General features: G+C 38.9%; 2 protein-coding genes and 1 long non-coding RNA gene across 4 annotated transcripts; all 3 read left to right on the forward strand.

The window, feature by feature from the left end:
- The first annotated feature begins 14,655 nt into the window (after positions 1 to 14,655).
- LOC122083403 (cold-responsive protein kinase 1-like) lies at positions 14,656 to 42,849 on the forward strand. Of its 2 annotated transcripts, XM_042651200.1 has the most exons (8): positions 14,656 to 15,101; positions 23,982 to 24,385; positions 28,505 to 28,627; positions 31,248 to 31,375; positions 31,663 to 31,876; positions 36,984 to 37,215; positions 38,364 to 38,514; positions 42,351 to 42,849. In XM_042651200.1, exons 1-8 carry the CDS (start codon positions 14,722 to 14,724, stop codon positions 42,663 to 42,665), a joined length of 1,947 nt encoding a protein of 648 aa, XP_042507134.1. In that variant the 5' UTR covers positions 14,656 to 14,721; the 3' UTR covers positions 42,666 to 42,849. The 2 variants fall into 2 exon arrangements, with proteins under 2 accessions (XP_042507134.1, XP_042507135.1); XM_042651201.1 differs by lacking the exon at positions 28,505 to 28,627 and having other exon boundaries at positions 14,661 to 15,101.
- Positions 42,850 to 65,563: 22,714 nt separating this feature from the next.
- Positions 65,564 to 66,339, forward strand: LOC122083273. Its single transcript, XR_006141608.1, has 3 exons — positions 65,564 to 65,693; positions 65,771 to 65,870; positions 66,006 to 66,339. It is a non-coding gene; the product is annotated as an uncharacterized LOC122083273 (long non-coding RNA).
- A 2,909-nt stretch (positions 66,340 to 69,248) lies between these two features.
- On the forward strand, positions 69,249 to 71,267 carry LOC122084239. Its single transcript, XM_042652326.1, has 2 exons — positions 69,249 to 69,863; positions 71,205 to 71,267. The coding sequence occupies exons 1-2, from the start codon at positions 69,249 to 69,251 to the stop codon at positions 71,265 to 71,267; spliced, it is 678 nt and encodes a 225-aa protein (XP_042508260.1).
- Positions 71,268 to 72,089: the final 822 nt, after the last annotated feature.

The raw sequence follows: 72,089 nt of genomic DNA on the forward strand, positions 1-72,089 counted from the left end.
AAAGTTTAAGGAACCTAACCTTTGTTCACCTCTAAACGTAGATCTCATGTTGGAGATCACTCTTTCGACGTCGAAATGGGAAGATCAAACCTTGGCGCATCTGAAATTCATTTCTTCTTCCTCTTCCTTCCCCTTTCTTCTTCGTTCTCTTTTCTCTCTCCACTTAAATCTTCCCACCAACCATTCAGTGTAATAAATGAGATATTGAAAAAAAACACAAATCCCGCTATTTATACTTTCTTAAAATCATTAGTGACACATGGGTGGGTCACTCAGGTGGGCGGATGCGCCCGCCTGTGACCACCCACCTGAGGGCCAAAAATTGGCCAATAAGTGTGATTTTGATGGAATTCGACTCTCGACACGAATCTCACTCTCGGTATAAGATATAATATACGTATACGCTTTAAGATACGGCTACATACCTGCTTTATCCGTACATGGCCTTATGATATGTGCATGTACACGGCTTGGGTACATCCGTCTCCTCTGGCATCGACTCGGACTTGTTTGGCCAGCCGGTGTTTAAGGTCACCCTTGCCATCATGGTCCAAAAGGAACCCGCCTGAACCCTCTCCGGTTCGGGTCCTGCATGGTTAAATCGGGCCAACCGTGTAATCGGACCGGGTTTAAGAAGTAGGGTATTACATTTACCCCCCCCCCTTTCTGAAAATTTAGTCCTCAAAATTGGCGTACCTGGTTGTTCAAAAAGATGAGGGTACTTGGCTTGGATTTCATCCTCATTCTCCCAAGATGCTTCTTCAAGTGAATGATTAGCCCATCGCACCTTTACGTAGAAAATGGAGCGGTTACGAAGGGTTTTCACCTTTCGGTCCAAAAATTCAGCTGGCTGCTCTGTATAGGTCATATCAGCTTCTAGATATTCTGGTTCCACGGGTAATACATGAGATGGATCATGAATGTATCGCTTCAGCATGGATACATAAAATACGTTATGAACATCCCCGAGTGAAGGTGGCAGAGCAAGCATGTAGGCTACTAAGCCAACCCGGGCTAAGATCTCAAGTGGGCCAATGTATCTTGGGCTCAACTTTCCCTTTCTGTGAAATCTTTGCAACCCTTTAGTAGGAGAGATCTTGAGAAACACCTTCTCCCTTGGTTGAAATTCAATGTCTTTTCTACGGTTGTCTACATAGCTCTTTTGACGAGACTGAGCTACTTTAATCCGTTCTCGAATAACATCTACCTTGTCACAAGTCATTTGTATCATTTCAGGTCCTAACATTCGGCGTTCGCCTACCTCGTCCCAATACAAAAGAGTTCTGCACCTCCTACCATATAATGCCTCATACGGAGCCATCCCAATTGTAGCTTGGTAACTGTGGTTATAGGCAAACTCCATAAGGGGTATATATTCTTCCCAACTACCACTCATTTCCATTGCACATGCCCTGAGCATGTCTTCTAATATCTGTATAGTTCGCTCCGACTGACCATCAGTCTGTGGGTGGAAAGCAGTACTCAAATTCAATTGTGATCCCAAGGCATGTTGGAAGCTTTTCCAAAATCTGGAAGCGAACCTTGGGTCCCTATCAGATACAATGCTCACTGACACTCCATGCAAGCGCACTATGTTATCTATATAAAGTTGTGATAATTTGGCTATAGAGAACTTGGTCTTGATGGGGATGAAATGAGCAGTCTTAGTAAGCCGATCAACGATCACCCCTATTGCGTCCATCCCCTTAGGTGTACATGGTAGTCCGGTGACGAAGTCCATTGTAATCCTATCCTACTTCCAGTCTGGTACTGGGAGTGGCTGAAGAGTACCATAAGGTCGATGCCTCTCAGCTTTTAATTTCTGGCATGTAAGACAAGTCACTACATATAGAGCTATTGTGACTTTCATGCTTGGCCACCAGTAATTTTGTTTGAGTCTTTATACATCTTTGTACTTCCTGGGTGGAGTGAGTACTCGAAGCTATGTGCTTCCCGCACTTTCTTATCTTGTATATCCAAATCATCGAGTACACATAATCTGCCTCGAAACATCAATGCCCCATCATTGGCTATAACAAAATCTGGGTCGTTCATTGTTTGATCTTGAACCTTAACTCTGATCCGCTACAATTCAGGATCCAAAGGTTGTTTCATTATTACCTCTTGCCTAATAGTCGGATGCACCTGTAGAGCCGCCAAGGATACAGTCAACCATTTAAGGTTTTCTGGTTAACGTTCAAACTCTAAGGTTGCTCCTTCATATAAGAGAGCTTCATCCATTAGCGTCGCCTCTTGTACAAGTGGTGGGCTGACTGCTAAGTATGAGAGTGACACAGTCTGTGCCTTCCGACTCAACGCATCTGCCACTACATTAGCCTTGTCAGGATGATACTGAATGTCACAATCATAATCCTTCATAAGTCCAAGCCATCTCCTCTGCCTCATGTTCAAATCCTTCTAGGTGAAAAAGTACTTAAGGCTTTTGTGATCACTGTATATCTCGCACTTCTCCCCATACAAGTAATGTCACCAAATCTTAAGGGCAAAAATGACTGTGGTTAGTTCTAAGTCATGAGTGGGGTAGTTCTTCTCATACTCCTTTAGTTGTCGGGAAGCATACGCTATCACCTTTTCGGGTTGCATGAGAACACAACCCAACCCAACTTTAGAAACTTCAGTGTAGACTGTCATTCCGCCTGTGCCTTTAGGGATGGTCAACACAAGGGCCGACACCAACCTCTTCTTCAACTCCTGAAAACTTGTCTCACATTCCTCTACCCAGCCAAACTTTATACCCTTTTTTGTCAACTTAGTCATTGGTGCTGAGATCAGAGCAAAATTCTCAATGAAGCGCCGGTATTATCCAGCCAAACCCAAGAAGCTTCTAATTTCAGTGACATTTTTAGGGCTTTCCCACTGTATTACTGCTTTCACCTTATCAGGATCCACCTCGATTCCGACCTTAGACACTACGTGCCCCAGGAATCCAACTTACTCAAGCCAAAATTCACATTTGCTATATTTGGCAAACAATTGTTGTTCTCTCAACCTCTGTAACACCATTCTCAAATGTTGAGTGTGTTCCTCTTCTGTCTTAGAGTAGATCAAGATGTCATCAATAAAAATAATTACCCATTTATCGAGGACATTGTGAAATACTCGATTCATTAAATCCATGAAAGCTGCCGGTGCATTGGTTAACCTAAAAGATAACACTAGGAACTCATAGTGACCATACCGAGTCCTGAATGCTGTCTTGGGTATGTCGCCGCTCTTTATCTTGAGCTGATAGTAGCTTGATTGAAGGTCTATCTTTGAAAACACCTTAGCACCCTACAGTTGGTCAAATAAATCATCAATGTGTGGCAATGGATACCGGTTCTTAATGGTTAGCTTATTCAATTCCCGATAATCGATGCATATACGCAAGCTGCCATCCTTCTTCTTGACAAACAATACTGGGGCACCCCAAGGTGAAACACTTGGGCAAATAAACCCCTTTTCCAATAATTCCTGCAACTGCATCTGTAACTCCTTCAATTCGGCCAGTGCCATCCTGTATGGAGCTTTAGACACTGGAGCTGCTTCAGGAATCAAGTCTATGGCAAACTCCAACTCTCTATCAGGCGGTAAATGCATCAAACCATCTGGAAAGACGTCGGGGAAATCTTTAACCACCTTTACCTCTTCTAGAGGGGTAGCCTTTGCATCGACATCAAGTACTGATGTTAAGTAACCCTGACATCCACTTTCCAACAACTTTACCGCTTGAAGAGCGGTGACGAGGACCTTTCTAGCCCGTTTTACTTTATCTACTCGATATACCCATTCTTTCCCTTCATCATTTGTCACACTAATTAATTTTTTGGCACACATCACATTAGCTCGCTGGGCCGACAACCAATCCATGCCCAGTATAACATCAAAATTCTGCATATTGAACTTAATGAGTTGTGCATCCAATTTCTTCCCACTAATTTCCACTGGGCACGGCCCATACACCTCCTTCCACTGTGTAACTTTACTAGTAGGCATACTAACAATCATCCCATGATCTAGTGTCCTGGGTGACATACCCAGTTTCTCAGCAAATCTCTTAGATATGAATGAATGTGTAGCTCCTGAGTCAAATAAGACATAGGCTGGTATGCCTGATATAGGTAGGAGACCTAGTGTAACAATGCATATAAGTACAGCAGGTCATCAATATTTAACATAAGGAAATTCTTAAATTTAAAATGTATCTGCTACCACTTCCGTGCTGGCCTCAGCTTCCTCAGCTGATAGGGCATACATCCTTCCCTGCGATTGATTCCCCCCAGTTAAGGGAGGTCGGTACGCGGAGGGCTGACTAGAGGGCAAGGTTGGTCTGACCCGACAGTCTTTAGCATAGTGCTCATAGGAATGGTAGTTAAAGCAACGGATCTGAGACGCCGAAACTGGGGTAGGGCCCCTCTGCATTTGACCCGTTGAAGATGGAGGTCAGGGCGGCCTTGGAACTATAGGTACCGTACTAGTGTTTGAGTGGAAAGATGTAGAGCCCGAACCACCAGCTAGTCGAGGAGGGTAACCAGATGGCCTATAGGGATGTCTATATGTAGGCCCAGAACCGTACGACCCATGATATGCCTTGGAGGAGTTGCCCATATCCGGAAATGGATTTGTTCTCTTCCACAGTCCAGGTGTGAGGGATTGTTCTCCCTTCTGCCTATCTTCTATGGTCTTGGCCTTCTGCACAATCTGGCCATAGTCTGTCAAGTCTAAGACCTCAAGTACAGACCCAATGGATGCCTTTAGGCCCTTCAGAAATCTTGCAGCATTTTCTTCAGTTGTCCTCATATGCCTAGGGGCAAAGTGGAACAAGCTCTCAAACTGCTGCTGATACTAAAGGATAGTCTTACCTCCTTGAGTTAAGGCCATAAATTCCATCTCCTTGCGGTCTCTGAAGCTACGTGGGTAATGATTGTCCAAGAACAATTCCTTGAACTGTTTCCAAGTGGGTTCCGGATGTGCGGCCAATAATATGGGCTTAGAGGCTTGCCACCAAGAGTTGGCCTCCTTCTTGAGTTGCAACCCCGCATAAATGAGTTTCTATGCATCAGTGCACTCAATCACCTCAAATATTTTCTCCAGTTCTTGGATCCATTGGTCCGGTTCCAGAGAATCACTCCCTACCTTAGAGAATATAGGTGGCAAGTTTCTCTTGAATGACTCCACTACCTTTGACGTATTATTCGTCGGCGGGTAATTGGGAGCATAAGCTGAATAGTAAGGATATGGAGGGGGCACCACATACGGAGGAACGTCGAATGGTGGAATTGGACGTGTACCTCCCACTTGTGGTCCCGTACCAGACCCTACAGGTGGGTCCTGTGGAGTAAGTATCCAGACAGGTTGACCTGTTTGAGAAAGGTCCAATTGTTGCTGTATAGCAGCCATAAATGCTTACTGTTGCTGAAGTATTTGTTGTTAGAAAGCCTGTTGTGACTGCTGGATTATGGTAGCAACATCCCCCGGAGTAATAACCGGTGGAGGGTCCGGAAGTGCAGTCACAGGTGGGTCCCCTTGTGCCCCACCCTGACCAAAGGTCTCTAGAGGTTGTGGAAGTGAGGTTTGCCCCATAGAGCGGGACCTTCTGGGATTCGGTGCTCGACCGACCGGACGAGAACCACGCGAGGTACCTCGTGCATTGCTACCAGATCTAGTACGTACCATCGTATCCCTGTATCTAAAACATATCATACACCACATTGGTTAAACACCTTAGAATTGATATCGGCACATAATTATATGCCAACACACAGGGTATTATAGTGTATGACCGTTTGTAACTAACCATAACTTAATTCCGAAAATACAGGGCTAGTGCTTCAACAAGTAGGACAATGGTCCCACTCGACCATATGGTGCTATCCACACACCCTTTTTTTTCAGGTATATTATTATAAGAATAATAATATTATTATTATTATTATAATAATTATAATAATACCCCCAATTTTTTTTCAAGTTTTCTCTCAACCGGTGGGCTACCACCAGCTGGCAGGTTGGGTCGCCGATCGGCCCGTCGGTCCAAATCTTCAATCGGTGGGCTGACACCGATGGGCAGGTTGGCCCACCAGTCGGCCCACCGGTCCGACCCGAGCGAAAATTACGAACAGGGCTTTTAAGCCCCTGTTCCTCATTTGTTTCTCCCATTTCTTCCTCACTCTCTCTCTCTCTCTCTCCCAGGCGATTTTTGAGAGCTCCTTGACGCTTCCACTCGCGATCTCACTCAACGATCCGGCGGTTTTGGGAAGATTCAACTCCTCTACTTACAAGTAAGTTTTTTCCTCATTTTCTTCTCAAAACATATACTTTGGGGGTAGAACTCATGTGTAGTCTTCAATCCCGATTCTTTTCCATGTTTCTTTCCATAGAACAGTGATTTCATGTAAATGTGATGTTTCCTTCGTGATTTATTTCCAGTTTTAGGATTTAATTCTCAATTTTTTGAGAGAAACCCCACTCGTGCCCTAGTTTTCTCAAATTTTGGGATTTCTTCAATCTCTGCTCTTTTCTTCCCAACTTACAACTCAAATGGAATGCCTTATGTTTGATTTGTACTTGACATGTTGTAGAGATCATGGAAGGTTAGGTATGCTTGAAATCCCTTCCCTTCCCTTGAAAATCCATCTCTTTGTGTTGGGTTTTTTTTTTTTTTTTTTTTTTTATTCTCTTTCACCTCAATGTCATAATAGTAGATGTTTTTGCATATTCTAAATTGTAGAATGATGGCATTTCATCCATGAACATGTAAGCCTCATGCTTCACTCTATTGTGAGTCTTTCCATTTTTTCCTTAGATTGAACTTGTACAATAAGAATTGGGGTTTATCTTTTCTATCATTCTCTACTTGCCATGCTTTACTTGCCCCTTTCTGTCACATTGGTGTTTTTCCATAATCTCTGTCTTGTCACTAGCCATGCATTTCATCCATAGACTCTCTATCATTCCTCACTTGTCACATTTTGTCACATTCTATTTTTTCATGATTTCTGTTTTATGACTTACCATGCATTTCATCCATAGACTCTCTATCATTCCTCGCTTGTCACATTTTCTGTTTTGTGAGAATTGGGTTTTGGGGCTTCCCCCTATTGCTCACCCATCTATTTATTCTCTTTGTTATTCCTTTTCCCTTACTCACCATTCTTTCTCCTCTTTTCTTGCCAGGATGTCTTCTCGCAACGGCAAAGAACCCGCATCCTCTTCCACTCGGCGTAAGACCACCGCTTCCAAACGGAAGAGTGCAGGGACTAGTTCTCCAGCCCCTCACACAAGGCGACCCGTACCTGCCCCTACTGATCCTTCCGACTACGATAAGGATCTCTTCCGCTGTTCAGAGGCAGCAACCAACTGGCAGGCCTTCCTGAAGAGGTCTGTGATGATGGAGAAGACTGTGGTAGTTGGCGACTTCCACAAGGGTCAGCTTCAGGAGAGATTCGCCGCACTAGGTTGGCAATCTATCCTCCACATAGACCGTCCATGCTACGAGCAGTTGGTTCATAGATTCTACTGCAACTTGGAGGTTTCCTACCAGTACGGAGAGTATGCGATAACCAGCATGGTGAAGGGGGTGGACATTCAATTGACTGTGGACACCCTGGCTAGCATTTTGGGTATTTCTTTAGTTGGGCACCGTTTCTACAGTCCTCCCAGTTGTAAGCCCGTGGGCCCATTCTTGTGTTCGGAGACACCGGACCACATCTATGAGACCATCTGTGGCAGCAGTGAGCGTCCGGATTCTGAGACATCATTTTACCCAGAGGTTCGTGTGTTTGCCCATTTGGTCCAGTTCAACTTGCTCCCCAGAGGAGGTCACCGGAACCAGGTGGGCTTCATGGCAACCTTCTTAGCCTTCTGCATTTATAGGGCCTTAGAGGGAGGTGCCGAGCACTTGTGCTTGCCTTACGTCATCCTCAAGACGATGGAGCACCATACCTCACACCCCGAGGACGGAGGGTTTCCATATGGTAGGATCCTCACTAGGATCTTTGAGTTCTTTGGGGTGGACCTGAGTGGTGAGGAGGGGAAGACTCCAGCGGACAAGTTCGACCGAGGAAACCTACTGAGGATGGGTCTCCACACACTCATGGATGTACCTCAGAGAGCAGGGGCTCAGGGAGGCAGGGACAGGGGGAATGCCCATAGGGAGGATGTTCCCATGGAGGAGGAGTCTAGTGGGGAGGATGAGGACTATGTTCCTCAGGGCGAGGAGGAGCCTCTTGACTCAAGAGGTACTGATCCTGACTTCATGAGAGCTGCAGACCCACAACACAGAGCCCCACCACCTGAGAGTGGTGCATATGATTTTGAGGGCATAATGTCTGCTATGAGGGCCTTGAAAGACGGGCAAGATCAGCTGCTAAGGAGACTGGATGAGAGTGCTTCTAGGGAGGAAAACATCTTGGAGAGGCAGGCTACTTTAGAGAATTCCTTTCTCAAATTGGGTCAGGACTTGGATACAACGGTCAATGCCATTTCAGCAGATTTTGCCCGACTTCAAAGGGATGTACAGCTGGTGAACTGGAGGTTTGACTACTACGACCGTCAGCTCAACGTTAACTCTAGACCTCAGGTGAACGGAGTAGTAGTACTGGACGATGACGATGATTTGTGAGGACTTCGCTCATCCGTCCACACCAGCTTCTCACCTGTTTCCATGATGCAGACCCTTATATATTACTTTTCTTTTCTCATTCTTGTACTTTATCTGTAATTGGACTTATTTGTGGGGTGTTATATTTTGTTGGTGGTTTGTGATGAATTTGTATGTTTGATAACTTGTGTAGTTTAGTTGTGGTGTCATTTGTTAATTATGATCATTGATATACATATATATGTTGTTTATCAGGTGTTTGTGTGGAAAATTTTTGAAAATCTCATTTTACGCCGTTATCCTACCGAAATTTCGTTAAACTCGTACTCAATGGGTTATGCCATTAATTAAATAATCTTTCATTTTCTCTCATGCATGCCATGAATGCAATAACTAACTACAATCATTATTATTCCTTTCTTCCTTTGGCTTTTAACTCTTTAAAGTTTTTACATTAACTCAATCCCATTTCCTATTATAGATTCTATGGGGTCTAAATGGTATGTTGTGAGCGAATAGAGCATCACGCTCTGATACCACCGTTGTCACACCTCGTCCACACAGAACCGGGCCAGTGACTAGGTTAACACCAGTTAACCCAAACCTACCAGGATCATCTAATACAGTATTCAACCACAGCATACACACAACTAAGAAAGTGTTCAACAGTTCAGCGGAAGACTTAATTTACCTGTAAATATTCCCATTATACTTGATACCCAAATTGTAATACATCGTTAAGTACATGTGGGCCCGTAGGCATGATATTTACACAAAAAGAATACAATTTACATATCAAATACATCGTTAAGTACATGTGGGCCCGTAGGCATGATATTTACACAAAAAGAATACAATTTACATATCAAGTACACAAAAGGAATCATCAAAAATCAAAGAGTACAGCTCAGCTCGGTATCAAAGGGATCAACAAAAATCAAAGAGTACAACTCAGCTCGGTATCAAAGGAATCATCAAAAATCAAAGAGTATAGCTCAACCTCGGTATCAAAACTGCGATCCCGCAGCACAGCCCTCGCATAGGCAATCCGTGTCGTGCTCTAATTCTTCGGGGATCCACCAATCCTCTTCAGAAAATTCAACTGTGGGGCCCGACCCTTGCTCTTCAGGTTGATGCCCTGCAAAATCATCTAAAAGAGGTGTACACATGGGATGAGCTCACTAGCTCAGTAAGTGAAAAGAAGGACCACACAACAGTCCACACAACAAATCACAACCATATGCACTATGTGCTATGCAATTCATTTTTAATCACATCCACCTAAACAATATTACTAAGTCTTTGGTTCAGTGCTACTACAACCACAGTGCGCCCATACTCCGGGTACGAGCCACGAACTCCATCCCGCGATACGCCATAGGGCTGTCAGAGAAGGCCCACCGTGAGTACTCGAAAAAGTAAAGACAATGCCGTCCACCGGCTCTCAACAGAAATGTAAATGACTGAAAATAAAGGTGTTGACTCCAGCAATTTAAAAGTAGTACGATTGGCCCTCTTAAATATACCACCGAGGTTGCCGACTGTCCTAATGACCAGTCGGGCATATGTCTAACTTCCACAGTGACCTGACAATCTCGACCACTGCTTCCCCCCAAATGGTAACCCAACACCTCAACCCCTGTTGGGAAGGGTCGTAGCACGAGAAGATGATGATCCTAAACCGCATGCCCCTATATGACATAGTACGATTGCATAGTGCCACCATGTCCCATTCCACGGGCCACCAATGCACTCGTTTCCAAGCCGACTACGGCATCTAGTATATTAATGCATCATGCACAATGATGTCAACATTCATCACATAAGCACATCATCATTTGACATTGAGAAAATAAAACACAACACACATGGCATAAAAATATAAGGATGGCTAAGCTACATAGCATTTGCATGATGACATGGCTAGTCTAGATACAATTAAATGAATGCAAACAAGCCTTGAAACAATGCCAAACGTCCTCTCCCCACTTACCTGTAGTGTACAAAGACTCACGCTCGATACGGGTGAGATCCAGTGCGAGAAGCGTAAGTTTTGGTGAACCTATCATAAGTGACTGGGGTTAGTATTTCACCAGTTTAGGGTCAAAATTAACAAGATTTGATGACAAAATCATGTTTAGAATCCTAAAAGAAGGTCGTACGTCCGTTTTGGGTCCATTCGGACGTAAAAATCACATTGGGAGCCTCTCGGATGGGTCAGACAGCCCACCTGTCTTGACCCACCAGTCATGACCGGCGGGTAGGTTGACCCACCGATCCAGACCGGTGGGCAGGTCAACCCGTCGGTTGGCCTCGAGGGCCTGCTAAGACCGACGGGCAGGTTGGCCTATAGGTCGGCCCACCGGTAGGGCCCATCAGTTGGCCCCGAGGGCCTGCCCTCTTAGGCGGGTGCCCTCAGGCGGGCCATTTGGCCCACTGGTCTTAACGAAAAAATACCATTTTCCCCGAGACCTTCTCCAACCTTTGGGGAATCAAATGGGGCTTTCTCAACCCATTCTTCATACCTTCAAGGTCCTATAAGATGGTTCTAACCTAGATCTAGGTTAGATTCAAGTGATGGAAAACCATCTTACCTTCTTTGCTCAAGAACTCCTTCAAATCACCAATGCTTCTCCAACCTTGTAAACACTTCTTCAAATCCTTCAAAATCAACACATAGACCATCTATTAAACCTTAGATTCATCATCTCGAGGGGAATTTTCAAGACCTCAAGGAACTCTATCCAAATCAAGGGTTTTACTTGGGTATGGTGAAAGTTTAAGGAACCTAGCCTTTGTTCACCTCTAAATGTAGATCTCGCGTTGGAGATCACTCTTCCGGCGTCGGAATGGGAAGATCAAACCTTGGCACCGCTGAAATCCATTTTTTCTTTCTCTTCCTTCCTCTTTCTTCTTCGTTCTCTTTTCTCTCTCCTCTTAAATCTTCCCACCAACCATTCAGTGTAATAAATGAGATATTGAAAAAAAATGCAAATCCTGCTATTTTACTTTCTTAAAATCATTAGTGACACATGGGTGGGTCACTCAGGTGGGTGGATGCGCCCGCCTGTGACCGCCCACCTGAGGGCCGAAAATTGGCCAATAAGTGAGATTTTGATGGAATTCGACTCTCGGCACGAATCTCACTCTCGGCATAAGATATAATATACATATGCACTTTAAGATACGGCTACATACCTGCTTTATCTGTACATGACCTTATGATATGTGCATGTACACAGCTTGGGTACACCTGTCTCCTCTAGCACCGACTCGGACTTGTCTGGCCAGCCAGTATTTAAGGTCACCCTTGCCATCATGGTCCGTAAAGAACCCGCCTTAACCCTCTTCAGTTCGGGTCCTACATGGTTAAACCGGGTCAACCGTGTAATCAGACTAGGTTTAAGAAGTAGGGTATTACAGTCTCTCTCGTCTTACATGCCTCCGCCTGCCTTGCAATTGAGAGGGATTTCACACCCGTCTGAGAATCCAAAAGGAAGAGATTACTTTTTCTGCAATCTTTCCAAATCCAACCACGAAATTATAGATTAGAAACAGATGAGTTCAGCATCTACAACTCTTAGTTTCTGTTAATGGCCACCATAATTGCCCTAATTATATTTCTTGTTTCTTATTTTAAATTTGTAATTGTATCTCTCTCTAAATCAAACCTTCAGAAAGCAAGAGATTGAGAAAAGAAATGCAGAGATCACAAACACCTATGGGTCTTCCTCTGCTCTTTTTCATCATCTTCTTCCTCTCATCCTTCAATGTAAGAACAAAGAAAGAGAAAAAAAGGATCATTACTCAGTACTTTTGTTTGCTTCCTGATTTTTATTTTCCTTTTTTGCTTTGTTCTTCACCCATCTTCACTTTTTTCAATGCAGGTCTCTTGCGCCGGAAAAACTACCTAGAATTCCATCGGAGAAGACAATCCCATTCTTGGATCTGAAATCCATACCTTATTCCCGCTTCTTGCTTCCCCTTCGGTTCTTCCCACAGTTTTTTCCGTCATCGTCTCTTTCTTTGATAAATGAAATTTCTATCTTAGTTTATCACGAAGCAAAGCCTCACTTGAATCATGCAAAGGAAGTCTGAATTTTCAGAAGAAGGGTTTGGGTGAGAAGAAGCTTTTTGTTAAAATTTCACATTTGTATTTATGTCTCAGAATGATTGCATTCCCAGTTCATTCTTTTTTTTTTTTTTTTCTTGATATTTTGAACATTTTCATGAATCCATTTATTGTTTCTATGGTCTGCTGGTATAAAGAAATTGGAGAAGATAATCCATTCACCGCTAAAACTTCTTTGATCTGTTTACTAGAACAAGAAGATCAGCAACAACTTATCCAAACCATCGCTACTTCTCTCCAAGGCGTCTCCTTTGAATGCCGTAGAGTCATCCTACCTCACCAAATTTTCCGACGTTGAGGAGTCGAAGAATTTTCTGGCCGTATCTGCCAAGCCTAAAAAGAGGAAGATGGAGACAAAATGTAACAATTGTAAGTGAAAATTTAGATCTTTTACTTCATCTAACGGTTATATTTAAGATGATCAAATCCTATAGTTAAAATTGCGCTAGCATACCTAATTCCTAGGTGATCTGCTAGCATACCTATCCCTCTCCCTTTAAGATATCTAATTATCTTTCTTTCCATGTTAATTGGTTTTTTTTTTTCTCTTTTTATTCAACATATAAACTGACATTATTATTTATTTTTATTTTATAAAAAGAATTGGGATCCACAAGACCACAACAACAACAATCTCAATCTTAGTTCCAACTTAATGGGATCGATTACATGGATCCAATCAAAACAAAATAGGAAAAAAAAAATCCAAACATACAATGAGAGAGAAGAAGAGAGAATAAGGATGAAAGTATAAATGTCAATTAGGAAAATTTTAACTATATGGGATCGGTTACATGGATCCTTGTCCTCCAAATTTGTTTTATTAAAAGAGGCAGTGGGTCCTGCTTATTTTAATAAAATAAAAATAAATAACAATGGTAATTTAAGATTTAAATAAAAAATAATAATAAAACCAATTCATTAACATTACAAAAAGAGAATCGGGTGTTTTAAAGAACCAAGAGAGTGAAAAAAATGTTCGGATTATAGGGAAGTTTTGAGCAAATGTAAGGTAAATATAGGAAATGGTGCGAGCAATAATTCTTGACACTTGAAGAGATTTAAAAATATGGTCATTGTTTCTCCATTTTCCTTACACATTTTCAAAATTTTAATGTATTATAAGAATCTTACGGAGAAATTAAAAAAAAAAATCATCTTCGAATGGTATGAGTGCGAATAATAATGACTCTAAAAAAAGTGGACATAAGTGGAGAAAAGACTCCATCATCCAGGCCAAGGTTTTAAAACTTGAGATCAATCTCAACAAATATATATTTTTTTATTGGTACGAATCTCAACAAATATTGATCCATATTAATTGGGATCAGATAGATTTATCTTTATTTTTTTCAAAAAAATTAGTGTTTTGGGACAATTTGCCCTTATAGCTTACCATTGGATCATGCACTATCAAATCGATCAGGAACAAAACTAGTCTTAGTCTTGGTCTGGTATTGGATCGATCCCGATCAGGGACCAATCTTGGTTGATATTTATCCGAATCAGGTGATTCTGATTCTGATCAATCGAAATCCAACTTCTAAAATTAAGATAAAGTTTTTCCTCATGGTGATTGAACAATGCGACCGTCCTCTCATCCCCCCCTTGATTGATTGGGTCTTTTTCCATTCACCGTAGCTTAGGAAAATTCAGCCTATAATAAGACAAAGATTTTCTTCGCCCATTAAATGATGGAATGGTCTAAATGGGACCCCCTCTCTCCCCACCTCCCTCCTCCCTATTGTCCGGATCGTGACAGACTACAATAAATGGATTCTTAACCACTGCATCTACCAATGCAATAGGAGAAGATTCTAATCTGACTGTTTGAATCATAAGAAGAGTTGACTTGATGAGCAAAAAATCTAGAACTCTTTCCCATCATCTTCTCTTGCTTCAAAGCAGCCATGTCTTTATAAACAAAACGAGATCTAACTCATTAGTATGAGAATAGTTGAATCGATTTGAGCTCAGAGAATCAATAATGCAGAGCAAAATTGAAGTGCTTCTCATGGTTCAATTAACGATCTCAGTGATTCTCTGGTCCGACCCGGTCTTATCTGATCCTCAAACGAAATTCCTGAACAGTAGATGCAGCCCATACAATTCGACCAACCCATCGGCCTTCTTCGCCAGCCTCAACGCCACCTTCCCGGACCTCCGTAACCAGCTCGCCGGTTCAAATAACGTCCGGTTCGCAACGTCTCAACATGGCCGGTCAAGCCCATTGTACGGCATGGCTCAGTGCAGGGATTACCTATCCACCGCCGATTGCCTTGCTTGCTTTGACACCGCTGTGATTCGCATCAGGAACTGTTCCATGGCTGACGGTGCTCTCATTATTTTTGACGGCTGCTTCTTACGGTAAGTAGTAATTAACGGTTCTGTAATGGAATCGATTTTTTTTTTTTTTTTTTATTTCAACTATTTTGAAAAAAAAAATCCATTTGTTGTGATAAAGATGTAATGGATAGTTTAAACACTACAAAAAAACACATTTTTGGCGACGGAAAAAAAGTGTCGCCAAAAATAAAAAACCGTCGCTAAATATAGAGGCGACAGTTAATTTTTTGTCGCCAATTCCGTCGCCTATACTGCCGCAGCTAAAAATAGGTGACGGAAAATCATGAGGCGTTGGGAAAAATAATATTAGCAACGGTTTTATATTTTCTGTCACCAAATATATTTTTAGCGACAGCAAATGCCGTCGTCTATAACTATATAAATAATAGATACAATTTGTTTATAACAACAATATAAAAAAATCCGTCGCCAAAAATGTATATGCCAACAGCTACTACACGTCGCTTAAGCCTAATAATAATCTTTTTAGAACAACGGTATAATAAAACCCGTCGCCAAATATAAAATAAGAAAAATATATATATTTATATTAGTAAATTTTACATATTACCTGTAAATTATTTTCAGTAATATATATTGTCCAATTCATAAAAGAAGATCAATTCAAGCATCCATATAAGAATATATTCCTTTCATTTAACTTTCAAAAAGTCTTCAAGCAACCATAACTAAGAATTCATTGCTTTCATCCCACTTTCAAAAAGTCTTACAACCATAACTAAGAATTCATTGCTTTCATCCCACTTTCAAAAAGTCTTACAACCATAAATAAGAAGTCATTGCTTTCATCCCACTTTCAAAAAGTCTTACAATCATAAATAAGAATCATTGTCTTCATTTCACTTTCAAAAAATTCCTGCAATCTATATATCAAACTTCAACTTTGCATTCTTCATCAATTGAATTTGTCTTGCATACTCCTCCAAAGGATATTTCACTACCTTTCATAGCCTTTCCTTGCCTTGCCTTGCCGCATTAGATTTAACAATATCCTATAATATAGGAAAATTAACTTATGTTGTGTTTGAATGCTAAGAAAATAAAAAGGACATCTTTCAATAAATAAATAAAAAACATTAGAACAAAATTATTGGCTCTTAAACTAGTATCAAGAATGCCTACTCAATCAACATTAAATTTATTTATTATCTGTCACCAAATGCCCTTATACTTATGTACTTTTACGGCCAGCAATTCAAAAACATTACAAAACTCTATTTTATGGTAAGTGGTCAAGTCCCCAATTCTTCCATCAAAGCTAAGCCAATTGTCATTCCCCTAAATTGAATACCACTATGTACGAATCTTTGCAGAGTTGAAGTGGAATAAGATGAATTTGTTAATAGTGAAAGGTAAATAATTTATAAATGTAAAGGAGTGGAAAATAAGTGCAATCTGTTTTTCGATTTGTTTTTTTGGTTTCTGCCCCTCCCCCTCCCCCTCCCTTTTTTCTTTTTTTTTTCCTTTGATGGTCTTATTCCTATATGATTGTCCCCTTCTAACAAAATCATTTGTTTATCCACACACATAGGGAGGTGGAGAGGGGGATCATTGAATGCAAGTTGATATAAAGATATGTACATCCCAAAAACAAATAAGTCAACATAAAAGAAAATGTCTCAAAATTGCAATGAATTACTAACACAAATAATATATCTATTTTCAACTTATTATGGAATAATCTAGGATGCAGAACCAAATTCTATTGAACCAAAAATAAGGAAAGAAAGTACCTGTTGACTTAAAGATGTTATTGGAGTAAAAAGCATGGAACAAAAATTATCACAAGTCATAACCTAGTAACACCCCAAATACTACTAAAGTGGTCTAAATTCATTAAACAACTATATTGAACATGGAGGAAAAAGATAAAATAAATGTAGGCTCCAAAAAAAAAAAAAGGAGATTGATCTGGAAAAAAAATAGATAAATATTTAACAGCAGGTGCATCCATACATGATTAGGTCTTTCTGATCTCTCTGAATTGAGTTGTTAATTTTCTCCCCATGTTGCCATGTTGTTCTATTTCTCTATTTTAGTGATGAGAATACGATGTGGGGTGGGACCTAATTGTATGTCTGAGGGATTTTTTTTTTTTTAATATGTGGAATATTCATCTTATCTGATGAAATATGGTGATTGGATTCTTCCTTATCCAATCATTGGTCAATATGAGAGCACCTGTGCCCACATTGATAGGATTTGATTCGCCACATCATTCCGATGTAGGCCCCAGAATTCCATAGTCAGTTCCCTAAGGTTCAATGGGGTTTTTCATGTAGATATTGAATAATAGGGATATATATATATATATATGTGTGTGTTCTGGTGGAGAGGGTTACAATCTTTCCTGTCTCTCACTTTATATGGGAGACATGAGCAGTTTCTCCGGAATCTATTTCTTCTTCTGCCATCCCTAGCTAGAGCTCGCTTCCTCCTCTCGTTCTATTCCTCAAGTCCATCAAAATGAGCCCATAACCACTCCTCTTCAATATTTTACTTTTTCTCATCCAGTCCCACTTGGTTCCCATTCTTGCAATTCCTATTCGCGGCAACCCATTTAGCTGCATTCAAGTTCAGACAAAATTGAATGTAATTTATGGGTTATTAAGACTAAATATCACTCCCATAGCTGAACTCCAAGCTAAGTAAAACTGATGTTATTCTGTCGTGGCTTTTCCTATTTGAGAAACTTTTCATAATCTGGTTATAGTATAGATTTGACTTTCAATTGGGTGTGGTACTACTTATTGGTCTAACTATCAGCAATATTAAAAGGAAGAAGTGTTACTGTAGCCCCAAGAGGAGCAATTTGTGTCTCTTTTGCTTTACATGGAAGTAGATGTTTCTGATATGGGCTACTAGTGTGTTAGAGAGTAGAGAACACTATAGAAGAAAATCTTAATAATGGTTAGGCTGTCTTTTCTTTTCCCTTATTGGCCTGTTTAAATTGTTTATTGAATGTTGTTGGACACTTTGAAGACGAGCAGGCCAGAAGATTGGAACTCCAGGTCCTACCAGTGACAGGATTCTTGCCAACGATGTGGGGAGCCGAGGTATAGAGATTTTGGTGGGAGAGTTGGATCATCTATTGGCATTCATTGGTTAGGGTGTAGGGTCATTTGAATTTTTCAATTAGTATCTTCCTCATTGGGCAGAATCAGGGAGCACAATAACAGCAAACAGAGCAATCAAATTTTACAAATTTGAGGTATAAAACAAGGGAAAGGACAGAAAGTGTACCTTCACTCGTAGATTGCTTTCTCTATTTTTTTTTTTCATAGAAATATAGCACAGATTAGAAGCTGAGAAAAAGTATGAAAAAAAAATCCAGCTCTTAGATGCTTCTGACTCACCAGATCATCACTCAGAACAGCTATGTACAGGAAGAAAGCTACAACCTTTAGGTCTTTACGATAATGTCTCCGAATAACTCACCCTTTTTTAAGGTACTGTGACTACCTAGCCCAAGTCTGTTGGCTAGAGAGACTTGCTTCGAAGTCTCAACACTCCTAAAAGTCCGATGCAACCTTAATAGAGAAACTCAGGCTTCTTGTAAACTCAGAAGCTTTACCTAACCTTCAATGGTGGCAAACAATGAAACACAACACATGCATTCATCTTAGAGAGAGAGAGAGGGACCTTGAGCTAGCGTATGAGAGAGAGAGGGGTTAGTGTAGAGGAGGACGTGAGAGAGGGGGTAGGGTAGAGGAGAGACGTGAGAGAGAGAGACTTTGAATTCTGGTAAAATATGGAACAAAAGTTTATTCATTTAAATTAAATTAGAATCAGGAGGTTTTGAGACAGAGAAATACTGCAAAAGCAACTTTGTGCGGGAAAGAAAAGTGCGGAAAACCAAAAGCATAAGTAAATTAAGAAACCTCTCCCGCGTCTAAAATTCTTTAGTTTAAGTTTTTTATTTTTTTTATTTTTTTAAATTCATTGTAAAACTTTATTGACGACGGTAATATTTTTTACCATTGCTATATCTTTAATTGGCGACGAGAATAAAATTATAGTTGCCTAAAATCAATGAATCAAAATCACATAATTGATCATTGTATATGATTTTTTGCTACAGCAGTGTTTTTACTGTCGTCACATATAAAATTAGATAGTCCAAATCTTTTTGGCAATAGGAAAATTATAAATGTCGTCCAAAATAATATTTTGTGACAACATCATTTCTACCGTCGCTAAAATTACATCGGTATTGATTTAGCATAGGATATTAGGCGACGGTAAAAAATTTACCGATGTCTAAGATGTTATTTCACTACGGTATTAAAAAATTCCGTTGCCTTAAATAATTTTTTGTAACGTTTAAATTTAACCTGTAGTGATAAAATGATTAGGCTACGGTATTTTTAATTTCGTCGTTGAAATTCATTTTTCGCGACAAGTATTATTTTACTGTCTCCATAAATGTATTAGGGAACGGTATCTATTTTACCGTCGCCATATATTATATTTGGCGACGGTAGCATTTTTATACCGTCGCCATAAATGTGTTTTCTTGTAGTGAAAGTCTTGATTTAAACCAAATTTGTACAAATGGATATTTATTTGGATAGGAATTTGACCAATGAAAAATATTATAAAAATTTATCTAAGGATTTACACTTAGGCTGTGTTTGGTAGCCAATAGAACAAAAAATTACCAAAATTGTATTATTTTCTTGATTTAAGAAATTCTCATTATATTTGGTATGTCCTGAACTAAGAAAAGATTTTTTTTTTTTTTTGTAATTTCAAAATTCACTTTGGAAATGGTGAAGTCTTCTTGTGCTGAAAAAAAAAAAAGTCTTGCCTAAAACACAAGAAAAAAAAAAAAATTATTTTCTTTTCTTCTTTTGATATTCAAACAGACATAATTTTTTTTTTTCTTTCCATTTCATTTCTTCTCTTATCTTTTCAAGATTCTTTTTCCTTTTCATTTATATTCTTTTCTTCTCTTGGCCTTAATATGTAATATATATTCGGTGAAAAAAAAAAAAAAAACTACTTCTACATAGCAAATGATTAAGTAGGAGCCTTACTTCCCTTGATATAGTTAGTATAGATATGTGGACCCGGATCCACTCCAGTGTGCATCCAATGGTTGGCAGTTTTAGGGCATGCCCCAATTGTCATATGCAAGTTGGGTACACATTGGCCGAGAGACTTTGTTTCCTCAGAAGGATAGATATGCTAGCGAGTTACCTTAGAATCTTGCGTCCTAGCGGGATTTTAACTGTAGGATATGATGATCTTAACAAAAATCGTTGGATGGAAAAAAAATTCCTAAACCTTCAATGTACATTGTTACACCTTGCTTTTACTTTTCCTCTGCCTCTCTCCCTTCCCTTGCAATTGCCCGAACCTGACATCCCTCTCTCTCTGGCACTTCCGCTCCGCTCAGCCCCTTCACCTTGATACCTACAACAGCCCCTTTGTCACTGCATCCGCCTCCAACAATATTAAAGTATCACTTCCCCCTCCAACAATGTTGAAGTGTTTTATTTCTCAGAAAAAATAAACCCTAACCATAGACCGACAGTTGCAACCTCAACAAAGAAGAATCTTGAACCTTGTTAAGTGTATCGATTAAGACACAGATTCCTTACATTGATTTGTAAGATAGTTCTTTTGCATGAGGTTTTTTCTTTAGTTTTTTGTAAAGAAAGTGAAAGGAGAAGGGATTACGAACGAACTCTCATGAACTGAAAGTGGGACTTGATTGACATACCCAACCACTTCATTTGGAACACCATGGTTGGTTTTTATTTTTCTTCATTTTGTTTAGTTAACCCCACAATGAACATTGAATTTATTGAATTTTATTCTTCAAATTTTCAAATTTCGAACATTTGAAGCACTTTGACATGGGCCTTTTAATCCCCTTTTCTGTCCCATTGTTGCTGTAGAATATTGATTCCACCATGATAAATGTAACCCAACCACTATTAAAAATAAAGATTGACGTAATTGTGAAAGAGAGTGAGAGTTGGAGTCACGGTCGGGGTCAGGGTCGGAGACGGAGAAGAAGAGGGAGAGGGAGAAGGAGAGGAGTCGTAGAGAAGTCAGTTGTGAACGACTTATGTAGGACAATAGGTATAGACGGATGAGATCATCTATGTTTCATCTAACGGTCAACAGGTGCTAGTATTCCTAATTCCAATGTAACCCGCTAGCATTTCCACCCTTTTCCCAAAAAACAATTCAAACCAGACCTAATTTCAACACTTAAAACATTGCTAGTAAACAAAACAAAACCCAACTCACAGCAAAGAACGGCAAGCAATCACACTCCAAACCGTCACTTTAATGTATAAACCTACTCACTTAGGATTTTAAAACTTGAAATCGGCAATCGAATCAGCCCAAAATTGGTTTAAATCAATTGGAAATTGACAGGAATCAGTGTGAATCAATCAAATTAATCAATGATGATTATAATATATTCAATTAGTCTGATTCTGATTTTAAAATCATGTAGCTCACGAATCTGTAATGAGTTAAGAGTTGCCACCATAACCTGCAGGGTAACGTTTCTAGCTGTATATGACAGAGACTTGGGCCCGTTTGATAACGTTTCAAGAAACGCGTTTCTGCCGTTTCTGTTTCCAGAAACAGCAGAAACGGAGCAAAAAGCGTTTGATAAAACTGTTTCGTTTCACTTATTTTTAGAAATAGAAATAGAAATTTTTACTTATTTATGGTTCGAGAAACGAGCCAGGAGAAACAAGTTCAACTTGTTTCGCCGTTTCTGGAAACGACTTGTGGTAATTCTTTCACTGGTTACTATCGACTTCTAAAAACATGACTTATTAAACACCTTCAATTCCGTTTCTGTTTCTAGAAACGGAAATTTATGTTTCTGCCGTTTCTTGAAACAGAAACGGCAGAAACGTTATCAAACGGGCCCTTAGGGTTGAGGTTGATTGATGTTGGTGCCATGACAAGACTTAGAATTGAGGGTTTTTTTTTTTTTAAATATATTTTAATGGGCTAGGGCTAGACCTGCTCTTAACAAGCCGGGCTTGAACCAGCCTACATACAACCCTAGGCCTAAGCATTGTTTAAGGAATCAGATCGGACAAAATTGGGTGGCTCAAATCGGTATCGGCTACTGATCCGGATTCTGGGCCCATTCCATATCTGTATAGCGGTACAGAGAGAAAGGGTAAAAAAGAAAAAAAAAAAAATAATATAAGGGTTAAATGTATCCAATGTAAGCCGATGCAGACCGATCCAAATCAGTATCAACTGATACCAAACCGATTCCCAAATATTTAAACCATGTCCCTATGGCCTGTTTGATTAGTGGTGTTTTAATGGGTGGGATTCTTGTACGAATAATTATCTGACCCCAAGGACTAGCGGTTGGCTAATTGGGGTGGGAGTTTGAATTGACAATCTCATTTTTTCTATTGGCCCACCTTGTTTAGTATTTCTTCCAACCCACTCCATTTTAAAGTCTTACAAAATTGGTGGAATATTTCTAAAATTCCAAAGATTTTGCGACCAAATCAGAGACTTGACGCTCTCAGCCACATGCTGACCCATCCCTTATCATCATGTTGTACCATTCAACCATCGCGCTCGCTGCAACACCGCGCTGCTACTACTGCAAGTCATCATAGTTGCTAGAAATGGGCTCCTCACCTAAATCACAAGCCACCACACACTTGCGGTCTCGTCTGCTTGTAACCTGCGACCTAGGCTGAAAACCTAATAAAAAAACACAAAAAAAAACAAAATAGAAAAAAAGAAGAAGAAAAAGATGAACAATAGTATTCTAGGAATTTTTTCTTTTAACCCAATAGCATTTGGATTTTTTCTAAAAACCTAATGGTCACTACACTTTTTTTTTTAACCCATCATTCTATCACAACTGAGATTGGAATGAACCCAAGTCATTTTGCTCTTCTTATTCATCACCCTCTCGTTTTGCTTAGTTTCTGCATCTGCAACACCCTGACTATATCGGCTTTATTTGCCTAGAGACACAAGCTCCTCTTTCCGGATCCTATCCCAACACCCTCCTCTATTTTGTCTCTTCCAATGCCTACTCCACCATCGGCCAAGATTCCGTCACCATTTATGACCTCTATCACTCCATAGGCTGTGGGCAGCAAGTTTAAGGTTGTGTTTGGTAGCCAAGAGAAGAAAAGAAAAGAAATAAGTACAATTTTTGTACTTTTCTCCTTGGATTAAGAATTTTTCTTTATACTTGGTATGTCTTCACCCATGAGAAGATTCCCCTTTTAAAATTCAAAATTTCTCTTGAGAAATGTGAAATTTTCTTTTACTCTTTAAAAAAATTTCTTGCCAAAAACACAAGAAAACATGAAAAAATATGAAAACATAATAAGACAAAAAATAAATGATTACACAATGATTTCCTATGTGTTTATCTCTATAAAATTTAAATTTTTTTGAATTTTTTTTCTTTTCTTCTCTTGATAACCAAGCATACATATTCTTTTTATTTTCTCACAATTTCTTCTCTTTTCTTTTCTAGATACTTTTTTCTTTTCTTTTCTTCTCTTGGCTATCAAACATAGCCTAAGGGAAAAAAATAAAAGAAAAAATGGGGAAGAAGATGAATAGTTCTCCACCACTTTTCACTGTCCTTTTTTTTTTTTTCCTGTTCCCCTTTCCTTTTCCATTTCCCATTCCCCTTAAATGGGAATGAACAGTAACTATTACACTTTTTTTTTTTGGTAAGAATAACTATTACACTAAACCCATAAACATGTGGGCCCACATGTCATACTTTCCCAACTTATGAACCCTTCTAAACAAACGGGGCCTAGAGAAAGGGAAAAACGACCAACTTGCGAAAGCAGTAGTTATCAGTTTTGGTTATCATTGTCCTTTGTTGGGTTTGTTCAGGTACAAAAGCAACTATTTCTTCGAACAAACAATCAGCCCAGGAAATACAGCCATATGTGGGACCAAAAACGCAACTGATGAGAACGATTTTGGGATCACGGCCAAAACACTTTTGACCAATATCGTAACTGTGACTCCACGAATTCAAGGCTACTTTGCGGCAGTGAAGGAGAATACAACTAGTTCCGGTAATGGTTCAGTGTATGCTGTGGCCCAGTGTGTACATACGGTGAGTGAAAGCGGGTGTAGAGATTGCTTATCTGTAGCGCATCAAAATATACATATCTGTGTTCCAGTGTCCGATGGGAGGGCTGTGGATGCCGGCTGCTTTATTAGGTACTCTGCCACTGCATTCTTTGCAAACAACCAAACAACAGATATCATGCCCTTCTTGATTACGAAAGGTGAGTTGCTTTATTTATTTATTTTATTATTATCTGGTAGAATAGTTACTTGATACTGATAAAGGTTTTCTAATTTGTTTAGATGAGTTTTTATATTTTATTTTTTGCAAATTCAAAGGCCAAAAGGTCTGGCAAGAGTCGCAAGACCCACCCAGGGGCTAGGTAGAGACCCACAAGAGGTCATACAAAGGACCCAAGGGGCTAGTAATGGAGCCACATTTATTGCAATACTAATTAACTACTACTATTATTATAATATTCAAGAAGATACGGGGTGTAGGAAGGTTGAACCAGTCATCTTCTTGGACTCTCAATGGTGTCCTACTGCCTAGTAGATCACCGCTGAGCTAGAAGCTCATCCCCAATTTGTGTAGATTAGATTGATGTTTTCATTTTTTAGCATCTACTGGTATATTTGAAAGGGTGATGTGGTAATTCTTGTTGTTAGAAATTTAAGACATGTTTGGATTAGCTACATGCCAATTTGATAGTCCAATATATATCATCCCACTTATTGAGATGATATGTTTGTGTAGATCAGATTGATGCTTTTATTTTTTAGCATCTACTGATATATCTGAAAGGGTGATGTGGTAATTCTAGTTGTTAGAAATTTAGGACATGTTTGAATTAGCTACATGCCAATTTGATAGTCAAATATATATCATCCCACTTATTGAGATGATTTATAGGACTTGGTTAATTTTATTTGTTTGTATAGTTGAAACGTCATGGCTTGTTACCCAAAAATAATAAATAAATAAATAAACTCTTCATGGCTTTGCATGTTGTAAGTAATAAATAAGGCAAGTAAAATTCAGTTAAAAAGAAAAATGAAATTTAATAATCATTATCTATTTAAATTTCTTATAATATTTAATATGTGAAAATGGTTTTTGTGAGGGCGGCTACAGCAAGACACGTTGGGGAGGGGTGAAATGATTGTCCCACCCACACGAAATGCTATAATGACCCCCTTGCTTGATTTTGTGTGGTCTCCCTGCATTTGTTCAGGGTCACTTTCCTTTCTTCAAGAAACATATTTTGGGAAAATAACATGTACATTCCTGATTATGCTTATTTAATATGAGAAAATGGTTTTTATGAGAGCGGCTACACCAACACACATGAGGGAGGGGTGAAATGACTGCCCCACCCACACGAAATGCAATAATGACCCCCTTGCTTGATGTTTTTGTGTGATCTCACATTAACTTCCCGCATATGTGCAGAGGCATGCCCCTTTCCTCAAGAAACATTCTTTGGAAAAATTACATGTACATTCTTGACTATGCGCACCCTCTCACATTCTCTGACAAACTTTCTCCTAATTGATATTCTCTCTCCTCTTTGACCATATGGACCCCTTATATGAAAATCTTAATTTAGATGTAAACATATATATATATATATATATATATATATATGGATAGATAATGATAACAAAAATTTATTTTCTAGGTTTAATTTCACTTTCTTTCCTTTATTTCCCTTGAAAAAACCCACGTGTACAGGATAGCTTGAAGTCTACCTAGTTATAAATTTTCAGCTACATTTTGATTTCTAGGTGATAACAAATGTTGGACAAAGTCTCCCTTAAGCCACAATGAAAGGGGCATCCCTTGATGGCGGGACTTCAGATGTGTACGAGAAAGTATTAGAAGAGTATTTTGAGAATCATACTAAACCTTATAGGGTTTGTAAACCCTAGAATGGTGGAAGGAAACTTTCTCCATAAAAGAGTGCACTTGAATTATGAGAGAACCCTTTGAAGGAGTCATGAGACTCATGAGAAGGGAAAGAGATTGGCACTGATCATAAAAGTGTGTAAATTCATGTGCATGCCCTTTTACATCCTATGGATCCCGCATTTTGTTTCCTCGTTAAAATCCATTACTAGATGATTTGATATGTCATGTGAGTATACCTGTCAATATGGGGTTGTGGTGGAGTAGAAATAGGGTCTATGATTAAGGCCATGGACCATTATGATAAACTGCTTGTTTGGAATTAATGGGGGTATTGAAATCTTATATCTGTGGATCTCACATCGTCTCTTCTCATTGAAACCTCTTACTGGATGGTTTGATACCCCATGTGAGTGTTATGGCAAGATGATATTGTGGTGGAATAGAGTTGGGTCTAAGTGAGGCCATGGATCCTTACGAAAATCTCTTGTTTGGAATTAATGGGGGTATTGAAATCATATATTGACTTAAAAGATTCATATCAGGATCATGCATATCATGTATGAAGTGCCACATGGTTGGCCCTTATCTATGACATGATATTGTCTACTTTGATAGGTGAATCTTATGGTTTTAAAACACATCGTACCATATAAGGGAGGCCGCATCAATATACACATTCCATTGCACATCTCCAAGCTATGTTTATTTTATGTTGTTCTACAGCATACAAATAATATTGCTTTATCTTTAAACCTTGCCTAATCTAGATTATAATTGGGCTTTGATCAGCCAACTACAATATAAGAAAAACTAGCCTCGGTTGGGAACAATTTTGGTCAGCTCAACTTGAGGACAAATTTGAACTAGAGCTCCTTCATGGTCTGGTTAATTAAGAGTATCACATGGGATGGTTCCTTATAGGGTGTCCAATCATAGAACCGTCCCATTTACAAACGGTCCCAAAGCTAGGATTTGATATCCATTTAATGATGGGACGACCAATTCTAGTTCCTTTGGGCTTGCATGATAACCATTCTGTTTTTGGGCAAAATTTCTATCTATAAATGATTTTTTCTATTTTTGCTTATGGGCCATATTTCTAGGGAAAAAACGCATTTGATAACGTGTAGTAATTTCTATCTCTGGGCTAGAAAAAATAAAAATGTGTTTGTTAAGCGTATTAATTTATGAGTATGAAACTTATATAAATTTACAAAATATCATTTAATATCTAAAATTTTGACCTAAACGGTGATGATGATGTGACTGTAGAGGTGGAGGAAGTGGTGGTGGCGATGGTGGTGCTGGTGCAGTGGTGGTGATGGTGTTGGTGGTGGTCGTGGTGATGGAAGTGATGGAATTGGCGGTGGGGTGATGGTTGTTGAAGTTGCATTGGAGATGTTTTAATTTTAACATTAAATTACTTATTTGTCCATCAAATTAACCATGTGCTCATTAAAAGCAACCTCATCTTTTTCCCTCTTATTTCTTGAATAGAGAAATTCCTAAAAGATTTTATTTTTATTAAATTTTATCAATAACCTTTTGGTTCCTGCTCATTCTCAGAAACAAAAAAATTAACCAATGTTAGCAAACATATTTTATTCTAAAAAAGTGAGAAATAAAAAAACAAAATGGTTATCATGCAAACCCCTAAGAACTCAAAGTCTCGAATAGTCAAATATATATAAATTTATAAGTACACAAATAAATTTTCGAAATTTACAAATAATTGAATATATCCTAAGCATAGAATAATCAAACATCATTCTCAAACATACAAACACTCAACTAAACCCAAAATAATTGATAACCATTAGTTTTTCGTTGCAATTACAATATACCTCCTATATGCATTATAACTATCAAATACTAATTAACCATAAATAAGGAATTTAAACATGTTAAACAGATCCTAGTAGTTCTGGTTCTAGCCAGTTCCTTATTGGGCTTTCATTCTTGGACCCGTTGGAAAACCGATCCCAGAACCATCTTGTCCCATTTAATAATTGATCCTAAAACCAGTTCCCAAAATCATCCCATTTAGTAATAGGACGGGTCAATTTCATGTTTAGCAGGACAGTTCCTTCTTCCGGACCCAGGTTGAAACCCTTATAGCCAATGGACATCGCACACTTGTGGCGATTGGTTGTTGAGTACTCAATAATCTTAGGCTCCTAGCCCTAGTTCAGCCAGATGATTAGACCGGTTAAATTTGGAACTGCCTCCTTTCATTTCGTTCTAAAAGGCTCAAAATATCCCTCGAAACCCAGACAAAATTGGCCTTGCTATAGGTTTGGGGTCTGGTCCAATTTTAAAAACCATGCTTTGTCAATATTTAGGTCATCAAAACATTTGTGATATCATTCTTAAGAAATATCTAATGATTTTACAAAGTGCTGATGAGGGTTATTTAATTCATTTACAGGAAAATCAAGTAAGAAAAAGGCCATTATTGGGGGTATTGTTGGAGGGGTAGGCTTTCTATTGCTTCTCACTTTATTCTTTATATTCCTAGTCCGATCTAAAAAGGCCAAGCAAGCCGATAAAGGTAAAGTATTTCTCTTTCATTTTTTTTTTTAATGAGAGAGAGAGAGAGAGAGAGAGAGAGAGAGAGAGAGGCATCCCAAATTTAAGCGTCCTTAAAGATTTAAGGGAGAGGGATAGGCATGTCACTGGTGTATGGTAAATTAACCGACAACGCTAATGGGGGTATATAATGGGGTATCATACGGGAGGGATGGAGTCATTTCGAAAAGGGAAAGAGAGAGATAGGCATAGTGGGTGCTAGCTTATGGTATACCAGTGACATACCTAATTTTTTTTTTAATATTTAATTAAGGACTAACTCATATTGCGCTCTGCTCACCAACCTGGCTAACAATTGCTAGCTTTGTTGGTTAAGGTGTTGATTGTTGAAGCAACTACTCTCATGGCATGTCTTGAGTTTGGTCCCCCTCCCCTCCCCTTCCCTCCTCTTCCCAGCCCTTATGCTAGGGGTGTTGATCAATTGGTTTGGTTGATTTTGGTTTGATTTCATTGGTTTCAATATGAGAATGAGTGAAACCGAAATATGAACCAACAAGGATGCATCAGTTTTATTTATTATTATTTATTTATCAATCAGTTTCTCTTATTAGTTTGGTTTTGGTTTACCATGCAAATTTATTCAAAATTCAAAAGTATAAGAAAATGTGTTTTTTATGAATTTTGGATTGATATTGATTTCTTATCGGGTTATATGAGTTTCAGTCCCCTTCTTTAAGTTCAATTAGGCCGGTATCTAATCAATTTCAATACGATCCGGCTTGTTTCGATCTCACAAAACCTAAGCTCAAAACATTATCCGATCACCTCATATTGATTTTATTTCAGTTCGATTTTGGTCACTTTCATCTATCGAACTAGGTTTTGACACCCTTACTTCCTAGGGAGCCCAAATAATATTTAATCCATATTTCATGAGCCCTTCCTTGAGTAGGGAAGCCGTACGTCATCCTAAGTTGGCCAATGACCCAAGACAACCCTAAGGGCTCCATTTGGTTGTAAATAAAAAAAAAAGTAATTTACAGTGCCACCCCCTAGAGAATGCCAGTATTATAGGAACACCCCCTCTCTTTCACTAAATTATACTCAGACCCCCTACCGTCAGTCTCAGTTAAGGAATATACCTTTTATGCTGATGTCAGCTATTATATTTTATTTGAAATACGAAAATGCCCTTACTAAATGTGAAGTCCCTAAAATGCCCATGTAATGAGTCTCATCCTCAAATCAATAGTTCCTATACCGTTCTCCCAAATCAAGCACCAGCGATCAAGGCGGTGGGGGCAGCGGCATCGGTGACAGTGGCGATCAGCACAAACTCACAATGGTGGTGGGCAGTGGCATCGGTGATGGCGGCGATCAACACGAACTCACAGCAGTGGCGGGCAGCGGCATTGGTGACGATGACGATCAGCACGAACTCACGATGGTGACAACAGCGGCATCGGCAACAAAACTCTCTCTATGGTTCTTGATTCTACACTGGAGGTTTGACGGCTGAGTTTTCCAAACCACCGCTGCTAACACCACTCCTCCACCACTCTCTATGGCATTGGGATTACCTGTAATAGTAGAGAGCAAATTGCTACAATCAATATGCCCATCGCATACGGAATGCATTATCTGAACACCCAGATCACTGTATAGAGCAGAAAATATATAAAAAATAATAATAAATTAAAAAAACCAGAATCAAGAGAGAATCAAGACAGCGATCACGATGGTGGGGCAGCGTCGTCGGCGACAGCATTTCGGGAGATGTCGCTGTCAAACCTCCGATGTAGAGAGAGAGTTTCGTCGCCAATGCCGCTGCCGTCACCACCATGAGTTCGTGCTGTTCGCCGCTGTCACCGATGTCGGGCGCCAAGCCTTCTCCCTCACCTCTTGTTTCTCCACCGCGGCCGCCGCCTCCTCCGCCTCTGCCTCCATGTTTGCACGGCCTTTGCCTCCATGTCCGCCACCGACAGATCTGACCTCATTGGACCTAAATCACAGAGGTCGCAGAGAGGTAAAGGTTATAAAAAAGTCATGGCCATGAATAGGAATGGGAGGAGGAAGAAGATGAAACTGAGTCTGGTGAAATCCTTTATTTTGATCCAAATATCGGAGATGGAGACTTGCCCGGGCACCATCAGAGGTAGCACCACTTGCCATCGACGGAATGAGCACAACTTGCCGGCGACAACAACTCGGGTACTCTGGATCTTGCCAGACTCACAGGTTGAGGTATGGAAAAGGAATGAGGGAGAGAGCGTGATAAGTGACAAGGTTGATTAAAGGGTATTTTTGGAAAAGTATAATACTGGTATTTATTCATAAGGGCAAAATTGTCATTTCACAACATCACTTAACATAAACTGACGGCAAGGGGTCCAAGTCCAATTTGGTGAAAGAGAGGGGGTGTCCCTCTAATATTGGTATTCTCCGGGGGGGGGGGGGGGTAAATTACCCATAAAAAAAGGAGAAATTCTGGTCTGGCCCATATGCATAACACCGGAAAACCAACTGAAAACCAGACCGAACCGACCAGAGATTCCAAACTAGTCCCATCCTGAGCACAAGTTGCGCCCATGAGTCATGCCCAGTTTTCTTTCCCGCGCTTTAACTATTCATTCATTCTACAGTTGATATACTAGGAGCTACGGAGCTCAGGGGACCAGTGAGTTTCGCTTACAGAGATTTAGAAAAAGCAACTGGAGATTTTTCTCAAGAGAATAAGCTTGGAGAAGGAGGCTTTGGAGTTGTCTACAAGGTATAATTTTTCTATGATGAGTTGGTTTTGCTTCTCAAATTCTAATTCTAGGGTTTTGGAAACTTTTTATTGCAAGTCATAGTTGCAGTGATCTTCCCACAGTCCCTCTTTTTTTTTTCTTGAGTGATTTATTTAAGAGAAAGAAATCAGTCCTCATTTCCGTCACTTTTGCACAAATCAAAATGTTAATTGTGTAAATATGTATGTTATCAAGAAGCGTTTGATCTTAGGTTTGTAGTTTGTTGATGGGTTTATGGTAATCCTGGTAAAACTGTTTGGATTTGCAGGGGGTTCTGAAAAATGGAAAAACAGTTGCAGTCAAGAAACTTACAATTGGTCAATCCAGTAGAGCAAAGGCGGATTTCGCTAGCGAAGTGAAGCTTATAAGCAATGTTCGTCATCGAAATGTTGCCCGTCTTCTTGGTTGTTGTAGCAAAGGCCCAGAACTGCTGCTTGTTTATGAATACATGGCTAACAGCAGTCTCGATAAATTATTATTTGGTAATATCATCTACTTCATCTTATAAAAGCATACTTGCAATTGGGATTTTTTTTCCATGCTAATAATTAATGTTTAGTAATGTTTTTGGGTTTGGCTCCCCAAAGTTATTGGTTATGGTGGTAGGGCACTTGGGCATGGTTTCCATTTGACTGAGAAAATCAAGCATCGTATAATCTTAAAAGGGCTCTTCGGCATGGTTTCCATTTGACCGAGAAAAAGCAAGCATGGGATGGGTGGAATAATCTTAAGTCCTTTAGGTGCATCTATTGCTTGAAAATTAGTGAAGGGGTTTTGAATTCTATAAGCAATTCTTAAATACATGAGTTTAGCAATTGCTTAGGCATAGAATATTCTAGTGCTTCCTCTGAGTGGAATGGGTTAGTGAGTGGGAGGGTGGTATTGGGGCACTAAGAACAATAATAGATTCAATTAGAGACAGAGACCAGTTTGGTTGATGGTAAAGTAGAACTCTTGGGAAACCAGACTGGATTAATTTAACACAGGGTGGACTACCCTAAACAGGATACTGATGAACTATCCAAAGAAGTATGGATCTAAATTAAGGCGACTGAGCTAAACTAGATTAGGCTAAGAAGATTGGCTCTAAGAGTGAAAGGAACTTGGCTGGCCAACCTAGGAATGAATGTCCAAATGGTTGAAAAAATTGAAGCTTAACCACTACATAGTTACCTTATTTTTTGAAAAAGTTGACTTTAAGAAAAAAGAGTATACCTCAAACTGTGAATCTTCAAGAAATCTAGCTCAAGTGCTCCAACTCTTTGTTGTACATGTGTTGTAGAAGCCTCCAACACTTTGTTCCACCAAGATTTGAAAGTAGAATGGCCAAAAAACTCAAAAGCAAGGGGATGAAGCCGAATTCTCAGGTTTCAGTCGAAATAGATCGAAATGGGTCAAAACAAGAACCATTTCAACTGAAAGGTATTTGAATCAAATGAATTTATCGTTTTGGCAGTACGAAATCAAAATTCTGAAATAGTACAAATTTTACCGAAACTTTCAAGTTTTGGTCTAAACATGGCATGTCTATAGAGTCGCATGCAGTTTCGTTTGTCGAAACCGAAATATTTCGTGAGATTTTGAACCATTATATTTGCAAGTTTTTCTCAAAAAATAAAGCATTACCTAAAAACTGTAGCTGTTGTATTTATAATTTAGGGAGGGGATTTCTTTCCATTTACACCATGGTTTTGGCATCACATATTATTATTATTATTATTATTATTGTTGTTGTTGTTGTTGTTTTATTTTTTATTTTTTTATATATATTTTAATTCTCATTTTTTACCCATATTTCAAGCTAGAAATGTCATTTTTCTATGTGGTTGTCTCTGTAAGGTAATTTAGTTTCATCTTCTAATTTAGTTTGCATTATTGTAAGTAGGTGTTCTTAGGGTATTTTTGCATCCATTTTTCATGGGTTTTTTTTAATCACTTAGGCAATGGATTTAGGGTTTTCTACATGCTTTCTAATGTCTTTTCATGGTTATAATCATCTTGGCATGTTAGGTTTAATTAGAATTTCGTTTTAGAGATAATTTGCATGAATTAGGGCTAGTGGCATTATGGTAGTTATTCGGAATGTTTAAATCCCAAAATTTCTTCTAAATTTCTTTTTATTCAAGATGTCAGGTTCTCTGTTCCTTTTTTTTTTTAACCCTAGTTTGCCTGCATATAATCCAGATATGCATTATAGTAATCTAAGGTTAGGTCTAGTTTCAATGGCAATTTTGTAAAATTTGCAGATAATTAAATTCCAATTTCGACAATTATTTTTCAGTGTGATTAGACAGGTCTTTTTTTAAATGAGATTCATGCTCCATGCATATTTAATTTTTAGGGTTTGATATTCTTATTCATCATGCATTAGTAACATGCAAACACAATTAGTAAGTTTAGGTTCTCTATTTCTGAAATTTTCAGACTTTTTTTTTAAATCTTTTTTAGGTGCTATTTCTGTCTTATGTCTCTTTACTTCTTTTTTTTTCATGTATATGTATACTTTTAGGGCTTTAATTTATGTTCAGTTTTAGTTTTTACGCTTTTTTTTTGTATTTTTGTTTCTCTCTTAGGTTAGAGTTTCAATGCTATATTTTCAGTTTTCTCATTCATATTATTTTTGTGATTGTTTGGGGTGCCGCCGGACTAGGCTAGGCCAGGTTCTCAAAACCCCAATCCAACCTTGGGTCCCCTTAACTCAGCCCAGGCCCAACCCAGCCCAGCCCGCCCAAGGCCGGGCTGAGATATCTCAGTTGGCCTAGCCCTATGGGCTCACCCAACCCAGGCTGCTTTGATTGACCCAGATTGGGCCATATTGGGATGGGTTGGCCCTGATTGACCCTGACAACACCTATTTTTTCCATTTCAGGGTTAGGCAGGGCCAGGCTGGCCCTTGTATTTCTCAACTTTTGGCACTTCTGTATACTGCTGCCATATCTTCTTGTCAAAGATATGTACATATATATATATATATATAATATGGAAAAAGGTTGGGTATGCCGCCGATATCAAGTATGCTAGCACCCATTGTATCTATCTCTCTCTTCCCTTTTTCTGAAATGACCCTCATACCCTTCCTGAATGATACTCTATCATGTGATCCTATTGGTGCTATCTGCTAGCATACTTGATATCGGCGGCATCCTATTGGTGTTTTATATATATATATATATATTTGTTTAATGAAGTCCTGTCAAAGCATGATATTGATTAGAATTACCACAGTAGGCTTGTTGAGCCCTTTTCCTACTGGCGTCTTCTTACTTTCATCCATGTAGACAGGCAATCACTTCCCGGTGGTTAAATTGGACAAGGAACTCAAGATCTAGCCACATACACCATTTGTCAATGATTCAATATTAAAAATAGCCTTCTCTCATTTCTTAGGCCAAGTCTACTAAATGAGGATTAATTAACTAGTATGGAGAAAGGTATGGGAGGTTGATTATGTTCTATGGATGTTGTGATTATGGGTTTTTTTTTTGCTTGAGCTTGTCATGGGTTCTAGGTGACCCAAGGTGTTAATGGTGGCCTGGAAGCAAGGCGAAACCAATAGGGTGACCAAGCTACCTAGATGCCAAGGCATCTTGACAGCTATGTGCTTGAGTAATGGTGATAATGTTGTATGGATGTTGTGGTTATGGTTTTTGTTTTTTAGCTTGAGCTTGTCATGGGTTCTAAGTGACCCAAGGTGTTGGTAGTGGCCTGGAAGCAAGGCGAAACCAATAGGGTGACCAAGGTGCCTAGATGCCAAGGCATCTTGACAGCTATGTGCTTGAGTAATGGTGATTATGTTGTATGGGTGTTGTGATTATGGTTTTTGTTTTTAAGCTTGAGCTTGTCATGGCTTCTAGGTGACCCAAGGTGTTGGCGAGGGCCTGGAAGCAAGGCGAAACCAATAGGGTGACCAAGGTGCCTGGATGCCAAGGCATCTTGATAGCTATGTGCTTGAGTAACGGTGAAGATGGGGGTGAGCACTTGGGCAGGATTACCTAAACCCAGCTGAGTGCAGCACAAACGAAACTTCAAGGTTGGGTTGGGTGGGGCTAAGGGTTGATGCCCTTGGTAACCAAAACCTGTCTAACTTCTTACTTGACAAATAACTTAAATTGATGCAAACTGAACCCAAGGATTAAAGTATCGGTATCAGTCGCCGTATCGTTCGACCAAAATTAAGATACATATCGGAGGGTATCGTTTCGTATTGGAGATACGCACATAAATGGATATGAAACACCTTTTTAAACACTTTTGCATAAAATATTTTTTAAAAAAAATTATTGATAACATGTATTATGCATAAACATTAAATTGAGGGTATCGCACTAAGAATTCAAGGCTTGTAATTGTCTCATAAATGTAAAATCCTTGTTCTCAACCTTGATTTCCACTTTAGTTAGAGAGAAATATGGCTGACAGCAACTTTGGAACAAAAACCCCTCAAAAAATTGTGTTTTCTAAAAAACTACCCATCTTGGCCATTATATGACCGTAGCGCATTGTATCGGTACATACCGATACTCACCGATACGTACTGATTGATATATACCGATACTCATCGATATGTACTAATACTCATCGATACGTACTGATTGATACATACAAATACTCACCGATACGTACCGATACGGACTGATACATATCGATACGTATATTTCACCTCGATTTTATATTTTTCATAGAGCATCAGTACATATCGATAGTGTATTGGTGCATATCGGTATGTATCGTAGGATATGTATCGATATGAAAGGATTTTAAAAATTTCATGTATCGTATCGGTGTGTATCGTATCGGTCCGCTAAATTTAAGATACGTATCAGAGGGTATCGTATTGGTATCGGAGATACTTTAAACCATGACTGAACCACAACTTAAATTGGGCCAATGTTTCAACCAACTGAACCAAAACAAAGACATAAAACAAAAGAAATAAAACAGCAACTCAATAAGCCAAATTGAGGCTAACTAATTAGCCTTCGTCCTGCCTTATTAGATCTTCAATTCTGCATCAGTGCGGTATCCAATAAAAGCTAGCCCAGCCACCCCCTCTTTTCGCACTATAACAACAAACCCTCATTACCTTCCTAACTTTTTATTTGTTGCCCTACTAGAAGAAAGTACTGGCTCGACTCTGCTATTTTAAATCTATATACACATATATGTACATATATACAACATACATGTGTTACATAATGGAACTAAGTTATTACCATAGATTTTGTACATGCCAGTGGTGGGGTTGATGGAGTTTATTAGTTTGGATTTATCAATTCATGAGAAATGGTGAAATTATTTTTTTCTTTAGGATTTATATGTTGAAGGATGGTGTTTATATCAATAGAAATGGCCCTTTTTTACTATCACGGTCTACATTTAGTTTTATAAAAATTGACAAACCTCACCCAACCAAGCTTGAATAATTATGTCTCACTCTACAATATTAATTAAGGGAAAAAAAAGTTTCTAGAGTTATTACCCTGAACTAATTATGGGTCATTATGAGTCAAAGTTAGAAAGCTGTTTTCCTTGTGCAATTTTCTAAAACCTCTCTTCTGCTTTATTCTAAGTGCAGTTCTACTTTTATAGGTGAAAAACGTGGGACCCTTAACTGGAAACAGAGGTTTAACATAATTGTTGGCATGGCAAGGGGTCTTGCCTATCTACATGAGGAGTTCCATGTATGTATCATACATCGAGACATAAAATCTAGTAATATACTGTTGGATGATGATTTCCAGCCCAAAATTGCGGATTTTGGGCTTGCAAGATTTCGGCCAGGGGATCGGAGTCATCTAAGCACTGGATTTGCTGGAACCCTGTAAGTCTTGAGTAAACAATCACTCTATAGTCTTTACTCTTTATCTCTTTCTTTCTATTTTGATGTGTGTCGTATTCATTTGATAGATGTAGAGATAAGAAATAGGAGCTCAAAGCTAAGTTGGACATATAGTATTTACATTACTTTGAGATTCAAAAATGAAGTTCATACATTTTACATTATTTTTATTTCCTTTTGACTTATTCAGTCTGTCCCACCTTTTATAAATGGTTGCTTTACTTTAATTCGTATATTTTGGTTTTTTCTCTTTTATGTCTCTCTCTTGTGCTTATGCTTTTTCTTGAAATGTCTAGTTCTACATTGCTAATAGAAAAAAAGTTAACTCACAATATATTTAGAGGTGGCTGCCTGTCTCTTGAATCATGGTTTTGGGAGACTCTTCTAGTCAGAACATTCACATGGAGAGGTGCGTTGGGATGCCTAGCTCCAAGTCCATTCTTCTCTTTAGAACCATAGCTCCATCCCAGAGTGAAGGGTTTTAGGCCATGGAAAATTGTGAGAGTTTCTTTCAATTTCTCTATGTCGGGTCTATCTCCACCTTTGGTTTTTGGTTTTTAATCATCCACTGTGATTTTGTGGTTATTTGATCAGTTCCCTACTCCCATAACCTGATAATTTCGAATAATTTCTAATCATCATCTTAATATTTCTAATGATGGATTGAGGTTCATGCTTTTGATTTTTGGTGAAGGGACGTAAACTAGTTGTTTTCTTTGGACAGCCTCATCAAATACTCAACATTACATTTAAAAGAAAGTGCATCAATGGTCTTGCTTGAGAGGACAGTCTGATGGATCAAGCTATAAATGGTAAATGGTCCCGATGACCTGAAAGGGGCACTATTGTAAAGGGCCACAAACTGGTGGAGGCCCCCTTTTCTAGAGTCCCAATAAGCCTCGATTGTAGATGGTCCTAACCTTTGGCATTTTACATGAAGTTATTGCCAAAGGCTTAACTGGATGTGATTAGTACAAAATGTTTTAATTGTAATTACAAAATTTATGACTGATCCTCTAAGGTACTTTTGTCAATTGCTATAGCACACTGATTTAATTAGTTCATTCAACAATCCTAAGAAGATTATTAATGTTCATTGATCAAAAAGCTATTGTATTCTCATGCTTTAGGGGTTACACATCACCAGAGTATGCAATTCATGGGCAGCTGTCTGAGAAGGTTGACACTTACAGTTATGGTGTGGTTGTTCTTGAAATCATAAGTGGTCGAAAGAGCAATGACTTAAAGCTTGAGCCTGAAACTCAATACCTCCTTGAAGGGGTAAATTTTTCTTGACCATTATTGTTTTTTGTTCTACCTTCTACTACCATCAACAAATATAACTGATCAGTAGGAGATCTGGGTTCTGTAACTAATCTTAATAAAAATCCAATTTGCATGACTGAATATCTCAATTCTGGATCTAACTAATTGGTCTGTTAATTCAACAGCAATTTCATAATACCTGGACAGTATAGCTATTGCCATGGGAATTGCAGATTTTATTTTATATTGACTAATGATTCTTCTGATGTGGGAGAAAGTATAGAAAAGTATGGGAAAATTGAAATTTAAAAACCGAAGGTAATTTCTCTTGGGTGTTCTTCTGTATGACTATGTTTATTTCCAGTTGGCGATAGGTACATAATTTTATAGTGAAAAATTACAACTTAGATGTCCTCCTTCAATGGAAAGTATATATTTTTGTTGTAAAACATACATTCATATACAGACACTTTCCTTGATCTTTGCAAAAGGTAGGGAAAGAATGTTGTCTTCTATGCATATGTGCATCTAGATAGTGTTACCTTAAGAGATGCATCTCAATCTTTGAAAAGTATAGGGGCTATCACATGGTGTGGTAAAAGCTTGGGCTGACAGTGTGAAGATTTAGGTTCGAGCCTGAGGGGTGACCACTTTGTGCAGGAAATGCCAAAGATTAGAATAACCCAAATCCACCCCCCATGACCCTGTGAAAGAGGATCTTGATCCGGGTTGTGGCCCTCCAGTTCTTAAGAAGGATGGGTGTATATTTTGTCATAAACACGAAAAAATATATATAAGTATGGGTATGTTATTCCTATTTATACGGATTATGTAAAGCCTCTGCATATACAGGCTTTGAACTATCATGGAAAATATCCTAGATAATGTAATACTATATTTGAAAGACCAAAACAGTACCAAAATAGGACTTGTTAATAGAGGGGAAGAAAAATGGAACTTGGAAGCTTCGTGTAGAGATAGAAAAACACTTGGGCTTCACACCGCAAGGTGGTTTGGAAGGATCAAACACTAACCAGATTTGATCAAAGACAAGGGATTTCTTCACAAGGAAGATAAGAGCAGCAACAGCTTTTCATTAATCAAAATTCGTGGACAATGTTGGCCTCCCTTATAAACTTATATAGAAGCCTCAAAATAGACTCAAACACTAAAATAGAAAGGCCTAATCCAATCCTTAACTAATTAGGTAACATAAACTAACTAGGAAATTGAAAATCATAAAGAAAACTGACTCAAAACGGGGATGGATTTATAGAATCCTAGTCCAGCCTAACTAAAACACTTAGGCTGTGTTTGGTAGCCAAGAGAAGAAAAGAAAAGAAAAGAAAAAAGTACACTTTTTTTTACTTTTTTCTTGGGTGAAGAATTTTTCTTTGCACTTGGTATATCTTCACCCAAGAGAAGATTCATCTTTTGAAATTCAAAATTCCTCTTGGGAATTGTGAAGTTTTCTTTTGCTCCCCCAAAATTTTTCTTGCAAAAAACACAAGAAAACAAGAGAAAATATGAAAAGATAATAAGACAAAAAATTATGATTACACAATAATTTCCTATATGTCTATCTCTCTCCTAAAATTCAAAATTTTTAAAATTTTTTTCTTTTCTTTTCTTTTCTTCTCTTGGTTACCAAACATACATAATCTTTTTATTTTCTCACCATTTCATTTCTTTTCTTCTCTTCTCTTTTCTTTTCTCTTCTAGATTCTTTTTTCCTTTCTTTTCTTTTCTTTTCTTCTCTTGGCTACCAAACACAGCCTTTGGCCCACTTTGGTATCATTTTTCTTTTTTCTTTTTACTTATTTAACAAAAATCATTAATGAAAACCGTTTTTTATCAAAACGTAAAAATGGCTTGGTAACTACTTGGCAAAAATGGTTTTTTGTGAAAAATAGTTTGGTACCTCTGTATGTGCCAAATGACTTTTTGAAGAAATGGGTAAAGAGATTCCCTTCACCCATATTTTTAATAACTGTCTTTCTTCACTTTGGACTGAAGAAGAGGGGGCAAGGGGCTTGGATTTCTAATTACAAAGCAAATAACTACTTTATCCCTCCATAATGAGACTTTAAGCATGTGCTCATTAAAGTTCAACGCAAAAATAATTGAAAATCAATTTTGGCCAAAACACATTAATTTTGGTTTTTGTGTTTTATCAATTTTTTAAAAATAGAAAGCTCCATAAATGATACCAAATGCGGCCAAAACTATTCTTGTGAACAAAAATCAAAAAGAAAAATGATACCAAAGAGGGCCTTAATAATAAGAAAAATAAAGAATTAGTACTATTACTTAACTAATCTTATATACAGTCTTACTATCCATATTTTAGGCCCATTAAAGTGGCTATTAAGGCCAAGCATTTTGCTCTTTCCCCCTCTTGTACTGATTCCCCAAGGAACAAGCATATTGTTGCTTCCTCCTGCTTTCCCTGCTTGCCCTTCTATCTTAGGAGTGGGATTTATTTGTAGATTTGGCTTCTTCCCCTCTTTTGGGGTTTTTTTTTTAGTTTTTCTTTCTCTTGGTTATAAATTTCTTATCCACCCAAAAAAAAGTGACTATTACATTAAAAACCCAATGGCAAAAACCCAACATGTATAAAACCCAACCCTAGGCTTATTCCTAATAAAACAAGCCTATTTTGGTTATGTATCTGCATCACTATGACTAAATGTCCTGACAGGAACATAAATTATGTTTTCTTTTACTAAATTATTCTGGACATGAAGCTCTTGTTTATTTGTTTGCATTTGCTCTAATTGAATACTTTATTTGCAGTTTGGACTAATGTACTTGGCTACCTTTAACGTTCAAATGTATCTATTTGAAATTAGATTTATTTAAGACATAAGAACATAGGTCTATTTTGTATGTAAGTCCATAAAGTCCTAACCTATAGCCAATTTTGCAACTCATAGTTTCAAATGCTATGCTATGGATTATAGCTATATCTATTCCACCTAACTAACTAGGTGCTTGCTTCATAAACTACTACATCTATCTGGCTTTCATTGGACCATATACTGGCTAATAGACTAGTCATTGAGTGTTTTGGGCTATTATTGAATAAGATATCAAATGTAAAGATTCTGGTGATCATATTACCACCAACCATATATATTTGAATGTTTACAGTAAAGAAAAGAGATTGAAAATGTAAATATGGTGCACCGATCCTTAATTGGAAAGGAACTCTGAATGTTAGCCCCAAGGGGTGTCTCTAGAAATATTTCTATGTAGATCTGTAAAATATAGAATGAAAAAAGATAAGGTGTCTCATAAACCATTGACAAATGTCATGTCACAACACTTTTTGATTTTTTTTTTTTCCTAATGCTGGACCTGAACCTGTGATTCAGGATGATATTCATGCTCAAATTGATTTAGCTGTGGATCTATAATCTAAACATATTTAAGCTTTGATTTAAGTTGGTGTTCTAGTAATATAAAGTCTAATTTGAAAAGAAAATGGAATAGTACCTGAACCAGTTTTAGTTTACCTCTACATCTCCTACCAAAAAGGAAAAAAGTTTAGCTCCAGTGTTATACTATAAAATTTTGTGGGTTTCAAATACTCAGTAGGGTTGAACCCTTGAATAATTGTATTCTATACTGCTTTGTATAGTTGAGGTTATGGTTCATTTCTAACTCATTGACATTGTGGCTATGCATCTGCTAGACTAGACTTGAATTGTGTTTGCTTGGTACTAAATCCTCTTAAGAAATTCTTTCGTACTGAGTGACCTCCATGGCACATTTTATTTTGTATATTCTCGTCTATATTAGAATCACTTCTTATTCCTGTCTATGGTTTTTCTCTTGTGGCTTTGCAGGCATGGAAGCTGTACGAGGATGACAAATTGATAGATTTGGTGGATAAAAGCTTAAGCCCTAATGAATATGAACCAAATGAGGTAAAGAAAATTATAGAGATAGCTCTCCAATGCACCCAGTCCTCAGTTGCATCAAGACCCACAATGTCTCAAGTTGTTGTCATGCTGTTAAGCAAGGGGGGACAACCAGAGGTCAGGCCAACCAGACCTTTATTCATTGATGCTACTAGTAGGGTTCGTGGAGATAAATCCACTTCTACTTGGTCATCTGCATCAAATGCCACAGCTTCAACCACCCAAGTGTCAGGTCGTTGAAATACAAGCCAAATTTTGAAGTAGATATGAAGACATTGCAATGCATTTGCTTGAAATGTATTAACTTAGTCATTATATCTCAAGTTTTGGATGTAAAAAGTGAATAATTGAATAATTTGCTTTAGATGACAAACACATGAAGGTTTAATACCCTTTTGACATGAATTTTACATTTCTTTGCTCAGACTAGCTTTTGTCATCTTGAATTGTTAGGTAGTCTTCTTTCCAAGACCTCTAGAATAATGCTGATAAGAGTTTCAAAACACTAGGATACACCCAGTGAATATAAACAAAGCAGAACTGAGTTTAGATCGGGACTGAAATTTAGATAGAACCAGAACCAAAACCAACCCAGAATGATGGTGAGGTGTGGTGGAATGGTGCCAACTCTGTGGAACTCTGTTTATTACTCTTCTTCTTACTAGGCAGAGGTCTAAAATGCCCTTTATTTTTTCCAAAGTCCCATTTGACTGTCAAAGAGGAGATTGGTGAAAAGAGAAGAGATTCTCTCCTCACCATGGGTGTAAAGAAATTCAGTCCCTTCTTCTTCTTCTTCTTCTTCACCTTATTCTTATTATTATTTTTGGAAAAATGAATTAATAATGCAGCATTGTCAAATGTTAAAACCTCCAGGAACCATCTAATGGATTCCTTTCCAAATCCAAGTTTGGAAATGCCAAGAAAAAAAGAAGTCATCTCCAACAATAATGCCGATACTAGGTTGCCAGTAGGGCAACAATCAAGGCCAATTATTCAGTTTATTTTTCTTGATATAATAAAGCAAGTCTCAATTAGATTTGGTTTGTTTCAAAATATTTTACAAGAATTTTATCAAAAGCAGAAAAGGGAAATTACATTTCTCTATAGAGAAAATTATTGATTAAAAAAAAGAAAAAACTTCCATTACAAGTTATTATTATAAGAAAGAAGAAAATATATTAAATCAAAAAGATAAAAACATTGTTAACCAGGTTATGCATTGGACAGAAAAGTTTTGCTAACCATATCATTGTAAGCTATTTTGGCCAAGAAAAAAAAAAAAAATCATTCGTAGGCCTTAGCAAAAAAGAAAGATTAGGGAGAGTATCATAGACATCCAGGAAGAGGGGAACTACACTCCAAGGCCATGAGGTTTGTAAGGTAAAAAAAGAGATTGTAAGTCTTCAAAATTGCTCCAAACTTCCTTGATACTCCATCCTTATGATTGCGCTTGCTGCACTCCAAGAAGGAAACCCCTAGTGGTTGCTTCAATAGAATTTCCTGTCATCAGGTAATCAATTGTCCGTCTTTGTGTAGTAAGTTAAATAGTATCCTAACCTTTTGTCACACTCTTGTTTGTGGTGGACACTTCAGTAGAAAAAAAACTATTGCTAAGGTTTTGCAGAGTGGTTTCTTTTGATTTACACTTTTTAGAGATGTACATAAGTTTTGTCGCCATTATACTCAATGTCAGAAAGTCGAAAATATGTCTCGTAGGGACATGCTACCCTGAACCCAATTTTAGTTGTTGAGATTTATGATGTGTGGGGTATCGACTTCATGGGCCCTTTCCTTTCATCATTTGGGTTAGACTACATACTCATAGCGGTAGACTATATGTTTTAATGGGTTGAAACAATGGCCACTAGGACCAATGATCATAAAGTGTTAATCAAGTTTGTGCATGGTTATATTTTTGGTCGATTTGGATGTTTCTAGGTTATGATCAATGATGGTGGCCCTCATTTTAAGCACTGGAATTTTGGGGCATTGTTAAAGAAGTATTCTATCACCCATAAGATTACTACACCTTACCATTCGCCAACCAATGGTCAAGTGGAAGTGCCCAATAGAGTGATTAAGTGTATTCTTGAGAAAACGGTTTATTCTGATAGGAAAAATTGGTCTTTGAGAGTTAGGTTATTAAGAAGTTCAATTTTGACATGGTAGAAGCAGGTGCCTCTCATCATCTCCAAATTTCAGAGTTAGATGAGTTGGACAATGAAGCATATGAGAGAGCACAATAACAAGGCTAGGACCAAAGCATTTCATGATAAACATATTTTCCGTAAATCTTTTGAACCCAATCAGAAAGTGTGATTTTTCTACTCTAAGTTGCATTCTCGATGGGATGGTCCCTTTGTTGTCACCCAAGTGTCACCTATGGTACTGTTACCGTTCATCCGTAAACAAGGTGCACTTACATTTAATGAACAGCTTCTGGAGCCCTATGTGGACAATATTACAGATAGGCAAGTCATTGAGTCTATTGACTTGATTGACCTGATTTATTAGTTTTTCTGAGTTCACACTCTTTGTCTAGTTGAAGACAGTAAACTTTGTGCTTGTGGGAGGCCACCCACCATTTTACTTTCGTTTTTGTTTTTTTTTTTTTTTTTTTTTTTTTTTAGTATTTTAAGTAGACAATAGATAGCTATGGAAGGCGTAGGTTCATGGTAGTAGCGCTCCACTTCACCATGTTGTATTGCTCATTTCCTTTGTTTTCTATTGCTATATTCTTTTTGCATGTCATTGGGAGCAATGTCAATTAAGTTGGGGAGGAGGAATTTGAGAATTGAGAACATATCTGTTAAGAAGAAAAAATCAAACCTTTCTTCGCATCCATGCTTAATTTTTTGTCTTTAGAGATCTCAATGTTCTTTTCAAGAGTTCTTACCATGTGATTCTGGAGTTTGTTGATTCTTTTAATAGTTAGCTAAACATGGGACACTATTTCTCTTCCATTGTTTGTCAAGTTTCCACTTGAAGTATAAAATTTTCATCTCTTGTATTCTAAAGATGATTCAGTGGTTAAACAAAAAGAACATGCATTTTAGACCTCCTCATTAGTAACCGGGCCTCTTTGCCACAAGCAATGAGTTTTCATCAAACTGTTGGAATGTCAAAAAATTAGTTTAAAAAAATCGCTCTTGTATCTAGTCTTGACTTGTAGCCTATTTGGTTCAAGTAAGTAAAAGCCCGAGGGGTGTTCTGCATCTAATTCCTTAAAGCCAATGTGAAAATAATAGTGTTAAGGTTGCATGTACAAAAAGAATGGACTTGTGTAGTACTTGGACTCTAAAGCATAACTTAAGATGAGTGGACATGTGTGGACAAGTGGGAGTTGGACGACTATGGAAGAATTTCTTGTTCTTTGTTTAGGTTTGTGTTGAATTTCATTGGCAGTCTTAATGGTCCTTGTTTTGGGTTCATTGATATGAATTTTATTTGCTCTGAAGTAGTCGAATTAAGTTGATTTCTTGAGATGTAGAGTAGTTTTTATTCTTGTTCACTCGAAATGAGTGTAGATACCCAAATTTGTCCCACCCCCGGCAATGATAATTTACAGGATGTGGATGAGGCCTGCACTTTCAATCAGAGGAGAACTCGACCCTTCAAAGTGACTTAGACATAGTAAGCTTGAAATCCTTATCGAACCCGAAACCTTAATCCGATTTGGGAACTTTACGTAGAAAACCATGCCCGATTTTGTAGCACAGGATATTAGCATGCTATATACTGAAGAATCGATTCTAAGTACTCTCCGATGGTGTGAGAATGACATGAACAATGATTGCAAAATACCCCCAGTGTGTAATAGTGCAAGAGTCCTTCCTTACAAATATTGAATTTTTATAAGCAAAAAATGAGCTCAAAACCCACACCATTTGATAGTGCTCGGAAAGAGGATTCCTACAATATATAACACATAGAAATCGGACCACCGGATCTCTCAGAAGCGCTCCCGGAAGTCAAACACCTTGATTAGGGTAGACCGGGCACATTTTGGTCAAATACTCCTCACGGGCCTGCCAATTTCTTGATGGTCTCATCAGAATACTTTGAAGAATTTTGGCTCACAAGTCATAAATAACCATTTTACTCTTGCCCCTTGCCAAAATCCTATAAGTAGGGTTCATTTCACTATTTCAACAAACACCAGGAGCTGGGGAGCTCCAATATTTTGAGGAAAATCCTCTCTTGCCTCTCCCTTCCTCCTCTTTCCTCTCTCAGCCAAAGATTCTCTCAGCTTTTGTTAGATTCCTTTACCTCGATTCGTGTGCTAAAACTCTGAAAAATAAAAAAAAATAAAAAAAATCTGAAAAAATCTCAAACAATCCTAAAACCCTTAGGAAACCTTAGGAAGCCCAACAATGCCTTCCTAAACCCTCAGATTCATCAAATTCTCCAAGATTCCCTTACCTTGATTTTCATGCCCAAAATCCCAAAAATCAAAAAATCTAGAAAACTTCTCTATCCCTTAGTAAGCCTGAGGAAGCCTTTATTTACTGTTATAAAGTCCTAAAAAGTTCCATATGCCCCAGATTCTGTAAGATTCCTTCATATTTTCTATGTTCCCAAAATTCTACCAAAATTCTCAACAAATACCCAGAAATTTCCAAAAATTCCCCAAAGCTGTGAAATGTCATAAGAAGGCCAAATTATCTAAATAAGGAATGCATAGGTCAAATCCACCTCCGCCTGAGCCGCGGGACATTCACTGAAGCTGGTGCTCACAACAACAGGGGTCCACTCCCCTCGACTCAAAACAGGGGACTAGCGCGGATATAACTCCTTAACTTAGTAGACAGAACATAGACTTTTAACTCATATGTAGTATTGTACATAGTAGTGTAGCAATAACTTAGCCATGCATGCAGTATATGATTAATTAGGAGAGAATGTTCATTCTTAAGCATCTAGTTAGAAGACTTGTCAAATCGGGTTGAGTGGGTGCCTAAAACCTTCCCAACTCCACAATCTGACACTTAACTTCAATTCTGGATTAGACCAATTTTTGGGTCTCTATGCATCGGGCCCACCTATCAGGTCCTAGGCCCTAACCCTAGGTGCTGACTTCAAATCTTATGTTTCTCAATCCCTGATATTGGACCATTATTAATATTCCTTTTAGAAAATATCCTAAGGGGAGATAGCCCCTACAAAATAAGCCCCCATATATCTTTGAGCGGGGATGCGGCAGTGTGGGCACACAGATGCCAGAAAGAGGTGTCGAACTCCAAACGCTATCCTTACAACGAGTAATAGTGTAATTTGAGGAGTGTAATCATGCCATAATTATACGTAGAGAATGTCGTTTAATTGGTAACTTTAGTTGAATATACGTGATTAATTGACTACACATCATGATTTCTTATGATTGTAGGGTTTGAAGGAATGTGCGCGTATTTGATGCTAAATGGACAGAGATGATTCAATCTAAAAGCAAGGTAAAGGAGCAAGAGAAAATCGCTACACTAAAGGCATAAAGGGTATTACACCCCGGAGGAAGATTTTTGCATAATGAAAGAAAGAAAGGAGGAGAGTGGCGGCATCCATCTCTCTTTCTTTCTCCCACGTAATATCTCTCCCTTTCCCAATTTTCTCTCCCATCTCACATTCTTCCCTTTCTCTCCTAAATCTCTCTTTTCTTACATTTTCTTTTTCTTTCCTAATTTTTTTTTCTTAGAATCTCCCAAAAACTCTCCACGATTCTCCCTTCTACACTTTTCCTAAAAGCTCTCCCCTAGATCGATCTCTCTCTCTCTCTCATCACACATCTCTCTCAGAAGAGGCTAGCCATGATATCTCACACCCTCACTTTTCTCACACAACTCTTTTTGTTTATTTTTTTTTTTTCTAATGATTTCTCCTGAACAGCATTCTACAAAGAAGACCAGCCATCTCTCCAACCGCTGCCTCCATTAACATTGCACCCCCAATCACCTACGTATTGTGTTCCATGGATGATGGTCATTGTTGCTTCCCATTTTCAATTAGCCCCATGAGCAGGTAAGTATCTTCTGTCTTTAAGTGTAGATTAAGTGTTGGTCTTGATTAATTAAATTCTGGTTTTTAGTGCACTTGATTGCTTAATGTGTAAACCATTCGAATGATTTTAATTGATTAATTCAGTTTAGAGGGTTTATTTTTTTGATTCATATTTTTTATTCAAGCATTGTTTTTTATTGTGATTGTGGTTGTACCAATGATAGCCTATGATTGAACTAAGCGTGCTAAGCATATGCAAAAGACGATAGTGAGTGACAAGATAGGCTATAACTAGGTTGAAACACAACTATTAGTGTGTGGTATCATTTGTAGATGTAATGAACCGAAGTGTGCACTAGTAATTAATTAATTAGGATCAATGTGGATTTGAAATCTGAAGGCAGTCTTCTCTCAACCTTTTCTTCTCCTTCAATTGATTTTTATTTGTTCATTATTTCGTAGTTTATTTTCAATTGCATTTTAGATAATTGTTTTTGAAATCATTTCACATTATTCTTAAGAAACTTAGCCTTCCAGATCCCCATGGATTCGATCCCTTCTTACCATTGTTCTAGTAATAGTTTAGGATTAAATTTTGATACGATCACAACTCAATCATCACTTTTAAAGATGATGTTATTGTGCCAATCTCTACCAGTTTGGGAAACATGCTAGGATTAGTAAATGAACTGCTTATACCCAATTTTCAATCAATATGGCAGATGGAAAAGAGATTGTGATCATGTTAGGGATTGACCGATGGAGGTTTGTATTGGTTATATCTCACATAGGTCGACATGATTGATGGGTAAGGGACCATGTTAGGGATAACTGACAAAGGTTTATAAGACCATAATATGAAGGTGAAACAGAAGTGCAGTTAGAAGAGAGGTAGTTTCAAGCGGTTATGAGATGATGGTAAAGATGGTTACAACCATTGGAAGAGGATTGTGACAGTTAAAAGAACTTCCAGGGTATAAAAGGAACTAATTGAAAAGAAAGGGGCATCAACAAATCAGAGTTCTATAAAGACAATGTGTTTATCTTTCACTCCTACTTTTCAAGTAGTTTGGATTAGATGTTTCTGTTCTTCTTTAGCGTAGAAATTAATCATTTCATTGTAGAAGTAAACCTTGTAATCTGGTATATACTTCCTGACACCCTTCTTACCTATGTTGTTATGTAAGAATTGAGAGAAGAAATAGGGTTTAGAAAAGGGGAAAAGGGGGATTAACACAAGGAAATGTAACACGAGTGGCTTTATCGAGGAAACTTGACCTCCCTTCTCGTGAGTAAATGATAAATTCAATAATTTATTTTACTCATCTATTTTTCACATATTTATCACATTACACTGTAACTGAATATACACCCCACTACCTTGCTCTTCTAACCACTTCACATAAAGCTTCCCTTGTTAGATCTGACTATGAGTACAAATCACTTGCTAGATCTGACTATGGGTACAAATCCAAACCCCAATTGAAGAAACCACACAAAGAAACAAGAACACGAATCTAATAAAATTATAGAGGATCTAATTGTACCTTTCACCAAGTATGTTGAAGAAGATTGTTATTGGTCACTCCCACTTTCGCTCTCTTGGCTTGGCTATGGATCTTCTACAGCCCCTTAAACCTCATTGGTTCTTTCACTTTAGTGGTAAAGTGGGGAAAAGTGAATAATAGTTATAAAGACCCAAAACCTAGTATTTATAATACTGTCCTATACTCAAAACTCTAAACCACAATGGGTTGAGCCAGCATATCCCTAAACTTGAGAGTGGACCGAACCGGTTCAAACAATTTGACTCTCACCCATTTAATCAACCCGAATAATTAATTTAGCCTATAAATCCAACAATCTCCCACTTGAGCTACATTAATTATAAGGATGTCTTTTAAATTGGTGTTGCCATAGAATCTTATTACATTAACCACTCTTACTGTGATTCAATTGAAAAACCACTCACATCAAATAACAGCAGAAGATACACCTTAATATACAACATACAACTTTCTATTATTACAAACATAAGTAAGTTTCTTAACACACCTCAATATACAACATACAACTTTCTATTATTACAAACATAAGTAAGTTTCTTAACACGAATCTATGTGGGATACCATATAGAAACATTGACATATTCTCAAATTACACTATTGTCGTTCCATGTAGGTCCTTAACTGTGATATTAACCTTCACTGTGGTAAATCGCCTTTGATCTGTGGTTAATATCTAACTGTGGCTTTCTGCCTATAAACTATGGTAAATATTGCCTATGAACTGTGACAAATACTGTCTTAAAATGTGGCAAACATTACAGTTTGAACTATAGTAAAATATTGCCTATAACTAAGACAATTACTGCCTATATATAAAAATATTCTCAAATGAAATCATAAACCAAATATTTCAAGAAATAACTGTGCATAATGTAAATGCTAAAACTTAACCATAATTCATCAAACTGTGTCCCAAAACATATGGGCTAAGGTTCAAAATATAAACAAATACTAAACAAAACCAGAGCTCCCACTAATCAAACATTTCAAATAACTGTATGTAAAGAAATCCTAACTACTTGATGGGACCAATTTTTACTTATTCTCAATTGCTGGTGATCAGTCTACCTCACCCTTTCTTGGTATCATCCTGCTTATCAGCCCCAGAATTCTTCCTCTTCTCTAGCCATTTCTTGAAAATAAAACAGTCATTCTTCACATGTCCTTTCTTACGGTACCAGAAACACTCTACGTTGTTGGTCTTCTCTTCATCCTGAGCTTTTTGAGATGTGTCAAGTTCTTGAGAGCTATTAGTCCTATCATATGGCTTGATACTTCCTCTATTGGAAAAATTCTTCCTTCTGCTTGGTCCACCAGAAGATCCCTTGTGGAAAGTTGCATGTGCACTCTCAAACCTAGTTTGTTTCAATTTTTCTTCCTTTTGAGTACAAATGGAAATGAGCTCATTTAGGCTCCAATCGTCCTTTAGTGCAATGTAGGTAGATTGGATAACCTTATACTGACTAGGGAGGGTATTCAGTGCAATGTGTACAATATATTCTTTATCGATCTGTATTCAAAGATCCTTAAGTTTACCAGCATCAGTAGCTACACCCAAAATGTATTCTCTAATACTCTCACATCCATCATACCTTGTATTCATTAGCCTGGTCATTAATATGGGTTTCTCAGCTTTCTTGTTGTGTTGAAATCTAGCTTTAATAGCATCTACGAATTCTTTTGCAGTGTCCTTGATCTCTATGTTCCCATGTATAATTTCAGGAACTGCCTTTTTTAAAGCCAGCATGCACTTTCTGTTTGCTTTAGTCCATTTCTTAAACTTGGTCCTTTCAGCACTTCTGCTCGAGTCTGTGAGAGGCTCAGGTTTAGGCTCCCTAAGTGCCAAGTCTAAGTTTTCCTTCACCCACTTTTGATAGTTGTTACTAGTGAGCATTGGGATGGAAGATACATAACTTGAGGGAATAGCCATCCTACTACAGCAGTAATAACAACACAATACATGCCAAATATCAAAATATAAATCATAATATAAAAGCATGTAATAACATCAATATATTTTAAATAAGAGTTACAACTAAAAATGTATCCCTATCCTTTGGGACAGGAATTGGCTGATGCTCTTACATTATTCTTTTAACTGTGAAAACAACACTAACTTCGGAATTCAATCACCTTTGGGCAAAAGAACTCCTAATTCAATGTCCCTTTCTGAAATGTGGATAATTATCCTCAAACCTTGATGACACAACCTTTGGGAAAGTATCACCTTTACTATTGGGGAAGATACAATCGAACTGAATGTATCACTTTGGTGGATTTCACTCAGTTCTATCATATCTTTCCCATTGGAAATGCATATCTTTATGTTCAAAACATATATATAAATATGTCACTAGCACAACAATAACTATACAAGAGTCACAACCGCAACTACATTCCTATCCTTTGGGCTAAGAATGCACTGGTCCTCTTGTAAATCCATAATTACTGTGAAAAGAACAATAACTTTTGAAATCCCCTTACTTTTGGGCTTAGAAACCTTTAGGTTATTATCATTTTCTTAACTTTGGTGACATTACCTTTGGCCAAATGTCACCTACATTGCTACCATTTGGAAAATCATAGAATAATAAGATGTACCACTTTGGTGAATTCCACCTCATCCTTTCATGAATTAAAAAAAAAAAATTACTTTGTAGCTAAGAATGAGCGGAAGCTTACACCTTTTTCCATATTAACATATCTCAATTTAAAAGCTTTTCCCAATTTCATGGTGATGAGGAAAAATATGTCACTTTTCTCAGCACGGCTGAAGCATGTACGCAAACCTGAACATGGCTGAGCTACTACTTCAGCCTCCGTCTGGTCGTGCTACACCTCTGCATCCATCAGGCCGCGCTAGCACCTCGGCCTCCATCATGCCGTGCTCCGCCTCGACCTCCATCAGGTCGCGCTATCACCTCGGCCTCCATCAGGCTGTACTCCACCTTGACTGCCGTCAGGCCGTGCTGCACCTCGGTTCCCATTAGGCCGCACTATCACCTTGGACTCCATCAGGCCGTGCTACGACCTCGGCCCGACGGTAGCAATAAGGTTTCTAGAAACGTGTTTTCGTCCATCCTTACATTCAAGGAACGTAATCCCTATTCCGGAGGATAGGACTCTATCCACTACACATCATCATAGACGTCACACGGTTGGCCTTCCGAGTTAAGAGGGGAATATTCCAAGAATATTCCCAGAATCATAGAGCCACTCCCCTTGAGGACTCCACGCCTAAACAGGACTCTTCACAATCGTCTCCCACTTGCCCTCCATCAGCAGCCTATAAATACCAATATAAGCCTCCATCATGAGGGATCGATTACTCACTTCTCTTACTGGAAAAACTCCCTTGAGCATCTGTTGTGGAAAGATCTAACTTAGGAATCGGAGAGTCTCCCGTCGGGTCAGCCCGGCTCTCCCCTGTCATCTCTTCTGTGCAGGTCGGCCAAAGCACCAGGAACTGTAGGGAAGATCGTCTGGTCAATTTTTTTCGCATCAGATTGGCACCGTTTGTGGAAAATTGTTACAAAAAGTCACCTTGGACTAATGCAATTGAGGAGTGAGAAGGTCGTTTCTTCAACGACAACGCGAGCAAGATCCACTCGCGAAGTACCACTTGGACGTTCCCATTCACCACCAATGGCAGAGCAAGAAAATGTCCCAATAGAGACCCCTCCAGAAGGACCCCAGCAAACCAGGCCCGATGTACAAGTTACCCAGGGAGAGGGGGATCAACGCGAGCAAAACCCTCAGCTATCCCGCCATGTCCCATCATCCCGGGTAACTCACCCGAACATGGAAGATCAGATGCAGAGCTTGCAGTTGCAGGTATTAGCTATAAATGCACTGGTGAAGGATTTCATATGTCAGTTCGGCTCGGCACTTCCAGTGCTAGGAACTAGTTCAGCTCAGCCGCCTAGGCTTGTTTTGAGAAGATGTCCCAATGACGAATCTCCTGACAACAACGTCACCCCTCAATCAACAGCAAGAAGGGGGTCAGCCAGAACTTCACGCACTGTTCATTCGGTACCACTGCGCTCTCTTACTGAGGGGCGTAGGAGAGGTCCCGTCCCTGCTTAAATCGGGAGAGCCCGTCGTTCTGAACATCATCGGAGCCCAGAGACACATGATACTCACAGATCCCCATCCCGGGTAGGAAGATGCCAACTGTTGCCTCAGAGACTCAGTAGAGGCGCGCGTCTGCACAGAGAAGAACGTGAAAACTACCAGAGGCCAACTTGGTAAGATTGACCCCACCTGGGTCAGAGCTCGCCCATCGGGCAGACCAGAGGTGCACCACAGCAAGGTCACCAAGGCCGAGGAAGAAGCCCCAGAAGAGGCGAAGGGGCAAGCCGATCCCTAGATGGTCAAGCTGAGAAGAGACGACCTGGAGAGCCGCATCTAGTGACTCACTAAGCGAATAGAGGGAATGCAGAGGCAGGGGCTCCAGGCCGACATGACTGTAACCTCAGCCCATAATGCACTTTTTGACGAACTGATTGACGCCGAGCTGCCCTCAAATTTCTTGATACCTATCTTCAATGGATATGACGGCACCACAGATCCCTACGATCATCTGCTGTACTACAGCTCGACCATGGCAGTTCATGGAAGGTCAGATGCCATTCTTTTCCGAGCTTTCGCTGCCTCATTAAAAGGAGCTACGCTGGTGTGGATGTCGAACTTACGGCCACGGTCCATCCGCAGCTATGAAGAACAGATAAGAGCATTCCTCACAAGTTTCCAAACAAGTATGAAGCAGAAGCAAGCTACGCAAAATGTGATGAACATGAGGCAAGGAGCGAGGGAGACTATAAGGGAGTTCCTTGCCCGATTCACCAAGGCGACACTAAGGTAAAAAACCTACGGGAAGGAGTGGCGTATAGCACGTTGTGCAACGGGGTAATACACCCTGATCTGGTTCAGTCCCTGACCCTCGACTTACCGGAAATGATGCCCAAACTGTTGAGACGGTGCAATTAATATGCCAACATGGAGGAAGTTCTAGCCGCCCGAGGAATGGCTGACAGGGGTGATAAGGAGGAGAAGGAGAAGAAAAGGACTCTGAGACCTAGGGACGACTCTCGTGAGTGGAAGAAAAATAGACCAGATCGACCTCTTAACACAGCTAAACTTAATCGATATGAACTTGATTGTTCTCGAACAAACCTGCTCTTAGAGATCCAAAATCAGAAGTACTTTCGCTGGCCTAGGCCAATGGCAGGTAAACCAGAGGAGAGGAACCCCAACTGGTATTGCTGATACCACTAAGACCATAGACATGACATTGAAGACTGTAAGTCTCTTAAAAGGGAAATTGATGAGCTCATCAAGGCCGGATACCTCAACCAGTATTTGAAGCAGAAATATGGTGGGAATTGGCCCAAGCCAAGGAGAGATGAAGCCCAACCCAACCGAGGTAAGGCCGAGCCGTCCAAGGACCCAACCACGGATCGAGCTGTCACATACGACATTCAACCCGTGGGTTCGGCCATCCTAACAATCATGGGTGGACCTACGGCAGAATCAGTCAGAAAATCCAAAGCACACGCGCGGTTCGTATGCATCACGGAACAACCTATCAAAGCCCTCAAAACGGATCCACCCATTACTTTCTCTGATAGAGATCTGGAAGAGTTGAACTGGCCTCACAACGACGCTATCGTGATCCAATTAGTGGTAGCCAACCACCCTTTCCATAGGGTTCTAGTGGACACAGGAGCCTCCGTTGACCTCATGTCATACGAAGCCTTCATAAAACTGGGGCTTGGCATCGGAACCTTAAAACTAGCCCCAGGACCCTTGTACGGATTCTCAGGCATGCCAGCTGAGCTAGAGGGAGTTGTTGACCTACCTATAACCATCAGACAAGGAACTCAGACAGCCACAACCATGGTCTCTTTCATGGTCGCCAAGATCGCCTCTCCCTACAATGCAATCCTTGGCCGACCTGGTCTCAATGGTTTTGGGGCGATTGTGTCCACTAGGCATATGAAGGTCAAATTCCCAACCAGCAATGGAGTCGGAGAATGCAAGTCTAGCTAGAAGAAATCCCGGGAATGCTATGCCAACTTCATAAAATCTATAAAAAAACCGTGCTCAGGCCTAGCATGTATGGTAGAAGTTGTTGATTGCCGAGATTAAAGCCTCCTGGCCCGAGCCGAGCCAGTTGAACAGCTGCCTACAGTCCAAATCACTGAGGCCAGTAGACACTTTTATCAGTTGAGAGTTTTATCAGTAGATTGCCTTGAAATCCCATCGATTGGATGTTAGTCTTAAAGATTTTATACTATCAGCACCTTAGCAGTTATTCAATTTCAATCACATAGCAGATTAGATTCTATTTTGAAGCAATATAATTGTCCCAAGTGCATACAACACATCAATATACTATGAAGCTTCTCGTAAATATCTGACTCTTCTAAAATTGTGTACAGCTCGGCAGCATCTAAGACCGAGCTCAAGCTCGGCACCACAAGACCAGACCCTAGTCTGGCGACTCAAAGACCTTAACCAATGAGGCACAAAGACCGGGCCCCAGCTCGACAGGATCTAAGACCGAGCTCAAGATCGGCACCACAAGACCAAACCCTAGTCTGGCAACTCAAAGACCTTAACCAATGAGGTACAAAGACTGGGCCCCAGCTCGGCACCACATGACCAGACCCTAGTCTGGCGACTCAAAGACCTTAACCAATGAGGCACTAAGACTGGGCACCAGCTCGGCAGCATCTAAGATTGAGCTCAAGCTCAGCACCACAAGACCAGACCCTAGTTTGGCGACTCAAAGACCTCAACCAATAAGGCACAAAGATCGGGCCCCAGTTCGGCAGGATCTAAGATCGAGCTCAAGCTCGGCACCATAAGACCAGACCCTAGTCTGGAGACTCAAAGACCTTAACCAATAAGGCACAAAGACTGGGCCCCAGATCGGTAGCATCTAAGACTGAGCTCAAGCTCGGCACCACAAGATCAGACCCTAGTCTGTCGACTCAAAGACCTTAATCAATAAGGCACAAACACTGGGCCCCAGCTCAGCAGCATCTAAGACCGAACTTAAGCTCAGCACCACAAGACCAGACCCTAGTCTGGCAACTCAAAGACCTTAACCAATGAGGCACAAAGATCGGGCACCTCACTCGACAACATTTAAGACCGGGCTCAAGCTCGGCACCACAAGACCAGACCCTAGTTTGACGACTGAAAGACCTTAACCAATGAGGCACAAAGACCAGGCCCTAGCTCGGTAGCATCTAAGACCAAGCTCCAACTCGGCACCACAAATCCAGACCCTAGTCTGGCGACTCAAAGACCTTAACCAACGAGGCACAAAGACATGGCTCCAGCTCGGTAGCAACTAGATCGAGCTCAAGCTCGGCAACATAAGACTAGACCCTAGTTTGGCAACTCAAAGCCCTTACGAACTAAGGCATGCAACCCCGAGCCCCGACTCAGCACATCAAGCCCTTACGCACTAAGGCATTCAAGACCGAGCATGGCTCAGCACCTCAAGACCTTAGGTAATCAAGCATGCAAGCCCCAGCCCCGACTCGACACTACAAAAGACCTTAACACAAGGCAAATCAAAAGATTGAGCCCCAGCTCAGCACCCCTATGGCTAGTCCAAGGCTTAACGCCTCAAGGCCACACTCAAACAGCTGCACTTGTCCTTATTCTTTCAAAAAATTACTCATTTCGGTCTATGCCCGAAGCACAAGAAAATAAAGAAAGAAGCACAAGAATACTGAGAGATGAAGACATAAAATAAAATTTTCATTCTCCAACAATGGAAAAAAAGCCCTCAAAATACATCACTAATGAGGGAGACATCTACATAAATATAGATCTATATATATATGAGGATAATCTCGGGGGGCTGATCCATGAGCCTAGCTCATCATAAGAAAATCCTTCGATTTGGATCACCTCTTTAGCAACATCGATCGAGCCGCAGGGCTGCACCAGAGTAGCATGGATGGGAACACGCCACTCAGAGTCCGTCAGATTGTAGCCTGGTATCTTACTATGAAGGAACAAGATGGCATCGTCCGAGCCGACCTGAAGCAAAGAAATGTTAACGTCATCCAACCACTTCTGATAGGGCTAAGGGTTTAGCCACCTCGTACGCCTCCAGGAACCTCCCATTCTGGCTCTCTAGTTATCAACCCGACATCATTGGGACGGTTCTCCTCAGATCGGGCCATTTCTTCTCAACCCCCATGAAGGCGCTTTGCCTCCTTTGCCTTCGAACAAGTGACAACCACGTCTTCGAACAGTTGAGAAGCCTCGGCAGAGAAAGTGAAGCAGTGCATCTCGCATCGGATTAAATGCTCTAGCAGGTCGATTCGAATTGCTAGAGCGGGGGGCTGGTGATGAGGCAAAATATGTCACTTTCCTCAACACGGCTGAAGCATGTACGCAAACCAGAATACGACTGAGCTGCTACTTTGGCCTCCGTCCTGACCGTGCTGCACCTCGGCCTCCATCAAGCCGTACTGCTACCTCGGCCTTCATCAAGCCATACTCCACCTCGATCGTCGTCAGGCCGTGCTGCACCTCGGCATCCATCAGGCCGCGCTATCACCTTGGACTTCATCAGGCCGTGCTACAACCTCGGCCCTACGTCAGCAACAAGGTTTCCAGAAACGTGTTTTCGTCCACCCCTACATTCAAGGAACGTAATCCCTATTCCGGAGGATAGGACTCTATCCACTACACGTCATAATAGACGTCACACGGTTGGCCTTTCCGAATTAAGAGGGGAATATTTCAGGAATATTCCTAGAATCACAGAGCCACTCCCCTTGAGGACTCCACGCCTAAACAGGACTCTTCACAATCATCTCCCACTTGTCCTCCATCAGCAGCCTATAAATACCAAGGTAAGCCTCCATTATGAGGGATCGATTACTCACTTCTCTTATTGGAAAAGCTCCCTTGAGCATCTGTTGTGGAAAGATCTAACTTAAGTATCGGAGAGTCCCCCATCGGGTCAGCCCGGATCTCCCCTGTCATCTTTTCTATGCAAGTCGATCAAAGCACCAGGAACCACAGGGAAGATAGTCTGGTCAATTTTTTCTGCAACACATGGTAACCAATAACATATATATTTTTCAAAGCATTGATTTATGCCCTCTTGTTTCAATGATTGAAACTAAATACAACATAAAATTTCAAATAAACATGTCATATTAAAAATTAGATCATTAAATGTGGCCCGAAACAAGGAATCCAATGCAAAAAATAGATTTCAATTTGGCCTTAAAACGAACCTTTAAATGAAATTTAAAGTAGTTTAAATAAAAACCCAAAAGGAACTAAAAACCAAACAAGCCTTTAATTTTTTTTTTTTGTCAAAAGAAATCAGCCGCCGCCGACTTGCAACTTTTCTGTTTTTTTTTTCTCTCTTCTGGTAGCCTTTATCCGGCGGCGCGTGCTGGCGCGTGCTAGCACGTCCGAAGGTTTCTGGCCACTTGTAGTATACCACCGCGACCGTCTTCTCGTGATCTACAACTTTCGTGAAGAAAGTTTTCCCATACAGGATCTTTAAGTGATGGTAAAATTATGATTTTCATGATTTTTTTTTTTTTTTAAACAAATCAGGTTTTAAGTAATAATCAAAATCCTCATGTACAAGAAAAATTCAATCGATTCTTGTCCCATGTGGTCTGCTCTAATACCACTTGTTAGATCTGACTATGGGTACAAATCACTTGTTAGATCTGACTGTGGGTACAAATCCAAACCCCAATTGAAGAAACCACACTGAGAAATAAGAACACGATTCTAATAAAATTATAGAGGATCTAATTGTACCTTTTACCAAGTATGTTGAAGAAGATTGTTATTGGTGACTCCCACTTTCGCTCTCTTGGCTTGGCTATGGATCTTCTACAACCCCTTAAACCTCATTGGTTCTCTCACTTTAGTGGTAAAGTGGGGAAGAGTGAATAATAGCTGTAGGGACCCAAAAATTAGTATTTATAATATTGTCCTGTACCTAAAACCCTAAACCACAATGGATTGAGCCAGTATATCCCTAAACTTGAGAGTGGACCGAACCGGTTCATGCAATTTGACTCTCACCCATTTAATCAACTCAAATAATTAATTTAACCCATAAATCCAACATCCCTCCCATATGAAATAACTACCCTTGGTAAGGTAACCTACGTAACTACAACATTGTAATTCACAACACACAATAATAATTAAAAACATCCACTAAGCAACGTGGAACATAACTAACAAAAACTACTAAACGATGTGGAACGTGAGGCAACCACTACCTCTCATGGCTGGCCATGGTCCTCCACGACTTGAATGTATCATAATCTCACAGAATTGCCTTTCAATCTTCAATTAAGGTCACTTCTTAGTATTTATTGTTTATTTCAATCTTATAATTTCCAAGAAGAATCCCTCTTTAGCATTCAATTTTTAGTATCATGAGAAGAGTTTTGAATATCAAAAGTCAATGAAAATGCCTTTCCATCTAATGCAGGTCAAATTCCTATATTGAGCTTCCAAAGGCTCTGCGTGAGGGAAAACGGATTTGGGACCGAGATGGAGAGAGTGAGGGATTTAACCCTACCCCTTTTTTATCCTTCATTCCCTTTTAGGGGGTCCTTTGTGGAATATTTTCTTTTGTTATCATTTTTTCGCTTATTTCCTCTCACTTTTCTGTCGTGCAGGGTGATGTCTCCAAACATGTCTGGTGACTATAAGGGATGGGGAAAGCATGATTTTGAGAGTCGCCATCTAGGATTCAGGGTCTAGAACCCTATTATGGAGCCCAATTCCGATCGAGGGATCTAGCTCAAGTAAGGGGTTAAATTCCTATGAAAAGATGGAACCCCCGAATTTGACTTCATATTTTAGTCTGCTCCAGAGATAGGGGTTTGTGTTAGGTTACTAGTTTGGGAAGGTGTTAGGCACCCACCTCGCCTGAAATTTTCGGTCTTTCTACTAGATGCTTGTGGTGGGTTCAAATGTAAGCCACATTAATTATACTAACTGTAAAGGCACAGTGTCAGCTGTAGCTATGGGTCGAACTCATGGAGGCCGAATGCTTAATTAACACACTTCCAAATTAGGCAGAGTGTAAATAAAAAGAGATTTGACTATACTAGTTTAACTAAATGTGCAAGATAATTATAACAATTAAAATATCAAATTAAATTAAAACAATTAAATTTAACTAACCAATGGAGAATAATGGAGTAAAAATAATGGGGAAGATTCATTCAGAATTGGGATTCACAATGTGAATAAGTTGAATTAACAATAGGCATGACGACATATTACACATAGTATGATCTAGGTCTATAGGAGATGTGGCAATGGTTAACATACCCTATGAGTAGCATCATTCAACATGCAATATTAAGATAAACATCATAAATCCTAATCAGTGTCACTTTGATGACGACGACTATCATGTATATGGTCATATTAGATGACATACACAATGCGGCGGTCAACCATAGTAAGTCTAATTAGGTTCATATCCATTAAAATCAAGTATGCCCATTATTTATTCTTACTAACCACCCATGGCTTCACCAAATCCCCAAACAATGGGTTTAGCTAGCCATGGGGGTGGTGGTGATCATGTTATTTGAATAAAAAATAAAGACATAGAAATTAAAAATAAAAGAACCTGAATTGAAGAGCAACTACAAAATTTTATTGAAGAAGAGAATAGATTTCAAGTTTTCGCATATCCAACTTCAAAGATGCTTCTAAATCTTCAATTACAACTTTAATGGCCCCAATGAAATTTGTAGAGAAAATAAAAAATTACAACTTGTAAGAAGAAAGATAGGGCAGAGGGAGCTTCTTTTTTTTTTTAGAGATGAGAGCTTCTCTATTTATAGAGTTCAGCTACCTAAAGAATGAGAAGAAGAAAAATAGAAAGCAAATATAAATCAAAACCTATAATAGAAACTACCCAATATTTGATAATCATATGCCCTTTACAATATTTCCCTTAATCCCAAAATAGAAGATATAATAGAATTCTTCTAGAATATTATCCAATATAGAAGACCATGAATATGAAACTATTAAAAATTCATCCCAACATGTGGTTAAAATCCAAAATAGAAGGTTGACTCAACTTAAATCTTCCTTGTAGAGATCGTCCACCTCATAGGAAATCTTTGAAATTTATTCAACATATTTTTTTAAGAAGAAATCTTCTAGGCTTTGGTCAGACTGACTAGAATTTGGTTCTTTGGGCCGAATTTGACACTTGTACTTTATTTGGTCCACTTTTGACCTGAATTCTAAAAACAAAAGAAAATACATAAAGTAGCCCTGTTCTGGGAATTAAATGATGTAAATAATTGAACTAATTTGCATATAAAAAAAATGCTTAACAGCTTGGATTTCGAATATTCTCCCCTGAGAATTTTAAGCCTAAGCCAACATGGAAGCTTTATCATATGAAATGATGTAACATGTGTATAATTGCATGAATTGATTGCAAAAACTATTAAAACATCAAATGGGATAATATACAATCTATATTAAAATCACATAAAATGATAGAAAATGCAACGAACTTATTTACATATATATGCAATGCTTCATGAAATGATGATTATGATTGTTATTTTATTTAAGGAACACATATGATAATACATACAATGCTAAAGTAGACTATCATTTAATGTACAAATGCATAAATTAATACATGAAATGATAAAAAAGAGTCGTAATTTTATACAGTGAACACATAAAATAATACATGCGGAGATGAGATATGTATCATACACACAAATGAATATGTATCATACACACAAATGAAGTTACAAATGAAGTTACATCTAACATTTACATGAAATAATTAATAGCAATAATGAAATTTCTAGTAATTCTCCCGGACTCATGGGTAAAATTTTGACTTTCTTCTCACTTTCTTGGAGAAATAAAAACTGTGTTATGATATAAAAAAGGGTTTTGGCTTTGGAGATTTGGGCAGCGCTTCTGCACTTCCTAGAATAGGAATCAATTGTGGAAACATGGGCAGGGCTTCCGCGCTTTATTCCTAGAGCAGGAATCACTTGTTGGAATACGGGCAACGCTTCTGTGCTATATTCCTAAAATAGGAATTAGCCTGTGAGAGTACAGGCAGCGCTTCCACACTATGTTCCTAAAACAAGAATTTGCTATGGGAATATGGGCAGAGCTTCCGCGCTATAATAAAAATATCGAAATGAATTACAAAAATTTAAGCAGGGATTCCGTACTAACCTGAAATGGATGATGCGGTCTTCCAAACCTAGGGCAAGGCTTTCATATTAGGGCATTGACTTCAGCGAGCTTTGGACGATCGGCTCTGAAATCTCCCAGACTCTTGGACTTTTTTTTTTCTTTGCAGGGGTTTCTGGAACAGGGATTTCATTCTCTCGGGATTTCTCAGCCTTTCGGGATTTTTTTCTCTCCTTTTTCACAGTGACCCCAAGTCACCTATTTATAGTAGAAGTGAGGATCTGTAAAAAATATTTACAGGGAGATGGTAAGTGTAAGAGCTTACAATGAGATGGTAAACCTTACCATCTCCGTGGAAGCAACGCTTAAGGGTTAAGTATCCGTGGAAGCCTTAAAAGAAGATGGTAAGCCTTACCATCTCCGTGTAAGCCTAAAATGATCTCCATGTAAGGGCTTACACTGTCGTGGAAACCAATTCTTGTAATTCTTGTATCTATGGAGGTAATAGAGTGGGCAACTAGCTGGTAGCCTGGGCGGCAGTAGACTTAGGTGGTTCTTATCAGCTAAGGGGAAGGCAGGTGGGTTCGGTTTGGTTTGGTTCGGATTGGTCTGATTTGATTTGGGTTTGGTCTAGTTTGGGTTTATTCTGGTTTAACTGGTTCAAAGTTTAGGTAGGCAATACAGCATATCTGGATATCCGTTTTTTCTATAGAAGATATTAGTGGGACCATATTTTCAAATATTTCCCAATGATATGGGAATCGAGAACATATTAGGCTCGATTTTTGTATTCTGGCAAAAGGTATTAATGACCATTTTCAGTCACCCTCCCCACATCATTTTAAAAATATCGAGCTGAACTCCTAACCGGTCTTACACTCCATTATATTTTACAAGTTCTTACATAACGGATTTAGGTTGGGATAGCTAGGATAGTTTAGACTTGTGCCGAAAATTGGATTTCTTTCTAAAAAAGAGAATATATATGTCATCATTGCCCATAATTCATCATTGCCAAGGGGGGGGACAAAATTTGGTGTCTACACTCTGGCATGCCTACATGATTAGCACAACTAGTGTACACTCATTAAGAGAAATTACTTGCCAACACTAACTTATTCTACGTACTTCATGATGTAGTCATGGAGGTGAACTCATTTTCTATATATGATATAGGTAAGAGGGAAAGGGATGTAACTACGACCCAAGCATATCTCTAGAAGTAGAACAAAACCGTAGAACATTAGAAACGAGATTTTAATTTGGGCCTCTACATTTAATGGTCAGTTCTCTGTTGCATTGGTTTATTGACTATCTCTAGATTCCTAGGATACTGAAGTTAACTCTATATGGGAGAAAATTTTTATGCAATTTAGAAGAAAAGGTCTTAAGACAGTTATTCCGATATTGTGAACTAAAACCCTGAATAGAGAAGAAAGAAAAGACATCCCTTCAACGATGATAGATCAGGCAGGGTTGGGTGGAAGTTATTGTTGCTAGATGAGCTGAAATGCTTTGATTCCATTTATAACAAGGAAGGATCTTTTATTACATAAGAATGATAAAGAGAGAAGAGAGGCAATATAAACACATGGAATTCTTACATAGATTTTTACAAAGAACTTACATAAAGAAAGGAAAAGCATGCAATCACTCACATAAGACTAAAGAAAACTAAAACTCACTCTTGTGACCTCCTACATAGACTCTTTATAAGCATAAGAGAAGAGAATCAAGTGGAGATGTAGTGGAGATAGTGCTGGAAGAAGTGGATTAACTAGTGGGAAACTTAAAGTGGAAGAAGGAAGAAGTGGAAAGAGCACTTACAAGACTTTTCCTAAAGATACCACAACAGTTCTATTCCAATTGAAGGTATTTTATTATTCTATTTGTCTCTCTATTTTTATTTTTTCATTTATTTCAATTTTTTCCTTCTTTGTATTTATATCTCTAGCTAGCTAATACCCATAATAACTCTGTCGCTTCCAGTCCCACTCCTCCATTCTTCCCTTCCTTGGATTTAGGGGTGTCAATCCTGAGCCCACACTGGTAGGCCCGATCGAGCCCGACTAGCTTAAGGCCCGACTTGGATCAGCCCGTTTAATAAATGTGTCAGTCCTAAGCCCGGCCCGTTTATTAAACGGGAGTTTACGGTGCAAGCTACTAGCCCGTTGGGCGCCCGACTGGCCCGATTTTCTTAAGAAGCCGTTAGAATCGAGCCATTTAGCCCGACCGACCCGACCCGACCCCTTTAAAATTGCCTAAATACCTATTTTACCACTAATAATACAAAATAATACTAAGGACTGTATAGGGCTAAAGGGTAAAGTCCTGCGAAAAAAACCCTAAAGACCTAAAAAACGACTAAACTCACATTTTCCCTCTAGTCGCCGTTACCCTCAAGCCTTTCTTCCACTTAGTCGCCGCTGCCCTCTTCCCTCAAATTGAGGATGCAAACTATTGCAAACTGACCTCGTTATCTCAGGTAGAGTTATTAGATTTGATTTGTGTGTATTTGTCATTTTTCTTACTAATCGTTTTTTGGTGAATTGTGAATTGCAGTGGCGGAGCTCAATACATCGACTGGAACAAGATTTAGACTTCGATTGATGAAGTAGTTGTTCCATACGATACTCTAGCTTCTTCTCCAGTTCTCCTGTTGGTAATGTTCTAGTTTGTTTGATGCATCTATAACTCTTTTGATGAGTTCTAACTGTTCTTGGTTCCTGATTATTTCTTTTCATTTATTTGATGACTTTTCTTCTTGTCAAGATCTGAATAATTTGAATTAATTCAGATATCTCGGAAACGAAGAATATGTTGGACGAACTTGTTGTGTTGAAGCTTAATGGAGGTTTGGGGATGACAATGGGTTGTATTGGTTCCAAGTAATATACTTGGCCACTTTTTTTCGGTTGATATTGATTAAGAAGCTTCTGTAACTTGCACTGTCTAGAAACTAGAGGTCATTGCTGTAACTATTTCTATTGAAGAGGATTTTTTTTTTTTAATGGAATCCATTGAAGATCATAATACATTTCAGCTCCCCTCTGTTTCTGATCTGCATGACATCTTTTTATTGATTTGGACATCTGTGTTTTGCTATAGTGGTGCAAATTAGTTGATAATCAGTTTTAACCTCTTAGTTCCTTTTATTATATGGTGTTCACGGTGCAAGGGTTTTTAATGAGCACGCCCGATTAGGTCCGATTGAAACCGGCCTGGCCCGACCGGTTTACACCCCTTCTTGGATCTAAATCCCTAGCCTCACATTATTTATGGAACTTAAAAAAAAAAAAAAAAATCATTTGCTCTGATTCAATGTTGTCAGGTTCACCCATGTTCCACTGTCAGCAGTATCCATCCTCCAAAAGTGTTTTAATCATCAGGTAGTAGTAATTTAAGTAACCATAACTTTTAAGTAAATTTTCAACATTGTGAGCTTGAGATTACTTTGAATTTATGAGAGATTTCCCCATGTGTAGCACAGATTCAAGAATTAGGAGCCCTCGAACACGTAGTCCAAGATGCTTCTAATCCTTGAATCTATGCCACATGGTATACCACACATGGATCCCTTATGCCATACTAACGACAAGGAAAATGGTATAATCTATTTTATTTATTTTTCTTTATTTTATTATTGAGAGAAAGAGCTCTATCTGCTTGTGTAGCTCCTACCCTAGCACATAGGCCAGTGGTAGAATGGGTGGGAATATCTACCATGCAAAACACCACACTACCCTTGGGTAGTCGATGCTTCTGTGCAGCCTCCCATTGACCAATACTTCAGGACAAGAACCACACAAGTTGATGGAGTTCTATTATCTTTTATTATTTTTTTATTCTTCTTCTTCTTCATCTTTTCAGAACGCAAAAAGGCAATCTCCACCCCAATGCGACCCGACCCCAGCCTGTTTCCTCCCCTCCCAACACTACCTTCACCCACCCTCATGTTGCCCTTGCACTGCAGTACCGTCCAGACCTCCCTTGTCTCCCTGCTCAGCCCCACCTTCAAGGCTGTCCAACGTGAAGACTCTTGGGTCTCCTCATGGATGCCATCACAAGGGAAAGTTGACATATGGGATACAAAGGCCTTGGATACCGCAAAGAAAATGGCAACAATATCCTCCACTAAAGGACAAATTATTCCTATAAATTATGATGGAAAATGAACCATATAGATTGAATCATATGATGAATATGATACGATTTGAGGATCCCATCATCAAGATGACATAATGTTCCATCTTGATTATTTTTTGGTGGGGTGGGATGGATTTTTCATTTGAAGAGAAAAAAGATGGAAAGAGATGATGAGAATCGATTAACATGTGAAAATACGTGGTAAATTGGCCATTTAAAAACATAAGGGTAGAAGGAGAGGTAATAATCAACTATTTTTGAAAGTCCAAAATAAAGTTTTAAGGCAAGGGAGCGTTAGTAAATATAGAAGTGTAGGAAAATGAAGGAGAGTTTCAGGACAAGTGTAAATTGTGTCATGACAAGTAGGAATCTATTGATCATGTTTCTCTTTATTGTGATTTTACTGAAAGAATTGAATTTGGGCTGATATGCCCTTTAGGATTGCAACCTTAAGCTTTTTATGAACCTTCGATGCAATTTGTTATCATGTACTTTTATACAATCTATTCCTCATGATATTTTACTAAACCTTTTACAACTATAGGAACAATGTGCTTTTCAAATAGGATAAGCTCAATCCCCTAGTAATTCTTCACTTGGTGAAAAAATGGATAGATCAAGCAAGCAATCGCTTCACACCTACCCAAGTGATATCAATCCATGAGACTTTCTCTCCCACATATCTCCCTATCTTGACCCCATCTATGATCGTGTATATGTGAGTCATTGATAAGACCAATACCATCTCTGCTTGAGCTTATTGTGTAATGAAAATAATGTTGTTTCATTTAAAGCTGATTATTTGATGACAGGAAGCACCAATAGAGCATATCTTTGAGGGTTGCTCATGGGAGTGAAGCATGCACATCCTGTGGGATGGACTAGTTCTGATGATCTATAATTCTTTTGACTAACCATAGGAAGTGTATTGGGACTCTTAGAAAAATTCCTAATTTTTTTTGATGCTCAGAATTTTTTATCCAAAATTAGTATTTATCTAAAATCTAGTAATGATGTGGTGAAACTCCTAAAAGAATTAACTTTTTGAGTTCTCACTTAGAAAACATCTCTTTTTTTCTCCTCAATCCTACAACGATGTAAATTGAATCCTGTTTTCTTAATAAATTTTAATTTTCTTCTAATAAAAAAAAAAAAAATGAAGGCGAGTGATAGTAATTGCTTCTTAAATAATCTTTATTGGAATTGAACCTGCATTGGCTTATATCAGACAAAAATACCCTTTGTTGTCAGGAACAAAAAAAAATCAAAATTTTATCTTATTATTTTTCACCTGTATCGATCCAACAATATAGTATGAACCAAATTCAAGATTTGATAAGGCCGATATCAAACCGATTTACCAATTCAAGTTGATACAATCTGATTTCTCGAACTGCAGTGACGACATACCATATAATTCTTGCGTGGGAAACTTTTCCCTTGAATCTATTAGTTGAACCTTCATGTGTATCCATCCAGCAATACGGTATCAGCCAAAAATCAGGATTGGATAAGGCCGATATCAAATCGATCCACCGATTCAAGTTGATACGATCCGATTCATCATACCGTGATGGGGGCGTACCACATACTTGCTGCGTGGGAAACCTTTTCCCTTGAATAAACTAATTGAACCATGAAAACCGGTCCATTCCGGTCTGATCACCATTTTCTTTTTTGGTAAATATGGATCACCGTTCTTGACTTAAAGGGCAAGAGAGAGAGAGAGAGAGATTGGCTTGGCATATTGACTCTCTGACTCCACCTATTTGTCTTTTTCCACACCGAACAAAACTTGTGCGTGCGCCTACCCTTCTCTTGCCTTTATAGGTTTCCTCCGATTCTCTCTCTTAAAACCTTATTTCTCTCTCTCTATTCCTGCAATTCCGCAACAATGGCATCACTTCCTCGTCTCTTCCTCATCGCTTTCGTCTTTCTGGGTTTCATCGCCATTGGAACCAACGCAAGACCAGGCCTTCACTTCCACCCTTGCAAAACCCTATTCATTTCCTACACAATCTCATCCATCAAATCCCCACAATCACGAAACCCTAACGACCGAAACCCCTCTCGTTTCTTCACTATCTTCAGTGAAATTAGGGAATTCCATCCGCGAATCATCCTCCCCTCCGTGGAGTTGATAACTGATGATGGTCGCCCCGATCTACGCCGTCCGATTAGGCATTTCCGTGGCGACGATGTCGTCAAGCCTGACATCGCTCGTCCTTCGTACCCTTTTGGGTTTTCCCATTTTGGTTCTCTTCGTGAGCGAACCAAGGACATTCTCAGCGTTGTGGTTGCGTTGCTCTTTGGTGTCGGCTGTGGTGCTTTGACTTCTGCTACTATGTACTTGGCTTGGTCTCTCATTACCAACAGGTTTGAATTCAATGATTCTGAACGTGAAGGTGAAGATGGTGATGATAGTGATGGCTTCGATGACTATGATGTGAAGAAGATGGGTTACGTCAAGATCCCTGATGATACAGTTGCCGTTCAGGTCAAACAAGTGGTATGAGGGGTGGATGAATTAGGGTTTTATATGTGTTAATGAAAATGTGACATATTGATGTTTCTATTTGACGTTTCGTATGTGGAATTGTGGATTATTACTCTGAAAGCTGTCTGTGGCTATGGATTTCTGATTTTTCTTGATACAATACCATATGTATATCTATGTGTTGACTTGGCCACGTTCTTTGTTTCTTGTTGATTCTGATGTTATACCGTTAAAGTAGCAAATGGATTTTCATGGTTATGTGGTGGATGAATGTTATGAAAATTGATGAGGGGGAGGTTCTGGGAAGTGATTATTTTAGGTATCTCAGTTTGATATGGAGTATACTATTTCACAAATAAATAAAATGGGATGGATGAAGATGAGGGGCATGCCTAGAATGTTATGTGATCAGCGTATTCCTTTAAAATGTAGAAGAAAAATTTTATAGGACAGTCATAGGACCAGTTATGATATATGGTGCAGAGTGTTGGGCAGTTAAGAAACATCACTAATGAGATGAGTAAGTGGTAAACCTAGAAAGGTTAAAGTCAGGAATGATCATATTATTACTGATTTGGAGTAGCTCTGGTACATGATAAACCACGAGAAATTCATTTGAGGTGGCATGACCATGTTCAACAGAGGCGTTTAGATTCTCTAGTATGGAAGAGCGATTTGATTCAGATTGGAGAATTAAAAGAGCTAGGGGCAGACGTAAAATGATGTTAGGAGAAGTGGTGAGGAAAGACACGCATAGTTTAGGCCTTGTGTTAAGTACGACATCAAATAGAACTGATTGGAAGGCAATGATCCATGTGGCCAGCCACATTTAGTTGGGATAAGGCTCAGTTGTTGAGTTATGGATGAATGTTATTTACTTCTTTTAAGATAATAGATGTTAATTACCTTAGACAAGGTGTATACATATGGTGGGCCTGTATAAGTTATGCCAATCAATGAGAACTGGTGTTATGGGGCTGTTTTAATTCCTTTTCATGACAATGTATTTAGCACCCAAGTTTTGGGTGTTCTCTGCCATTTTGAGAATGGTTTTGGGTTTTTGTTTGCTTGGGCAAAGTCAATTTGAGTTGTCTATATCTATGTGCAATTTTGTCTTCGTGTTTGCAGTTCTGTAAGGAAATCTAGTCTGTGGTAAGGTCACATGACTGATTCTTCCTGTAATCTAGTCCGCGGTAAAGTCACATGACTGATTGTGATCTTGTGCCCTTAAAATAATTATAATGTGAATGTAAAGTAGAATGGCTCATCAAAATTTTTATTGAATAAACCTCCAGTCTAAAAGCATTTTGGGGACTTTGTAATATTTGGTAATGATTTAATTTGTTGGTACAGAAATTGATGACTGCTAATAAATTCAACTTCGATGGATACAAGAAGCATTATTGTCCTGAATAAATCATTGTTACTCTAATTTGTAGAACCTTTGAAACTATTTGTGGAACTGTCTAAGGGTAGTATGACTGTATGACAGTATGTTAATCTATGTGAATCAATTTGCTAGGAAATAAATTATGTATTTTGGTAATAAATCTTTCTTGAAGTCCAAGAATTGCTGAGAGGAAAGCCAAGTGGTGTAGTTCCCACACTCTTAAATGCTGACTTGTTTGCTCTTAGTTCATATCATTAAAGTGAACTAGGAATTACCATATTTTGAATTGATATTCTTTGTAGCAACTACTTGATAGGGTTTTGAGGCTTTATGAAGATGCGTTCTGTTTGGTGCAAGATTTCTCCTTATAAACCTAACTGTCTCCTTTCATATTGAGGCAATGTTACCCAGATTTGGTTCCCCGTCCTTTGAATCATGTGTCCATATATGGGGGCACCAGGTACTTGCCTCAAAAAAAAAAGGAAGAGGAACAGCAGAATAGGTAGGGTATCGGGACGAGAAGAAGACAGAGGAGGTACGATGAGAGAACCATGAGCCAGGGAGAAGAGGAGGGGCACTGGGGTTGCCAGCGACAGACAGACAAGAGGAGAAGGTGGCAGGGAGCGTACCTGTTTTTGTCGTCTGTCCATCTTCACTTGTCATCATTGTCTCTCTTTGAAGTTTAAAAGAACATACTTCTCCCTCTCTTTCTTCTCCCCTTATATCACTTTGCGTCTATGTGACATTTAAAACCCAGCATCCATAGCCAATCTGCTGACCTTAACTACAAGCCACCGTTTGGTAACATAGGGTCCATGGTCAGTGCTATGGATCATCGTTACAAATAA

The sequence above is a fragment of the Macadamia integrifolia genome, chromosome 7, assembly GCF_013358625.1.
Source record: "Macadamia integrifolia cultivar HAES 741 chromosome 7, SCU_Mint_v3, whole genome shotgun sequence".
NCBI classification, from domain to species: Eukaryota; Viridiplantae; Streptophyta; class Magnoliopsida; order Proteales; family Proteaceae; genus Macadamia; species Macadamia integrifolia.

Coding starts and splice junctions, on each gene's coding strand:
- LOC122084239 (XM_042652326.1), top strand. CDS start 69,249: ATGGCATCACTTCCTCGTCTCTTCCTCATCGCTTTCGTCTTTCTGGGT. Junction 69,864..71,204: donor CCGTTCAGGTCAAACAAGTG/GTATGAGGGGTG, acceptor TTGTTGGTACAG/AAATTGATGACTGCTAATAA.
- LOC122083403 (XM_042651200.1), top strand. CDS start 14,722: ATGCAGAGCAAAATTGAAGTGCTTCTCATGGTTCAATTAACGATCTCA. Junction 31,877..36,983: donor TCTCGATAAATTATTATTTG/GTAATATCATCT, acceptor CTACTTTTATAG/GTGAAAAACGTGGGACCCTT. Junction 38,515..42,350: donor CTCAATACCTCCTTGAAGGG/GTAAATTTTTCT, acceptor GTGGCTTTGCAG/GCATGGAAGCTGTACGAGGA.